The sequence below is a fragment of the Nothobranchius furzeri genome, chromosome 6 (genome assembly GCF_043380555.1).
Source record: "Nothobranchius furzeri strain GRZ-AD chromosome 6, NfurGRZ-RIMD1, whole genome shotgun sequence".
Lineage (NCBI taxonomy): Eukaryota > Metazoa > Chordata > Actinopteri > Cyprinodontiformes > Nothobranchiidae > Nothobranchius > Nothobranchius furzeri.
Genome location: NC_091746.1, coordinates 2,421,051 through 2,490,772, shown reverse-complemented (window position 1 = coordinate 2,490,772; position 69,722 = coordinate 2,421,051).

Sequence of the window (69,722 nt, the reverse complement as noted above, 5' to 3'; positions counted from 1 at the left end):
TTGCTTGGGCCTCTCTCCTGGAGGCGCTCAGTCAGACCCAGTGGTGACATGTGGCAAGACGCTCCTCGGGGCGCGTCTTGCTTGGGCCTCTCTCCTGGAGACGCTCAGTCAGACCCAGTGATGACACGTGACAAGACGCTCCTCGGGGCGCGTCTTGCTTGGGCTTCTCTCATGGAGGCCCTCAGTCAGACCCATTGTTGATATGTGGCAAGACGCTCCTCGGGGCGCGTCTTGCTTGGGCCTCTCTCCTGGAGGCGCTCAGTCAGACCGAGTGCTGACATGTGGCAAGACGCTCCTCGGGGCGCGTCTTGCTTGGTCTTCTCTCCTGGAGGCCCTCAGTCAGACCCATTGTTTACATGTGGCAAGACGCTCCTCGGGGCGCATCTTGCTTGGGCCTCTCTCCTGGAGGCCCTCTGTCTGCCCCAGTGTTGACATGTGTCAAGACGCTCCTCGGGGTGCGTCTTGCTTGGGCCTCTCTCCTGGAGGCGCTCAGTCAGACCGAGTGCTGACACGTGGCAAGACGCTCCTCGGGGCGCGTCTTGCTTGGGCTTCTCTCCTGGAGGCCCTCAGTCAGACCCATTGTTGACATGTGGCAAGACACTCCTCGGGACGCGTCTTGCTTGGGCTTCTCTCCTGGAGGCCCTCAGTCAGACTCATTGTTGACATGTGGCAAGACACTCCTCGGGACGCGTCTTGCTTGGGCCTCTCTCCTGGAGGCGCTCAGTCAGACCGAGTGCTGACATAAGGCAAAACGCACCTCGGGACGCGTCTTGCTGGGGCCTCTCTCCTGGAGGCACTCAGTCAGACCAAGTGCTTACATGTGGCAAGACGCTCCTCGGGGCGCGTCTTGCTGGGGCTTCTCTCCTGGAGGCGTTCAGTCAGACCGAGTGCTGACATGTGGCAAGACACTCCTCGGGACGCGTCTTAGTTGGGCTTCTCTCCTGGAGGCCCTCAGTCAGACTCATTGTTGACATGTGGCAAGACGCTCCTCGGGGCGCGTCTTGCTTGGGCCTCTCTCCTGGAGGCGCTCAGTCAGACCCAGTGGTGACATGTGGCAAGACGCTCCTCGGGGCGCGTCTTGCTTGGGCCTCTCTCCTGGAGACGCTCAGTCAGACCCAGTGTTGACACGTGACAAGACGCTCCTCGGGGCGCTTCTTGCTTGGGCTTCTCTCATGGAGGCCCTCAGTCAGACCCATTGTTGATATGTGGCAGGATGCTCCTCGGGGCGAGTCTTGCTTGGGCCTCTCTCCTGGAGGTGCTCAGTCAGACCCAGTGTTGACATGGTGCAAGACGCTCCTCGGGGCGCGTCTTGCTTGGGCTTCTCTCTTGGAGGCCCTCAGTCAGACCCATTGTTTACATGTGGCAAGACGCTCCTCGGGGCGCGTCTTGCTTGGGCTTCTCTCCTGGAGGCCCTCAGTCAGACCCATTGTTGACATGTGGCAAGACGCTCCTCGGGGCGCGTCTTGCTTGGGCCTCTCTCCTGGAGGCGCTCAGTCAGACCTAGTGCTGACATAAGGCAAGACGCTCCTCGGGGCCCGTCTTGCTGGGGCCTCTCTCCTGGAGGCGCTCAGTCAGACCCAGTGCTTACATGTGGCAAGACGCTCCTCGGGGCGCGTCTTGCTTGGGCCTCTCTCCTGGAGGCGCTCAGTCAGACCCAGTGGTGACATGTGGCAAGACGCTCCTCGGGGCGCGTCTTGCTTGGGCTTCTCTCATGGAGGCCCTCAGTCAGACCCATTGTTGATATGTGGCAAGACGCTCCTCGGGGCGAGTCTTGCTTGGGCCTCTCTCCTGGAGGTGCTCAGTCAGACCCAGTGTTGACATGGTGCAAGACGCTCCTCGGGGCGCGTCTTGCTTGGGCTTCTCTCTTGGAGGCCCTCAGTCAGACCCATTGTTGACATGTGGCAAGACGCTCCTCGGGGTGCGTCTTGCTTGGGCTTCTCTCCTGGAGGCCCTCAGTCAGACCCATTGTTGACATGTGGCAAGACGCTCCTCGGGGCGCGTCTTGCTTGGGCCTCTCTCCTGGAGGCGCTCAGTCAGACCGAGTGCTGACATAAGGCAAGACGCTCCTCGGGGCGCGTCTTGCTGGGGCCTCTCTCCTGGAGGCGCTCAGTCAGACCCAGTGCTTACATGTGGCAAGACGCTCCTCGGGGCGCGTCTTGCTTGGGCCTCTCTCCTGGAGGCGCTCAGTCAGACCCAGTGGTGACATGTGGCAAGACGCTCCTCGGGGCGCGTCTTGCTTGGGCTTCTCTCATGGAGGCCCTCAGTCAGACCCATTGTTGATATGTGGCAAGACGTTCCTCGGGGCGCGTCTTGCTTGGGCCTCTCTCCTGGAGGCGCTCAGTCAGACCCAGTGGTGACATGTGGCAAGACGCTCCTCGGGGCGCGTCTTGCTTGGGCCTCTCTCCTGGAGACGCTCCGTCAGACCCCGTGTTGACACGTGACAAGACGCTCCTCGGGGCGCGTCTTGCTTGGGCTTCTCTCATGGAGGCCCTCAGTCAGACCCATTGTTGATATGTGGCAAGACGCTCCTCGGGGCGCGTCTTGCTTGGGCCTCTCTCCTGGAGGCGCTCAGTCAGACCGAGTGCTGACATGTGGCAAGACGCTCCTCGGGGCGCGTCGTGCTTGGGCTTCTCTCCTGGAGGCCCTCAGTCAGACCCATTGTTTACAAGTGGCAAGACGCTCCTCGGGGCGCATCTTGCTTGGGCCTCTCTCCTGGAGGCCCTCTGTCAGCCCCAGTGTTGACATGTGTCAAGACGCTCCTCGGGGTGCGTCTTGCTTGGGCCTCTCTCCTGGAGGCGCTCAGTCAGACCGAGTGCTGACACGTGGCAAGACGCTCCTCGGGGCGCGTCTTGCTTGGGCTTCTCTCCTGGATGCCCTCAGTCAGACCCATTGTTGACATGTGGCAAGAAACTCCTCGGGACGCGTCTTGCTTGGGCTTCTCTCCTGGAGGCCCTCAGTCAGACTCATTGTTGACATGTGGCAAGACACTCCTCGGGACGCGTCTTGCTTGGGCCTCTCTCCTGGAGGCGCTCAGTCAGACCCAGTGGTGACATGTGACAAGACGCTCCTCGGGGCGCGTCTTGCTTGGGCCTCTCTCCTGGAGACGCTCAGTCAGACCCAGTGATGACACGTGACAAGACGCTCCTCGGGGCGCGTCTTGCTTGGGCTTCTCTCATGGAGGCCCTCAGTCAGACCCATTGTTGATATGTGGCAAGACGCTCCTCGGGGCGCGTCTTGCTTGGGCCTCTCTCCTGGAGGCGCTCAGTCAGACCGAGTGCTGACATGTGGCAAGACGCTCCTCGGGGCGCATCTTGCTTGGGCCTCTCTCCTGGAGGCCCTCTGTCTGCCCCAGTGTTGACATGTGTCAAGACGCTCCTCGGGGTGCGTCTTGCTTGGGCCTCTCTCCTGGAGGCGCTCAGTCAGACCGAGTGCTGACACGTGGCAAGACGCTCCTCGGGGCGCGTCTTGCTTGGGCTTCTCTCCTGGAGGCCCTCAGTCAGACCCATTGTTGACATGTGGCAAGACACTCCTCGGGACGCGTCTTGCTTGGGCTTCTCTCCTGGAGGCCCTCAGTCAGACTCATTGTTGACATGTGGCAAGACACTCCTCGGGACGCGTCTTGCTTGGGCCTCTCTCCTGGAGGCGCTCAGTCAGACCGAGTGCTGACATAAGGCAAAACGCACCTCGGGACGCGTCTTGCTGGGGCCTCTCTCCTGGAGGCACTCAGTCAGACCCAGTGCTTACATGTGGCAAGACGCTCCTCGGGGCGCGTCTTGCTGGGGCTTCTCTCCTGGAGGCGTTCAGTCAGACCGAGTGCTGACATGTGGCAAGACACTCCTCGGGACGCGTCTTAGTTGGGCTTCTCTCCTGGAGGCCCTCAGTCAGACTCATTGTTGACATGTGGCAAGACACTCCTCGGGACGCGTCTTGCTTGGGCCTCTCTCCTGGAGGCGCTCAGTCAGACCCAGTGGTGACATGTGACAAGACGCTCCTCGGGGCGCATCTTGCTTGGGCCTCTCTCCTGGAGACGCTCAGTCAGACCCAGTGATGACACGTGACAAGACGCTCCTCGGGGCGCGTCTTGCTTGGGCTTCTCTCATGGAGGCCCTCAGTCAGACCCATTGTTGATATGTGGCAAGACGCTCCTCGGGGCGCGTCTTGCTTGGGCCTCTCTCCTGGAGGCGCTCAGTCAGACCGAGTGCTGACATGTGGCAAGACGCTCCTCGGGGCGCGTCTTGCTTGGTCTTCTCTCCTGGAGGCCCTCAGTCAGACCCATTGTTTACATGTGGCAAGACGCTCCTCGGGGCGCATCTTGCTTGGGCCTCTCTCCTGGAGGCCCTCTGTCTGCCCCAGTGTTGACATGTGTCAAGACGCTCCTCGGGGTGCGTCTTGCTTGGGCCTCTCTCCTGGAGGCGCTCAGTCAGACCGAGTGCTGACAGGTGGCAAGACGCTCCTCGGGGCGCGTCTTGCTTGGGCTTCTCTCCTGGAGGCCCTCAGTCAGACCCATTGTTGACATGTGGCAAGACACTCCTCGGGACGCGTCTTGCTTGGGCTTCTCTCCTGGAGGCCCTCAGTCAGACTCATTGTTGACATGTGGCAAGACACTCCTCGGGACGCGTCTTGCTTGGGCCTCTCTCCTGGAGGCGCTCAGTCAGACCGAGTGCTGACATAAGGCAAAACGCACCTCGGGACGCGTCTTGCTGGGGCCTCTCTCCTGGAGGCACTCAGTCAGACCCAGTGCTTACATGTGGCAAGACGCTCCTCGGGGCGCGTCTTGCTTGGGCCTCTCTCCTGGAGGCGCTCGGTCAGACCCAGTGGTGACATGTGGCAAGACGCTCCTCGGGGCGCGTCTTGCTTGGGCTTCTCTCCTGGAGGCCCTCAGTCAGACTCATTGTTGACATGTGGCAAGACGCTCCTCGGGGCGCGTCTTGCTTGGGCCTCTCTCCTGGAGGCGCTCAGTCAGACCCAGTGGTGACATGTGGCAAGACGCTCCTCGGGGCGCGTCTTGCTTGGGCCTCTCTCCTGGAGACGCTCAGTCAGACCCAGTGTTGACACGTGACAAGACGCTCCTCGGGGCGCGTCTTGCTTGGGCTTCTCTCATGGAGGCCCTCAGTCAGACCCATTGTTGATATGTGGCAAGACGCTCCTCGGGGCGCGTCTTGCTTGGGCCTCTCTCCTGGAGGCGCTCAGTCAGACCGAGTGCTGACATGTGGCAAGAGGCTCCTCGGGGCGCTTCTTGCTTGGGCTTCTCTCATGGAGGCCCTCAGTCAGACCCATTGTTGATATGTGGCAGGATGCTCCTCGGGGCGAGTCTTGCTTGGGCCTCTCTCCTGGAGGTGCTCAGTCAGACCCAGTGTTGACATGGTGCAAGACGCTCCTCGGGGCGCGTCTTGCTTGGGCTTCTCTCTTGGAGGCCCTCAGTCAGACCCATTGTTTACATGTGGCAAGACGCTCCTCGGGGCGCGTCTTGCTTGGGCTTCTCTCCTGGAGGCCCTCAGTCAGACCCATTGTTGACATGTGGCAAGACGCTCCTCGGGGCGCGTCTTGCTTGGGCCTCTCTCCTGGAGGCGCTCAGTCAGACCTAGTGCTGACATAAGGCAAGACGCTCCTCGGGGCCCGTCTTGCTGGGGCCTCTCTCCTGGAGGCGCTCAGTCAGACCCAGTGCTTACATGTGGCAAGACGCTCCTCGGGGCGCGTCTTGCTTGGGCCTCTCTCCTGGAGGCGCTCGGTCAGACCCAGTGGTGACATGTGGCAAGACGCTCCTCGGGGCGCGTCTTGCTTGGGCTTCTCTCATGGAGGCCCTCAGTCAGACCCATTGTTGATATGTGGCAAGACGCTCCTCGGGGCGAGTCTTGCTTCGGCCTCTCTCCTGGAGGTGCTCAGTCAGACCCAGTGTTGACATGGTGCAAGACGCTCCTCGGGGCGCGTCTTGCTTGGGCTTCTCTCTTGGAGGCCCTCAGTCAGACCCATTGTTGACATGTGGCAAGACGCTCCTCGGGGTGCGTCTTGCTTGGGCTTCTCTCCTGGAGGCCCTCAGTCAGACCCATTGTTGACATGTGGCAAGACGCTCCTCGGGGCGCGTCTTGCTTGGGCCTCTCTCCTGGAGGCGCTCAGTCAGACCGAGTGCTGACATAAGGCAAGACGCTCCTCGGGGCGCGTCTTGCTGGGGCCTCTCTCCTGGAGGCGCTCAGTCAGACCCAGTGCTTACATGTGGCAAGACGCTCCTCGGGGCGCGTCTTGCTTGGGCCTCTCTCCTGGAGGCGCTCAGTCAGACCCAGTGGTGACATGTGGCAAGACGCTCCTCGGGGCGCGTCTTGCTTGGGCTTCTCTCATGGAGGCCCTCAGTCAGACCCATTGTTGATATGTGGCAAGACGCTCCTCGGGGCGCGTCTTGCTTGGGCCTCTCTCCTGGAGGCGCTCAGTCAGACCGAGTGCTGACACGTGGCAAGACGCTCCTCGGGGCGCGTCTTGCTTGGGCTTCTCTCCTGGAGGCCCTCAGTCAGACCCATTGTTGACATGTGGCAAGACACTCCTCGGGACGCGTCTTGCTTGGGCTTCTCTCCTGGAGGCCCTCAGTCAGACTCATTGTTGACATGTGGCAAGACACTCCTCGGGACGCGTCTTGCTTGGGCCTCTCTCCTGGAGGCGCTCAGTCAGACCGAGTGCTGACATAAGGCAAGACGCACCTCGGGGCGCATCTTGCTGGGGCCTCTCTCCTGGAGGCGCTCAGTCAGACCCAGTGCTTACATGTGGCAAGACGCACCTCGGGGCGCGTCTTGCTGGGGCTTCTCTCCTGGAGGCATACAGTCAGACCGAGTGCTGACATGTGGCAAGACACTCCTCGGGACGCGTCTTAGTTGGGCTTCTCTCCTGGAGGCGCTCAGTCAGACCCAGTGCTTACATGTGGCAAGACGCTCCTCGGGGCGCGTCTTGCTTGGGCCTCTCTCCTGGAGGCGCTCAGTCAGACCGAGTGCTGACATAAGGCAAGACGCACCTCGGGGCGCATCTTGCTGGGGCCTCTCTCCTGGAGGCGCTCAGTCAGACCCAGTGCTTACATGTGGCAAGACGCACCTCGGGGCGCGTCTTGCTGGGGCTTCTCTCCTGGAGGCATACAGTCAGACCGAGTGCTGACATGTGGCAAGACACTCCTCGGGACGCGTCTTAGTTGGGCTTCTCTCCTGGAGGCCCTCAGTCAGACTCATTGTTGACATGTGGCAAGACGCTCCTCGGGGCGCGTCTTGCTTGGGCCTCTCTCCTGGAGGCGCTCAGTCAGACCCAGTGCTGACATGTGGCAAGACGCTCCTCGGGGCGCTTCTTGCTTGGGCTTCTCTCATGGAGGCCCTCAGTCAGACCCATTGTTGATATGTGGCAAGACGCTCCTCGGGGCGAGTCTTGCTTGGGCCTCTCTCCTGGAGGTGCTCAGTCAGACCCAGTGTTGACATGGTGCAAGACGCTCCTCGGGGCGCGTCTTGCTTGGGCTTCTCTCTTGGAGGCCCTCAGTCAAACCCATTGTTGACATGTGGCAAGACGCTCCTCGGGGCGCGTCTTGCTTGGGCTTCTCTCCTGGAGGCCCTCAGTCAGACCCATTGTTGACATGTGGCAAGACGCTCCTCGGGGCGCGTCTTGCTGGGGCTTCTCTCCTGGAGGCGTTCAGTCAGACCGAGTGCTGACATGTGGCAAGACACTCCTCGGGACGCGTCTTAGTTGGGCTTCTCTCCTGGAGGCCCTCAGTCAGACTCATTGTTGACATGTGGCAAGACGCTCCTCGGGGCGCGTCTTGCTTGGGCCTCTCTCCTGGAGGCGCTCAGTCAGACCCAGTGGTGACATGTGGCAAGACGCTCCTCGGGGCGCGTCTTGCTTGGGCCTCTCTCCTGGAGACGCTCAGTCAGACCCATTGTTGACATGTGGCAAGACGCTCCTCGGGGCGCGTCTTGCTTGGGCCTCTCTCCTGGAGGCGCTTAGTCAGACCGAGTGCTGACATAAGGCAAGACGCTCCTCGGGGCGCGTCTTGCTGTGGCCTCTCTCCTGGAGGCGCTCAGTCAGACCCAGTGCTTACATGTGGCAAGACGCTCCTCGGGGCGCGTCTTGCTTGCGCCTCTCTCCTGGAGGCGCTCAGTCAGACCCAGTGGTGACATGTGGCAAGACGCTCCTCGGGGCGCGTCTTGCTTGGGCTTCTCTCATGGAGGCCCTCAGTCAGACCCATTGTTGATATGTGGCAAGACGCTCCTCGGGGCGAGTCTTGCTTGGGCCTCTCTCCTGGAGGTGCTCAGTCAGACCCAGTGTTGACATGGTGCAAGACGCTCCTCGGGGCGCGTCTTGCTTGGGCCTCTCTCCTGGAGGCGCTCAGTCAGACCGAGTGCTGACATAAGGCAAGACGCTCCTCGGGGCGCGTCTTGCTGGGGCCTCTCTCCTGGAGGCGCTCAGTCAGACCCAGTGCTTACATGTGGCAAGACGCTCCTCGGGGCGCGTCTTGCTTGGGCCTCTCTCCTGGAGGCGCTCAGTCAGACCCAGTGGTGACATGTGGCAAGACGCTTCTCGGGGCGCGTCTTGCTTGGGCTTCTCTCATGGAGGCCCTCAGTCAGACCCATTGTTGATATGTGGCAAGACGCTCCTCGGGGCGCGTCTTGCTTGGGCCTCTCTCCTGGAGGCGCTCAGTCAGACCGAGTGCTGACACGTGGCAAGACGCTCCTCGGGGCGCGTCTTGCTTGGGCTTCTCTCCTGGAGGCCCTCAGTCAGACCCATTGTTGACATGTGGCAAGACACTCCTCGGGACGCGTCTTGCTTGGGCTTCTCTCCTGGAGGCCCTCAGTCAGACTCATTGTTGACATGTGGCAAGACACTCCTCGGGACGTGTCTTGCTTGGGCCTCTCTCCTGGAGGCGCTCAGTCAGACCGAGTGCTGACATAAGGCAAGACGCTCCTCGGGGCGCGTCTTGCTTGGGCTTCTCTCATGGAGGCCCTCAGTCAGACCCATTGTTGATATGTGGCAAGACGCTCCTCGGGGCGAGTCTTGCTTGGGCCTCTCTCCTGGAGGTGCTCAGTCAGACCCAGTGTTGACATGGTGCAAGACGCTCCTCGGGGCGCGTCTTGCTTGGGCTTCTCTCTTGGAGGCCCTCAGTCAGACCCATTGTTGACATGTGGCAAGACGCTCCTCGGGCTGCGTCTTGCTTGGGCTTCTCTCCTGGAGGCCCTCAGTCAGACCCATTGTTGACATGTGGCAAGACACTCCTCGGGACGCGTCTTAGTTGGGCTTCTCTCCTGGAGGCCCTCAGTCAGACTCATTGTTGACATGTGGCAAGACGCTCCTCGGGGCGCGTCTTGCTTGGGCCTCTCTCCTGGAGGCGCTCAGTCAGACCCAGTGGTGACATGTGGCAAGACGCTCCTCGGGGCGCGTCTTGCTTGGGCCTCTCTCCTGGAGACGCTCAGTCAGACCCATTGTTGACATGTGGCAAGACGCTCCTCGGGGCGCGTCTTGCTTGGGCCTCTCTCCTGGAGGCGCTTAGTCAGACCGAGTGCTGACATAAGGCAAGACGCTCCTCGGGGCGCGTCTTGCTGTGGCCTCTCTCCTGGAGGCGCTCAGTCAGACCCAGTGCTTACATGTGGCAAGACGCTCCTCGGGGCGCGTCTTGCTTGCGCCTCTCTCCTGGAGGCGCTCAGTCAGACCCAGTGGTGACATGTGGCAAGACGCTCCTCGGGGCGCGTCTTGCTTGGGCTTCTCTCATGGAGGCCCTCAGTCAGACCCATTGTTGATATGTGGCAAGACGCTCCTCGGGGCGAGTCTTGCTTGGGCCTCTCTCCTGGAGGTGCTCAGTCAGACCCAGTGTTGACATGGTGCAAGACGCTCCTCGGGGCGCGTCTTGCTTGGGCCTCTCTCCTGGAGGCGCTCAGTCAGACCGAGTGCTGACATAAGGCAAGACGCTCCTCGGGGCGCGTCTTGCTGGGGCCTCTCTCCTGGAGGCGCTCAGTCAGACCCAGTGCTTACATGTGGCAAGACGCTCCTCGGGGCGCGTCTTGCTTGGGCCTCTCTCCTGGAGGCGCTCAGTCAGACCCAGTGGTGACATGTGGCAAGACGCTTCTCGGGGCGCGTCTTGCTTGGGCTTCTCTCATGGAGGCCCTCAGTCAGACCCATTGTTGATATGTGGCAAGACGCTCCTCGGGGCGCGTCTTGCTTGGGCCTCTCTCCTGGAGGCGCTCAGTCAGACCGAGTGCTGACACGTGGCAAGACGCTCCTCGGGGCGCGTCTTGCTTGGGCTTCTCTCCTGGAGGCCCTCAGTCAGACCCATTGTTGACATGTGGCAAGACACTCCTCGGGACGCGTCTTGCTTGGGCTTCTCTCCTGGAGGCCCTCAGTCAGACTCATTGTTGACATGTGGCAAGACACTCCTCGGGACGTGTCTTGCTTGGGCCTCTCTCCTGGAGGCGCTCAGTCAGACCGAGTGCTGACATAAGGCAAGACGCTCCTCGGGGCGCGTCTTGCTTGGGCTTCTCTCATGGAGGCCCTCAGTCAGACCCATTGTTGATATGTGGCAAGACGCTCCTCGGGGCGAGTCTTGCTTGGGCCTCTCTCCTGGAGGTGCTCAGTCAGACCCAGTGTTGACATGGTGCAAGACGCTCCTCGGGGCGCGTCTTGCTTGGGCTTCTCTCTTGGAGGCCCTCAGTCAGACCCATTGTTGACATGTGGCAAGACGCTCCTCGGGCTGCGTCTTGCTTGGGCTTCTCTCCTGGAGGCCCTCAGTCAGACCCATTGTTGACATGTGGCAAGACGCTCCTCGGGGCGCGTCTTGCTTGGGCCTCTCTCCTGGAGGCGCTCAGTCAGACCGAGTGCTGACATAAGGCAAGACGCTCCTCGGGGCGCGTCTTGCTGGGGCCTCTCTCCTGGAGGCGCTCAGTCAGACCCAGTGCTTACATGTGGCAAGACGCTCCTCGGGGCGCGTCTTGCTTGGGCCTCTCTCCTGGAGGCGCTCAGTCAGACCCAGTGGTGACATGTGGCAAGACGCTCCTCGGGGCGCGTCTTGCTTGGGCTTCTCTCATGGAGGCCCTCAGTCTGACCCATTGTTGATATGTGGCAAGACGCTCCTCGGGGCGCGTCTTGCTTGGGCCTCTCTCCTGGAGGCGCTCAGTCAGACCGAGTGCTGACACGTGGCAAGACGCTCCTCGGGGCGCGTCTTGCTTGGGCTTCTCTCCTGGAGGCCCTCAGTCAGACCCATTGTTGACATGTGGCAAGACACTCCTCGGGACGCGTCTTGCTTGGGCTTCTCTCCTGGAGGCCCTCAGTCAGACCCATTGTTGACATGTGGCAAGACGCTCCTCGGGGCGCGTCTTGCTTGGGCCTCTCTCCTGGAGGCGCTCAGTCAGACCGAGTGCTGACATAAGGCAAGACGCTCCTCGGGGCGCGTCTTGCTGGGGCCTCTCTCCTGGAGGCGGTCAGTCAGACCCAGTGCTTACATGTGGCAAGACGCTCCTCGGGGCGCGTCTTGCTTGGGCCTCTCTCCTGGAGGCGCTCAGTCAGACCCAGTGGTGACATGTGGCAAGACGCTCCTCGGGGCGCGTCTTGCTTGGGCTTCTCTCATGGAGGCCCTCAGTCAGACCCATTGTTGATATGTGGCAAGACGCTCCTCGGGGCGCGTCTTGCTTGGGCCTCTCTCCTGGAGGCGCTCAGTCAGACCGAGTGCTGACACGTGGCAAGACGCTCCTCGGGGCGCGTCTTGCTTGGGCTTCTCTCCTCGAGGCCCTCAGTCAGACCCATTGTTGACATGTGGCAAGACACTCCTCGGGACGCGTCTTGCTTGGGCTTCTCTCCTGGAGGCCCTCAGTCAGACTCATTGTTGACATGTGGCAAGACACTCCTCGGGACGCGTCTTGCTTGGGCCTCTCTCCTGGAGGCGCTCAGTCAGACCGAGTGCTGACATAAGGCAAGACGCACCTCGGGGCGCGTCTTGCTGGGGCCTCTCTCCTGGAGGCGCTCAGTCAGACCCAGTGCTTACATGTGGCAAGACGCTCCTCGGGGCGCGTCTTGCTGGGGCTTCTCTCCTGGAGGCATACAGTCAGACCGAGTGCTGACATGTGGCAAGACACTCCTCGGGACACGTCTTAGTTGGGCTTCTCTCCTGGAGGCCCTCAGTCAGACTCATTGTTGACATGTGGCAAGACGCTCCTCGGGGCGCGTCTTGCTTGGGCCTCTCTCCTGGAGGCGCTCAGTCAGACCCAGTGCTGACATGTGGCAAGACGCTCCTCGGGGCGCTTCTTGCTTGGGCTTCTCTCATGGAGGCCCTCAGTCAGACCCATTGTTGATATGTGGCAAGACGCTCCTCGGGGCGAGTCTTGCTTGGGCCTCTCTCCTGGAGGTGCTCAGTCAGACCCAGTGTTGACATGGTGCAAGACGCTCCTCGGGGCGCGTCTTGCTTGGGCTTCTCTCTTGGAGGCCCTCAGTCAGACCCATTGTTGACATGTGGCAAGACGCTCCTCGGGGCGCGTCTTGCTTGGGCTTCTCTCCTGGAGGCCCTCAGTCAGACCCATTGTTGACATGTGGCAAGACGCTCCTCGGGGCGCGTCTTGCTGGGGCTTCTCTCCTGGTGGCGTTCAGTCAGACCGAGTGCTGACATGTGGCAAGACACTCCTCGGGACTCGTCTTAGTTGGGCTTCTCTCCTGGAGGCCCTCAGTCAGACTCATTGTTGACATGTGGCAAGACGCTCCTCAGGGCGCGTCTTGCTTGGGCCTCTCTCCTGGAGGCGCTCAGTCAGACCCAGTGGTGACATGTGGCAAGACGCTCCTCGGGGCGCGTCTTGCTTGGGCCTCTCTCCTGGAGGCGCTCAGTCAGACCCAGTGTTGACACGTGACAAGACGCTCCTCGGGGCGCGTCTTGCTTGGGCTTCTCTCATGGAGGCCCTCAGTCAGACCCATTGTTGATATGTGGCAAGACGCTCCTCGGGGCGCGTCTTGCTTGGGCCTCTCTCCTGGAGGCGCTCAGTCAGACCGAGTGCTGACATGTGGCAAGAGGCTCCTCGGGGCGCTTCTTGCTTGGGCTTCTCTCATGGAGGCCCTCAGTCAGACCCATTGTTGATATGTGGCAGGACGCTCCTCGGGGCGAGTCTTGCTTGGGCCTCTCTCCTGGAGGTGCTCAGTCAGACCCAGTGTTGACATGGTGCAAGACGCTCCTCGGGGCGCGTCTTGCTTGGGCTTCTCTCCTGGAGGCGTTCAGTCAGACCGAGTGCTGACATGTGGCAAGACACTCCTCGGGACGCATCTTAGTTGGGCTTCTCTCCTGGAGGCCCTCAGTCAGACTCATTGTTGACATGTGGCAAGACGCTCCTCGGGGCGCGTCTTGCTTGGGCCTCTCTCCTGGAGGCGCTCAGTCAGACCCAGTGGTGACATGTGGCAAGACGCTCCTCGGGGCGCATCTTGCTTGGGCCTCTCTCCTGGAGACGCCGAGGAGCGTCTTGCACCATGTCAACACTGGGTCTGACTGAGCACCTCCAGGAGAGAGGCCCAAGCAAGACTCGCCCCGAGGAGCGTCTTGCCACATATCAACAATGGGTCTGACTGAGGGCCTCCATGAGAGAAGCCCAAGCAAGAAGCGCCCCGAGGAGCGTCTTGCCACATGTCAGCACTGGGTCTGACTGAGCGCCTCCAGGAGAGAGGCCCAAGCAAGACGCGCCCCGAGGAGCGTCTTGCCACATGTCAACAATGAGTCTGACTGAGGGCCTCCAGGAGAGAAGCCCAACTAAGACGTGTCCCGAGGAGTGTCTTGCCACATGTCAGCACTCGGTCTGACTGTATGCCTCCAGGAGAGAAGCCCCAGCAAGACGCGCCCCGAGGAGCGTCTTGCCACATGTAAGCACTGGGTCTGACTGAGCGCCTCCAGGAGAGAGGCCCCAGCAAGACGCGCCCCGAGGTGCGTCTTGCCTTATGTCAGCACTCGGTCTGACTGAGCGCCTCCAGGAGAGAGGCCCAAGCAAGACGCGTCCCGAGGAGTGTCTTGCCACATGTCAACAATGAGTCTGACTGAGGGCCTCCAGGAGAGAAGCCCAAGCAAGACGCGTCCCGAGGAGTGTCTTGCCACATGTCAACAATGGGTCTGACTGAGGGCCTCGAGGAGAGAAGCCCAAGCAAGACGCGCCCCGAGGAGCGTCTTGCCACGTGTCAGCACTCGGTCTGACTGAGCGCCTCCAGGAGAGAGGCCCAAGCAAGACGCGCCCCGAGGAGCGTCTTGCCACATATCAACAATGGGTCTGACTGAGGGCCTCCATGAGAGAAGCCCAAGCAAGACGCGCCCCGAGGAGCGTCTTGCCTTATGTCAGCACTCGGTCTGACTGAGCGCCTCCAGGAGAGAGGCCCAAGCAAGACGCGCCCCGAGGAGCGTCTTGCCACATGTCAACAATGGGTCTGACTGAGGGCCTCCAGGAGAGAAGCCCAAGCAAGACGCGCCCCGAGGAGCGTCTTGCCACATGTCAACAATGGGTCTGACTGAGGTTCTCCAAGAGAGAGGCCCAAGCAAGACGCGCCCCGAGGAGCGTCTTGTCACATGTCACCACTGGGTCTGACTGAGCGCCTCCAGGAGAGAGGCCCAAGCAAAACGCGCCCCGAGGAGCGTCTTGCCACATGTCAACAATGAGTCTGACTGAGGGCCTCGAGGAGAGAAGCCCAAGCAAGACGCGTCCCGAGGAGCGTCTTGCCACATGTCGGCACTCGGTCTGACTGAACGCCTCTAGGAGAGAAGCCCCAGCAAGACGCGCCCCGAGGAGCGTATTGCCACATATCAACAATGGGTCTGACTGAGGGCCTCCATGAGAGAAGCCCAAGCAAGACGCGCCCCGAGGAGCGTCTTGTCACATGTCACCACTGGGTCTGACTGAGCGCCTCCTGGAGAGAGGCCCAAGCAAGACGCACCCCGAGGAGCGTCTTGCCACATGTAAGCACTGGGTCTGAGTGAGCGCCTCCAGGAGAGAGGCCCCAGCAAGACTTCCCCCGAGGAGCATCTTGCCTTATGTCAGCACTCGGTCTGACTGAGCGCCTCCAGGAGAGAGGGCCAAGCAAGACGCGCCCCGAGGAGCGTCTTGCCACATGTCAACAATGAGTCTGACTGAGGGCCTCGAGGAGAGAAGCCCAAGCAAGACGCGTCCTGAGTAGCGTTTTGCCACATGTCGGCACTCGGTCTGACTGAACGCCTCTAGGAGAGAAGCCCAAGCAAAACGCGCCCCGAGGAGCGTCTTGCCACATGTCAACAATGAGTCTGACTGAGGGCCTCAAGGAGAGAAGCCCAAGCAAGACGCGTCCCGAGGAGCGTCTTGCCACATGTCGGCACTCGGTCTGACTGAACACCTCTAGGAGAGAAGCCCAAGCAAAACGCGCCCCGAGGAGCGTATTGCAACATATCAACAATGGGTCTGACTGAGGGCCTCGAGGAGAGAAGCCCAAGCAAGACGCGTCCTGAGTAGCGTTTTGCCACATGTCGGCACTCGGTCTGACTGAACGCCTCTAGGAGAGAAGCCCAAGCAGAACGCGCCCCGAGGAGCGTATTGCCACATATCAACAATGGGTCTGACTGAGGGCCTCCATGAGAGAAGCCCAAGCAAGACGCGCCCCGAGGAGCGTCTTGCCACATGTAAGCACTGGGTCTGAGTGAGCGCCTCCAGGAGAGAGGCCCCAGCAAGACGCGCCCCGAGGAGCGTCTTGCCACATGTCAACAATGAGTCTGACTGAGGGCCTCGAGGAGAGAAGCCCAAGCAAGACGCGTCCTGAGTAGCGTTTTGCCACATGTCGGCACTCGGTCTGACTGAACGCCTCTAGGAGAGAAGCCCAAGCAAAACGCGCCCCGAGGAGCGTCTTGCCACATGTCAGCAATGAGTCTGACTGAGGGCCTCGAGGAGAGAAGCCCAAGCAAGACGCGTCCCGAGGAGCGTCTTGCCACATGTCGGCACTCGGTCTGACTGAACGCCTCTAGGAGAGAAGCCCCAGCAAGACGCGCCCCGAGGAGCGTATTGCCACATATCAACAATGGTTCTGACTGAGGGCCTCCATGAGAGAAGCCCAAGCAAGACGCGCCCCGAGGAGCGTCTTGCCACATGTAAGCACTGGGTCTGAGTGAGCGCCTCCAGGAGAGAGGCCCCAGCAAGACGTGCCCCGAGGAGCATCTTGCCTTATGTCAGCACTCGGTCTGACTGAGCGCCTCCAGGAGAGAGGGCCAAGCAAGACGCGCCCCGAGGAGCGTCTTGCCACATGTCAACAATGAGTCTGACTGAGGGCCTCGAGGAGAGAAGCCCAAGCAAGACGCGTCCTGAGTAGCGTTTTGCCACATGTCGGCACTCGGTCTGACTGAACGCCTCTAGGAGAGAAGCCCCAGCAAGACGTGCCCCGAGGAGCGTCTTGCCACATATCAACAATGGGTCTGACTGAGGGCCTCCAGGAGAGAGGCCCAAGCAAGACGCGCCCCGAGGAGCGTCTTGCCACATGTCAACAATGGGTCTGACTGAGGGCCTCCAGGAGAGAGGCCCCAAGCAAGACGCGCCCCGAGGAGCGTCTTGCCAAATGTTAGCACTCGGTCTGACTGAGCGCCTCCAGGAGAGAGGCCCAAGCAAGACGCGCCCCGAGGAGCGTCTTGCCACATGTCACCACTGGGTCTGACTGAGCGCCTCCAGGAGAGAGGCCCAAGCAAGACGCGCCCCGAGGAGCGTCTTGCCAAATGTTAGCACTCGGTCTGACTGAGCGCCTCTAGGAGAGAAGCCCAAGCAAAACGCGCCCCGAGGAGAATCTTGCCACATGTCAACAATGGGTCTGACTGAGGGCCTCCAGGAGAGAAGCCCAAGCAAGACGCGCCCCGAGGAGCGTCTTGCCACATGTCAACAATGGGTCTGACTGAGGGCCTCCAGGAGAGAAGCCCAAGCAAGACGCGCCCCGAGGAGCGTCTTGCCACATGTCAACAATGGGTCTGACTGAGGTTCTCCAAGAGAGAGGCCCAAGCAAGACGCGCCCCGAGGAGCGTCTTGTCACATGTCACCACTGGGTCTGACTGAGCGCCTCCAGGAGAGAGGCCCAAGCAAAACGCGCCCCGAGGAGCGTCTTGCCACATGTCAACAATGAGTCTGACTGAGGGCCTCGAGGAGAGAAGCCCAAGCAAGACGCGTCCCGAGGAGCGTCTTGCCACATGTCGGCACTCGGTCTGACTGAACGCCTCTAGGAGAGAAGCCCCAGCAAGACGCGCCCCGAGGAGCGTATTGCCACATATCAACAATGGGTCTGACTGAGGGCCTCCATGAGAGAAGCCCAAGCAAGACGCGCCCCGAGGAGCGTCTTGTCACATGTCACCACTGGGTCTGACTGAGCGCCTCCTGGAGAGAGGCCCAAGCAAGACGCACCCCGAGGAGCGTCTTGCCACATGTAAGCACTGGGTCTGAGTGAGCGCCTCCAGGAGAGAGGCCCCAGCAAGACTTCCCCCGAGGAGCATCTTGCCTTATGTCAGCACTCGGTCTGACTGAGCGCCTCCAGGAGAGAGGGCCAAGCAAGACGCGCCCCGAGGAGCGTCTTGCCACATGTCAACAATGAGTCTGACTGAGGGCCTCGAGGAGAGAAGCCCAAGCAAGACGCGTCCTGAGTAGCGTTTTGCCACATGTCGGCACTCGGTCTGACTGAACGCCTCTAGGAGAGAAGCCCAAGCAAAACGCGCCCCGAGGAGCGTCTTGCCACATGTCAACAATGAGTCTGACTGAGGGCCTCAAGGAGAGAAGCCCAAGCAAGACGCGTCCCGAGGAGCGTCTTGCCACATGTCGGCACTCGGTCTGACTGAACACCTCTAGGAGAGAAGCCCAAGCAAAACGCGCCCCGAGGAGCGTATTGCAACATATCAACAATGGGTCTGACTGAGGGCCTCGAGGAGAGAAGCCCAAGCAAGACGCGTCCTGAGTAGCGTTTTGCCACATGTCGGCACTCGGTCTGACTGAACGCCTCTAGGAGAGAAGCCCAAGCAGAACGCGCCCCGAGGAGCGTATTGCCACTTATCAACAATGGGTCTGACTGAGGGCCTCCATGAGAGAAGCCCAAGCAAGACGCGCCCCGAGGAGCGTCTTGCCACATGTAAGCACTGGGTCTGAGTGAGCGCCTCCAGGAGAGAGGCCCCAGCAAGACGCGCCCCGAGGAGCGTCTTGCCACATGTCAACAATGAGTCTGACTGAGGGCCTCGAGGAGAGAAGCCCAAGCAAGACGCGTCCTGAGTAGCGTTTTGCCACATGTCGGCACTCGGTCTGACTGAACGCCTCTAGGAGAGAAGCCCAAGCAAAACGCGCCCCGAGGAGCGTCTTGCCACATGTCAGCAATGAGTCTGACTGAGGGCCTCGAGGAGAGAAGCCCAAGCAAGACGCGTCCCGAGGAGCGTCTTGCCACATGTCGGCACTCGGTCTGACTGAACGCCTCTAGGAGAGAAGCCCCAGCAAGACGCGCCCCGAGGAGCGTATTGCCACATATCAACAATGGTTCTGACTGAGGGCCTCCATGAGAGAAGCCCAAGCAAGACGCGCCCCGAGGAGCGTCTTGCCACATGTAAGCACTGGGTCTGAGTGAGCGCCTCCAGGAGAGAGGCCCCAGCAAGACGTGCCCCGAGGAGCATCTTGCCTTATGTCAGCACTCGGTCTGACTGAGCGCCTCCAGGAGAGAGGGCCAAGCAAGACGCGCCCCGAGGAGCGTCTTGCCACATGTCAACAATGAGTCTGACTGAGGGCCTAGAGGAGAGAAGCCCAAGCAAGACGCGTCCTGAGTAGCGTTTTGCCACATGTCGGCACTCGGTCTGACTGAACGCCTCTAGGAGAGAAGCCCCAGCAAGACGTGCCCCGAGGAGCGTCTTGCCACATATCAACAATGGGTCTGACTGAGGGCCTCCAGGAGAGAGGCCCAAGCAAGACGCGCCCCGAGGAGCGTCTTGCCACATGTCAACAATGGGTCTGACTGAGGGCCTCCAGGAGAGAGGCCCCAAGCAAGACGCGCCCCGAGGAGCGTCTTGCCAAATGTTAGCACTCGGTCTGACTGAGCGCCTCCAGGAGAGAGGCCCAAGCAAGACGCGCCCCGAGGAGCGTCTTGCCACATGTCACCACTGGGTCTGACTGAGCGCCTCCAGGAGAGAGGCCCAAGCAAGACGCGCCCCGAGGAGCGTCTTGCCAAATGTTAGCACTCGGTCTGACTGAGCGCCTCTAGGAGAGAAGCCCAAGCAAAACGCGCCCCGAGGAGAATCTTGCCACATGTCAACAATGGGTCTGACTGAGGGCCTCCAGGAGAGAAGCCCAAGCAAGACGCGCCCCGAGGAGCGTCTTGCCACATGTCAACAATGGGTCTGACTGAGGGCCTCCAGGAGAGAAGCCCAAGCAAGACGCGCCCCGAGGAGCGTCTTGCCACATGTAAGCACTGGGTCTGACTGAGCGCCTCCAGGAGAGAGGCCCCAGCAAGACGCGCCCCGAGGAGCGTCTTGCCTTATGTCAGCACTCGGTCTGACTGAGCTTCTCCAGGAGAGAGGCCCAAGCAAGACGCGCCCCGAGGAGAATCTTGCCACATGTCAACAATGGGTCTGACTGAGGGCCTCCAGGAGAGAAGCCCAAGCAAGACGCGTCCCGAGGAGCGTCTTGCCACATGTGAACAATGGGTCTGACTGAGGGCCTCCAAGAGAGAAGCCCAAGCAAGACGCGCCCCGAGGAGCGTCTTGCACCATGTCAACACTGGGTCTGACTGAGCACCTCCAGGAGAGAGGCCCAAGCAAGACTCGCCCCGAGGAGCGTCCTGCCACATATCAACAATGGGTCTGACTGAGGGCCTCCATGAGAGAAGCCCAAGCAAGAAGCGCCCCGAGGAGCCTCTTGCCACATGTCAGCACTCGGTCTGACTGAGCGCCTCCAGGAGAGAGTCCCAAGCAAGACGCGCCCCGAGGAGCGTCTTGCCACATATCAACAATGGGTCTGACTGAGGGCCTCCATGAGAGAAGCCCAAGCAAGACGCGCCCCGAGGAGCGTCTTGTCACGTGTCAACACTGGGTCTGACTGAGCGTCTCCAGGAGAGAGGCCCAAGCAAGATGCGCCCCGAGGAGCGTCTTGCCACATGTCAACAATGAGTCTGACTGAGGGCCTCCAGGAGAGAAGCCCAACTAAGACGCGCCCCGAGGAGCGTCTTGCACCATGTCAACACTGGGTCTGACTGAGCACCTCCAGGAGAGAGGCCCAAGCAAGACTCGCCCCGAGGAGCGTCCTGCCACATATCAACAATGGGTCTGACTGAGGGCCTCCATGAGAGAAGCCCAAGCAAGAAGCGCCCCGAGGAGCCTCTTGCCACATGTCAGCACTCGGTCTGACTGAGCGCCTCCAGGAGAGAGGCCCAAGCAAGACGCGCCCCGAGGAGCGTCTTGCCACATATCAACAATGGGTCTGACTGAGGGCCTCCATGAGAGAAGCCCAAGCAAGACGCGCCCCGAGGAGCGTCTTGTCACGTGTCAACACTGGGTCTGACTGAGCGTCTCCAGGAGAGAGGCCCAAGCAAGACGCGCCCCGAGGAGCGTCTTGCCACATGTCACCACTGGGTCTGACTGAGCGCCTCCAGGAGAGAGGCCCAAGCAAGACGCGCCCCGAGGAGCGTCTTGCCACATGTCAACAATGAGTCTGACTGAGGGCCTCCAGGAGAGAAGCCCAACTAAGACGAGTCCCGAGGAGTGTCTTGCCACATGTCAGCACTCGGTCTGACTGAATGCCACCAGGAGAGAAGCCCCAGCAAGACGCGCCCCGAGGAGCGTCTTGCCACATGTCAACAATGGGTCTGTCTGAGGGCCTCCAGGAGAGAAGCCCAAGCAAGACGCGCCCCGAGGAGCGTCTTGCCACATGTCAACAATGGGTCTGACTGAGGGCCTCCAAGAGAGAAGCCCAAGCAAGACGCGCCCCGAGGAGCGTCTTGCACCATGTCAACACTGGGTCTGACTGAGCACCTCCAGGAGAGAGGCCCAAGCAAGACTCGCCCCGAGGAGCGTCTTGCCACATATCAACAATGGGTCTGACTGAGGGCCTCCATGAGAGAAGCCCAAGCAAGAAGCGCCCCGAGGAGCGTCTTGCCACATGTCAGCACTGGGTCTGACTGAGCGCCTCCAGGAGAGAGGCCCAAGCAAGACGCGCCCCGAGGAGCGTCTTGCCACATGTCAACAATGAGTCTGACTGAGGGCCTCCAGGAGAGAAGCCCAACTAAGACGTGTCCCGAGGAGTGTCTTGCCACATGTCAGCACTCGGTCTGACTGTATGCCTCCAGGAGAGAAGCCCCAGCAAGACGCGCCCCGAGGAGCGTCTTGCCACATGTAAGCACTGGGTCTGACTGAGCGCCTCCAGGAGAGAGGCCCCAGCAAGACGCGCCCCGAGGTGCGTCTTGCCTTATGTCAGCACTCGGTCTGACTGAGCGCCTCCAGGAGAGAGGCCCAAGCAAGACGCGTCCCGAGGAGTGTCTTGCCACATGTCAACAATGAGTCTGACTGAGGGCCTCCAGGAGAGAAGCCCAAGCAAGACGCGTCCCGAGGAGTGTCTTGCCACATGTCAACAATGGGTCTGACTGAGGGCCTCGAGGAGAGAAGCCCAAGCAAGACGCGCCCCGAGGAGCGTCTTGCCACGTGTCAGCACTCGGTCTGACTGAGCGCCTCCAGGAGAGAGGCCCAAGCAAGACGCGCCCCGAGGAGCGTCTTGCCACATATCAACAATGGGTCTGACTGAGGGCCTCCATGAGAGAAGCCCAAGCAAGACGCGCCCCGAGGAGCGTCTTGCCACATGTCACCACTGGGTCTGACTGAGCGCCTCCAGGAGAGAGGCCCAAGCAAGACGCGCCCCGAGGAGCGTCTTGCCACATGTAAGCACTGGGTCTGACTGACCGCCTCCAGGAGAGAGGCCCCAGCAAGACGCGCCCCGAGGAGCGTCTTGCCTTATGTCAGCACTCGGTCTGACTGAGCGCCTCCAGGAGAGAGGCCCAAGCAAGACGCGCCCCGAGGAGCGTCTTGCCACATGTCAACAATGGGTCTGACTGAGGGCCTCCAGGAGAGAAGCCCAAGCAAGACACGTCCCGAGGAGTGTCTTGCCACATGTCAACAATGGGTCTGACTGAGGGCCTCCAGGAGAGAAGCCCAAGCAAGACGCGCCCCGAGGAGCGTCTTGCCACGTGTCAGCACTCGGTCTGACTGAGCGCCTCCAGGAGAGAGGCCCAAGCAAGACGCGCCCCGAGGAGCGTCTTGCCACATATCAACAATGGGTCAGACTGAGGGCCTCCATGAGAGAAGCCCAAGCAAGACGCGCCCCGAGGAGCGTCTTGCCACATGTCACCACTGGGTCTGACTGAGCGCCTCCAGGAGAGAGGCCCAAGCAAGACGCGCCCCGAGGAGCGTCTTGCCACATGTAAGCACTGGGTCTGACTGAGCGCCTCCAGGAGAGAGGCCCCAGCAAGACGCGCCCCGAGGAGCGTCTTGCCTTATGTCAGCACTCGGTCTGACTGAGCGCCTCCAGGAGAGAGGGCCAAGCAAGACGCGCCCCGAGGAGCGTCTTGCCACATGTCAACAATGGGTCTGACTGAGGGCCTCCAGGAGAGAAGCCCAAGCAAGACGCAGCCCGAGGAGCGTCTTGCCACATGTCAACAATGGGTCTGACTGAGGGCCTCCAAGAGAGAAGCCCAAGCAAGACGCGCCCCGAGGAGCGTCTTGCACCATGTCAACACTGGGTCTGACTGAGCACCTCCAGGAGAGAGGCCCAAGCAAGACTCGCCCCGAGGAGCGTCTTGCCACATATCAACAATGGGTCTGACTGAGGGCCTCCATGAGAGAAGCCCAAGCAAGACGCGCCCCGAGGAGCGTCTTGCCTTATGTCAGCACTCGGTCTGACTGAGCGCCTCCAGGAGAGAGGCCCAAGAAAGACACGTCCCGAGGAGTGTCTTGCCACATGTCAACAATGAGTCTGACTGAGGGCCTCCAGGAGAGAAGCCCAAGCAAGACGCGTCCCGAGGAGTGTCTTGCCACATGTCAACAATGGGTCTGACTGAGGGCCTCCAGGAGAGAAGCCCAAGCAAGACGCGCCCCGAGGAGCGTCTTGCCACGTGTCAGCACTCGGTCTGACTGAGCGCCTCCAGGAGAGAGGCCCAAGCAAGACGCGCCCCGAGGAGCGTCTTGCCACATATCAACAATGGGTCTGACTGAGGGCCTCCATGAGAGAAGCCCAAGCAAGACGCGCCCCGAGAAGCGTCTTGCCACATGTCACCACTGGGTCTGACTGAGCGCCTCCAGGAGAGAGGCCCAAGCAAGACGCGCCCCGAGGAGCGTCTTGCCACATGTAAGCTCTGGGTCTGACTGAGCGCCTCCAGGAGAGAGGCCCCAGCAAGACGCGCCCCGAGGAGCGTCTTGCCTTATGTCAGCACTCGGTCTGACTGAGCGCCTCCAGGAGAGAGGCCCAAGCAAGACGCGCCCCGAGGAGCGTCTTGCACCATGTCAACACTGGGTCTGACTGAGCACCTCCAGGAGAGAGGCCCAAGCAAGACTCGCCCCGAGGAGCGTCTTGCCACATATCAACAATGGGTCTGACTGAGGGCCTCCATGAGAGAAGCCCAAGCAAGACGCGCCCCGAGGAGCGTCTTGCCACATGTCACCACTGGGTCTGACTGAGCGCCTCCAGGAGAGAGGCGCAAGCAAGACGCGCCCCGAGGAGCGTCTTGCCACATGTAAGCACTGGGTCTGACTGAGCGCCTCCAGGAGAGAGGCCCCAGCAAGACGCGCCCCGAGGAGCGTCTTGCCTTATGTCAGCACTCGGTCTGACTAAGCGCCTCCAGGAGAGAGGCCCAAGCAAGACGCGCCCCGAGGAGCGTCTTGCCACATGTCAACAATGGGTCTGACTGAGCGTCTCCAGGAGAGAGGCCCAAGCAAGACGCGCCCCGAGGAGCGTCTTGCCACATGTCACCACTGGGTCTGACTGAGCGCCTCCAGGAGAGAGGCCCAAGCAAGACGCGCCCCGAGGAGCGTCTTGCCACATGTCAACAATGAGTCTGACTGAGGGCCTCCAGGAGAGAAGCCCAACTAAGACGCGTCCCGAGGAGTGTCTTGCCACATGTCAGCACTCGGTCTGACTGAACGCCTCCAGGAGAGAAGCCCCAGCAAGACGCGCCCCGAGGAGCGTCTTGCCACATGTCAACAATGGGTCTGACTGAGGGCCTCCAGGAGAGAAGCCCAAGCAAGACGCGCCCCGAGGAGCGTCTTGCCACATGTCAACAATGGGTTTGACTGAGGGCCTCCAAGAGAGAAGCCCAAGCAAGACGCGCCCCGAGGAGCGTCTTGCACCATGTCAACACTGGGTCTGACTGAGCACCTCCATGAGAGAGGCCCAAGCAAGACTCGCCCCGAGGAGCGTCTTGCCACATATCAACAATGGGTCTGACTGAGGGCCTCCATGAGAGAAGCCCAAGCAAGAAGCGCCCCGAGGAGCGTCTTGCCACATGTCAGCACTGGGTCTGACTGAGCGCCTCCAGGAGAGAGGCCCAAGCAAGACGCGCCCCGAGGAGCGTCTTGCCACATGTCAACAATGAGTCTGACTGAGGGCCTCCAGGAGAGAAGCCCAACTAAGACGCGTCCCGAGGAGTGTCTTGCCACATGTCAGCACTCGGTCTGACTGTATGCCTCCAGGAGAGAAGCCCCAGCAAGACGCGCCCCGAGGTGCGTCTTGCCACATGTAAGCACTGGGTCTGACTGAGCGCCTCCAGGAGAGAGGCCCCAGCAAGATGCGCCCCGAGGTGCGTCTTGCCTTATGTCAGCACTCGGTCTGACTGAGCGCCTCCAGGAGAGAGGCCCAAGCAAGACGCGTCCCGAGGAGTGTCTTGCCACATGTCAACAATGAGTCTGACTGAGGGCCTCCAGGAGAGAAGCCCAAGCAAGACGCGTCCCGAGGAGTGTCTTGCCACATGTCAACAATGGGTCTGACTGAGGGCCTCCAGGAGAGAAGCCCAAGCAAGACGCGCCCCGAGGAGCGTCTTGCCACGTGTCAGCACTCGGTCTGACTGAGCGCCTCCAGGAGAGAGGCCCAAGCAAGACGCGCCCCGAGGAGCGTCTTGCCACATATCAACAATGGGTCTGACTGAGGGCCTCCATGAGAGAAGCCCAAGCAAGACGCGCCCCGAGGAGCGTCTTGCCACATGTCACCACTGGGTCTGACTGAGCGCCTCCAGGAGAGAGGCCCAAGCAAGACGCGCCCCGAGGAGCGTCTTGCCACATGTAAGCACTGGGTCTGACTGAGCGCCTCCAGGAGAGAGGCCCCAGCAAGACGCGCCCCGAGGAGCGTCTTGCCTTATGTCAGCACTCGGTCTGACTGAGCGCCTCCAGGAGAGAGGCCCAAGCAAGACGCGCCCCGAGGAGCGTCTTGCCACATGTCAACAATGGGTCTGACTGAGGGCCTCCAGGAGAGAAGCCCAAGCAAGACGCACCCCGAGGAGCGTCTTGCCACATGTCAACAATGGGTCTGACTGAGGGCCTCCAAGAGAGAAGCCCAAGCAAGACGCGCCCCGAGGAGCGTCTTGCACCATGTCAACACTGGGTCTGACTGAGCACCTCCAGGAGAGAGGCCCAAGCAAGACTCGCCCCGAGGAGCGTCTTGCCACATATCAACAATGGGTCTGACTGAGGGCCTCCATGAGAGAAGCCCAAGCAAGACGCGCCCCGAGGAGCGTCTTGCCACATGTCACCACTGGGTCTGACTGAGCGCCTCCAGGAGAGAGGCCCAAGCAAGACGCGCCCCGAGGAGCGTCTTGCCACATGTAAGCACTGGGTCTGACTGAGCGCCTCCAGGAGAGAGGCCCCAGCAAGACGGGCCCCGAGGAGCGTCTTGCCTTATGTCAGCACTAGGTCTGACTGAGCGCCTCCAGGAGAGAGGCCCAAGCAAGACGCGCCCCGAGGAGCGTCTTGCCACATGTCAACAATGGGTCTGACTGAGGGCCTCCAGGAGAGAAGCCCAAGCAAGACGCGCCCCGAGGAGCGTCTTGCCACATGTAAACAATGGGTCTGACTGAGGGCCTCCAAGAGAGAAGCCCAAGCAAGACGCGCCCCGAGGAGCGTCTTGCACCATGTCAACACTGGGTCTGACTGAGCACCTCCAGGAGAGAGGCCCAAGCAAGACTCGCCCCGAGGAGCATCCTGCCACATATCAACAATGGGTCTGACTGAGGGCCTCCATGAGAGAAGCCCAAGCAAGAAGCGCCCCGAGGAGCCTCTTGCCACATGTCAGCACTCGGTCTGACTGAGCGCCTCCAGGAGAGAGGCCCAAGCAAGACGCGCCCCGAGGAGCGTCTTGCCACATATCAACAATGGGTCTGACTGAGGGCCTCCATGAGAGAAGCCCAAGCAAGACGCGCCCCGAGGAGCGTCTTGTCACGTGTCAACACTGGGTCTGACTGAGCGTCTCCAGGAGAGAGGCCAAAGAAGACGCGCCCCGAGGAGCGTCTTGCCACATGTCACCACTGGGTCTGACTGAGCGCCTCCAGGAGAGAGGCCCAAGCAAGACGCGCCCCGAGGAGCGTCTTGCCACATGTCAACAATGAGTCTGACTGAGGGCCTCCAGGAGAGAAGCCCAACTAAGACGCGTCCCGAGGAGTGTCTTGCCACATGTCAGCACTCGGTCTGACTGAACGCCTCCAGGAGAGAAGCCCCAGCAAGACGCGCCCCGAGGAGCGTCTTGCCACATGTAAGCACTGGGTCTGACTGAGTGCCTCCAGGAGAGAGGCCCCAGCAAGACGCGTCCCGAGGTGCGTTTTGCCTTATGTCAGCACTCGGTCTGACTGAGCGCCTCCAGGAGAGAGGCCCAAGCAAGACGCGTCCCGAGGAGTGTCTTGCCACATGTCAACAATGAGTCTGACTGAGGGCCTCCAGGAGAGAAGCCCAAGCAAGACGCGTCCCGAGGAGTGTCTTGCCACATGTCAACAATGGGTCTGACTGAGGGCCTCCAGGAGAGAAGCCCAAGCAAGACGCGCCCCGAGGAGCGTCTTGCCACGTGTCAGCACTCGGTCTGACTGAGCGCCTCCAGGAGAGAGGCCCAAGCAAGACGCACCCCGAGGAGCGTCTTGACACATTTCAACACTGGGGCAGACAGAGGGCCTCCAGGAGAGAGGCCCAAGCAAGATGCGCCCCGAGGAGCGTCTTGCCACATGTAAACAATGGGTCTGACTGAGGGCCTCCAGGAGAGAAGACCAAGCAAGACGCGCCCCGAGGAGCGTCTTGCCACATGTCAGCACTCGGTCTGACTGAGCGCCTCCAGGAGAGAGGCCCAAGCAAGACGCGCCCCGAGGAGCGTCTTGCCACATATCAACAATGGGTCTGACTGAGGGCCTCCATGAGAGAAGCCCAAGCAAGACGCGCCCCGAGGAGCGTCTTGTCACGTGTCATCACTGGGTCTGACTGAGCGTCTCCAGGAGAGAGGCCCAAGCAAGACGCGCCCCGAGGAGCGTCTTGCCACATGTCACCACTGGGTCTGACTGAGCGCCTCCAGGAGAGAGGCCCAAGCAAGACGCGCCCCGAGGAACGTCTTGCCACATATCAACAATGGGTCTGACTGAGGGCCTCCATGAGAGAAGCCCAAGCAAGACGCGCCCCGAGGTGCGTCTTGCCACATGTCACCACTGGGTCTGACTGAGCGCCTCCAGGAGAGAGGCCCAAGCAAGACGCGCCCCGAGGAGCGTCTTGCCACATGTAAGCACTGGGTCTGACTGAGCGCCTCCAGGAGAGAGGCCCCAGCAAGACGCGCCCCGAGGAGCGTCTTGCCTTATGTCAGCACTCGGTCTGACTGAGCGCCTCCAGGAGAGAGGCCCAAGCAAGACGCGCCCCGAGGAGCGTCTTGCCACATGTCAACAATGGGTCTGACTGAGGGCCTCCAGGAGAGAAGCCCAAGCAAGACGCACCCCGAGGAGCGTCTTGCCACATGTCAACAATGGGTCTGACTGAGGGCCTCCAAGAGAGAAGCCCAAGCAAGACGCGCCCCGAGGAGCGTCTTGCACCATGTCAACACTGGGTCTGACTGAGCACCTCCAGGAGAGAGGCCCAAGCAAGACTCGCCCCGAGGAGCGTCTTGCCACATATCAACAATGGGTCTGACTGAGGGCCTCCATGAGAGAAGCCCAAGCAAGACGCGCCCCGAGGAGCGTCTTGCCACATGTCACCACTGGGTCTGACTGAGCGCCTCCAGGAGAGAGGCCCAAGCAAGACGCGCCCCGAGGAGCGTCTTGCCACATGTAAGCACTGGGTCTGACTGAGCGCCTCCAGGAGAGAGGCCCCAGCAAGACGGGCCCCGAGGAGCGTCTTGCCTTATGTCAGCACTAGGTCTGACTGAGCGCCTCCAGGATAGAGGCCCAAGCAAGACGCGCCCCGAGGAGCGTCTTGCCACATGTCAACAATGGGTCTGACTGAGGGCCTCCAGGAGAGAAGCCCAAGCAAGACGCGCCCCGAGGAGCGTCTTGCCACATGTAAACAATGGGTCTGACTGAGGGCCTCCAAGAGAGAAGCCCAAGCAAGACGCGCCCCGAGGAGCGTCTTGCACCATGTCAACACTGGGTCTGACTGAGCACCTCCAGGAGAGAGGCCCAAGCAAGACTCGCCCCGAGGAGCATCCTGCCACATATCAACAATGGGTCTGACTGAGGGCCTCCATGAGAGAAGCCCAAGCAAGAAGCGCCCCGAGGAGCCTCTTGCCACATGTCAGCACTCGGTCTGACTGAGCGCCTCCAGGAGAGAGGCCCAAGCAAGACGCGCCCCGAGGAGCGTCTTGCCACATATCAACAATGGGTCTGACTGAGGGCCTCCATGAGAGAAGCCCAAGCAAGACGCGCCCCGAGGAGCGTCTTGTCACGTGTCAACACTGGGTCTGACTGAGCGTCTCCAGGAGAGAGGCCCAAGCAAGACGCGCCCCGAGGAGCGTCTTGCCACATATCAACAATGGGTCTGACTGAGGGCCTCCATGAGAGAAGCCCAAGCAAGACGCGCCCCGAGGAGCGTCTTGTCACGTGTCAACACTGGGTCTGACTGAGCGTCTCCAGGAGAGAGGCCCAAGCAAGACGCGCCCCGAGGAGCGTCTTGCCACATGTCACCACTGGGTCTGACTGAGCGCCTCCAGGAGAGAGGCCCAAGCAAGACGCGCCCCGAGGAGCGTCTTGCCACATGTCAACAATGAGTCTGACTGAGGGCCTCCAGGAGAGAAGCCCAACTAAGACGCGTCCCGAGGAGTGTCTTGCCACATGTCAGCACTCGGTCTGACTGAACGCCTCCAGGAGAGAAGCCCCAGCAAGACGCGCCCCGAGGAGCGTCTTGCCACATGTAAACATTGGGGCTGACTGAGTGCCTCCAGGAGAGAGGCCCCAGCAAGACGCGTCCCGAGGTGCGTTTTGCCTTATGTCAGCACTCGGTCTGACTGAGCGCCTCCAGGAGAGAGGCCCAAGCAAGACGCGTCCCGAGGAGTGTCTTGCCACATGTCAACAATGAGTCTGACTGAGGGCCTCCAGGAGAGAAGCCCAAGCAAGACGCGTCCCGAGGAGTGTCTTGCCACATGTCAACAATGGGTCTGACTGAGGGCCTCCAGGAGAGAAGCCCAAGCAAGACGCGCCCCGAGGAGCGTCTTGCCACGTGTCAGCACTCGGTCTGACTGAGCGCCTCCAGGAAAGAGGCCCAAGCAAGACGCACCCCGAGGAGCGTCTTGACACATGTCAACACTGGGGCAGACAGAGGGCCTCCAGGAGAGAGGCCCAAGCAAGATGCGCCCCGAGGAGCGTCTTGCCACATGTAAACAATGGGTCTGACTGAGGGCCTCCAGGAGAGAAGACCAAGCAAGACGCGCCCCGAGGAGCGTCTTGCCACATGTCAGCACTCGGTCTGACTGAGCGCCTCCAGGAGAGAGGCCCAAGCAAGACGCGCCCCGAGGAGCGTCTTGCCACATATCAACAATGGGTCTGACTGAGGGCCTCCATGAGAGAAGCCCAAGCAAGACGCGCCCCGAGGAGCGTCTTGTCACGTGTCATCACTGGGTCTGACTGAGCGTCTCCAGGAGAGAGGCCCAAGCAAGACGCGCCCCGAGGAGCGTCTTGCCACATGTCACCACTGGGTCTGACTGAGCGCCTCCAGGAGAGAGGCCCAAGCAAGACGCGTCCCGAGGAGTGTCTTGCCACATGTCAACAATGAGTCTGACTGAGGGCCTCCAGGAGAGAAGCCCAAGCAAGACGCGTCCCGAGGAGTTTCTTGCCACATGTCAACAATGGGTCTGACTGAGGGCATCCAGGAGAGAAGCCCAAGCAAGACGCGCCCCGAGGAGCGTCTTGCCACGTGTCAGCACTCGGTCTGACTGAGCGCCTCCAGGAGAGAGGCCCAAGCAAGACGCACCCCGAGGAGCGTCTTGACACATGTCAACACTGGGGCTGACAGAGGGCCTCCAGGAGAGAGGCCCAAGCAAGATGCGCCCCGAGGAGCGTCTTGCCACTTGTAAACAATGGGTCTGACTGAGGGCCTCCAGGAGAGAAGCCCAAGCAAGACGCGCCCCGAGGAGCGTCTTGCCACATGTCAGCACTCGGTCTGACTGAGCGCCTCCAGGAGAGAGGCCCAAGCAAGACGCGCCCCGAGGAGCGTCTTGCCACATATCAACAATGGGTCTGACTGAGGGCCTCCATGAGAGAAGCCCAAGCAAGACGCGCCCCGAGGAGCGTCTTGTCACGTGTCAACACGGGGTCTGACTGAGCGTCTCCAGGAGAGAGGCCCAAGCAAGACGCGCCCCGAGGAGCGTCTTGCCACATGTCACCACTGGGTCTGACTGAGCGCCTCCAGGAGAGAGGCCCAAGCAAGACGCGCCCCGAGGAACGTCTTGCCACATATCAACAATGGGTCTGACTGAGGGCCTCCATGAGAGAAGCCCAAGCAAGACGCGCCCCGAGGAGCGTCTTGCCACATGTTAGCACTCGGTCTGACTGAGCGCCTCCAGGAGAGAGGCCCAAGCAAGATGCACCCCGAGACGCGTCTTGCCACATATCAACAATGGGTCTGACTGAGGGCCTCCATGAGAGAAGCCCAAGCAAGACGCGCCCGAGGAGCGTCTTGTCACGTGTCAACACTGGGTCTGACTAAGCGTCTCCAGGAGAGAGGCCCAAGCAAGACGCGCCCCGAGGAGCGTCTTGCCACATGTCACCACTGGGTCTGACTGAGCCCCTCCAGGAGAGAGGCCCAAGCAAGACGCGCCCCGAGGAGCGTCTTGCCTTATGTCAGCACTCGGTCTGACTGAGCGCCTCCAGGAGAGAGGCCCAAGCAAGACGCGCCCCGAGGAGCGTCTTGCCACATGTCAACAATGAGTCTGACTGAGGGCCTCCAGGAGAGAAGCCCAAGCAAGACGCGCCCCGAGGAGCGTCTTGCCACATGTTAGCACTCGGTCTGACTGAGCGCCTCCAGGAGAGAGGCCCAAGCAAGACGCACCTCGAGAAGCGTCTTGCCACATGTCAACAATGAGTCTGACTGAGGGCCTCCAGGAGAGAAGCCCAAGCAAGACGCGTCCCGAGGAGTGTCTTGCCACATGTCAGCACTCGGTCTGACTGAACGCCTCCAGGAGAGAAGCCCCAGCAAGACGCGCCCCGAGGAGCGTCTTGCAACATGTAAGCACTGGGTCTGACTGAGCTCCTCCAGGAGAGAGGCCCCAGCAAGACGCGCCCCGAGGAGCGTCTTGCCTTATGTCAGCACTCGGTCTGACTGAGCGCCTCCAGGAGAGAGGCCCAAGCAAGACGCGCCCCGAGGAGCGTCTTGCCACATGTCAACAATGGGTCTGACTGAGGGCCTCCAGGAGAGAAGCCCAAGCAAGACGCGCCCCGAGGAGCATCTTGCCACATGTCAACAATGGGTCTGACTGAGGGCCTCAAGGAGAGAAGCCCAAGCAAGACGCGTCCCGAGGAGCGTCTTGCCACATGTCGGCACTCGGTCTGACTGAACACCTCTAGGAGAGAAGCCCAAGCAAAACGCGCCCCGAGGAGCGTATTGCAACATATCAACAATGGGTCTGACTGAGGGCCTCGAGGAGAGAAGCCCAAGCAAGACGCGTCCTGAGTAGCGTTTTGCCACATGTCGGCACTCGGTCTGACTGAACGCCTCTAGGAGAGAGGCCCAAGCAGAACGCGCCCCGAGGAGCGTATTGCCACATATCAACAATGGGTCTGACTGAGGGCCTCCATGAGAGAAGCCCAAGCAAGACGCGCCCCGAGGAGCGTCTTGCCACATGTAAGCACTGGGTCTGAGTGAGCGCCTCCAGGAGAGAGGCCCCAGCAAGACGCGCCCCGAGGAGCGTCTTGCCACATGTCAACAATGAGTCTGACTGAGGGCCTCGAGGAGAGAAGCCCAAGCAAGACGCGTCCTGAGTAGCGTTTTGCCACATGTCGGCACTCGGTCTGACTGAACGCCTCTAGGAGAGAAGCCCAAGCAAAACGCGCCCCGAGGAGCGTCTTGCCACATGTCAGCAATGAGTCTGACTGAGGGCCTCGAGGAGAGAAGCCCAAGCAAGACGCGTCCCGAGGAGCGTCTTGCCACATGTCGGCACTCGGTCTGACTGAACGCCTCTAGGAGAGAAGCCCCAGCAAGACGCGCCCCGAGGAGCGTATTGCCACATATCAACAATGGTTCTGACTGAGGGCCTCCATGAGAGAAGCCCAAGCAAGACGCGCCCCGAGGAGCGTCTTGCCACATGTAAGCACTGGGTCTGAGTGAGCGCCTCCAGGAGAGAGGCCCCAGCAAGACGTGCCCCGAGGAGCATCTTGCCTTATGTCAGCACTCGGTCTGACTGAGCGCCTCCAGGAGAGAGGGCCAAGCAAGACGCGCCCCGAGGAGCGTCTTGCCACATGTCAACAATGAGTCTGACTGAGGGCCTCGAGGAGAGAAGCCCAAGCAAGACGCGTCCTGAGTAGCGTTTTGCCACATGTCGGCACTCGGTCTGACTGAACGCCTCTAGGAGAGAAGCCCCAGCAAGACGTGCCCCGAGGAGCGTCTTGCCACATATCAACAATGGGTCTGACTGAGGGCCTCCAGGAGAGAGGCCCAAGCAAGACGCGCCCCGAGGAGCGTCTTGCCACATGTCAACAATGGGTCTGACTGAGGGCCTCCAGGAGAGAGGCCCCAAGCAAGACGCGCCCCGAGGAGCGTCTTGCCAAATGTTAGCACTCGGTCTGACTGAGCGCCTCCAGGAGAGAGGCCCAAGCAAGACGCGCCCCGAGGAGCGTCTTGCCACATGTCACCACTGGGTCTGACTGAGCGCCTCCAGGAGAGAGGCCCAAGCAAGACGCGCCCCGAGGAGCGTCTTGCCAAATGTTAGCACTCGGTCTGACTGAGCGCCTCTAGGAGAGAAGCCCAAGCAAAACGCGCCCCGAGGAGAATCTTGCCACATGTCAACAATGGGTCTGACTGAGGGCCTCCAGGAGAGAAGCCCAAGCAAGACGCGCCCCGAGGAGCGTCTTGCCACATGTCAACAATGGGTCTGACTGAGGGCCTCCAGGAGAGAAGCCCAAGCAAGACGCGCCCCGAGGAGCGTCTTGCCACATGTCAACAATGGGTCTGACTGAGGTTCTCCAAGAGAGAGGCCCAAGCAAGACGCGCCCCGAGGAGCGTCTTGTCACATGTCACCACTGGGTCTGACTGAGCGCCTCCAGGAGAGAGGCCCAAGCAAAACGCGCCCCGAGGAGCGTCTTGCCACATGTCAACAATGAGTCTGACTGAGGGCCTCGAGGAGAGAAGCCCAAGCAAGACGCGTCCCGAGGAGCGTCTTGCCACATGTCGGCACTCGGTCTGACTGAACGCCTCTAGGAGAGAAGCCCCAGCAAGACGCGCCCCGAGGAGCGTATTGCCACATATCAACAATGGGTCTGACTGAGGGCCTCCATGAGAGAAGCCCAAGCAAGACGCGCCCCGAGGAGCGTCTTGTCACATGTCACCACTGGGTCTGACTGAGCGCCTCCTGGAGAGAGGCCCAAGCAAGACGCACCCCGAGGAGCGTCTTGCCACATGTAAGCACTGGGTCTGAGTGAGCGCCTCCAGGAGAGAGGCCCCAGCAAGACTTCCCCCGAGGAGCATCTTGCCTTATGTCAGCACTCGGTCTGACTGAGCGCCTCCAGGAGAGAGGGCCAAGCAAGACGCGCCCCGAGGAGCGTCTTGCCACATGTCAACAATGAGTCTGACTGAGGGCCTCGAGGAGAGAAGCCCAAGCAAGACGCGTCCTGAGTAGCGTTTTGCCACATGTCGGCACTCGGTCTGACTGAACGCCTCTAGGAGAGAAGCCCAAGCAAAACGCGCCCCGAGGAGCGTCTTGCCACATGTCAACAATGAGTCTGACTGAGGGCCTCAAGGAGAGAAGCCCAAGCAAGACGCGTCCCGAGGAGCGTCTTGCCACATGTCGGCACTCGGTCTGACTGAACACCTCTAGGAGAGAAGCCCAAGCAAAACGCGCCCCGAGGAGCGTATTGCAACATATCAACAATGGGTCTGACTGAGGGCCTCGAGGAGAGAAGCCCAAGCAAGACGCGTCCTGAGTAGCGTTTTGCCACATGTCGGCACTCGGTCTGACTGAACGCCTCTAGGAGAGAAGCCCAAGCAGAACGCGCCCCGAGGAGCGTATTGCCACATATCAACAATGGGTCTGACTGAGGGCCTCCATGAGAGAAGCCCAAGCAAGACGCGCCCCGAGGAGCGTCTTGCCACATGTAAGCACTGGGTCTGAGTGAGCGCCTCCAGGAGAGAGGCCCCAGCAAGACGCGCCCCGAGGAGCGTCTTGCCACATGTCAACAATGAGTCTGACTGAGGGCCTCGAGGAGAGAAGCCCAAGCAAGACGCGTCCTGAGTAGCGTTTTGCCACATGTCGGCACTCGGTCTGACTGAACGCCTCTAGGAGAGAAGCCCAAGCAAAACGCGCCCCGAGGAGCGTCTTGCCACATGTCAGCAATGAGTCTGACTGAGGGCCTCGAGGAGAGAAGCCCAAGCAAGACGCGTCCCGAGGAGCGTCTTGCCACATGTCGGCACTCGGTCTGACTGAACGCCTCTAGGAGAGAAGCCCCAGCAAGACGCGCCCCGAGGAGCGTATTGCCACATATCAACAATGGTTCTGACTGAGGGCCTCCATGAGAGAAGCCCAAGCAAGACGCGCCCCGAGGAGCGTCTTGCCACATGTAAGCACTGGGTCTGAGTGAGCGCCTCCAGGAGAGAGGCCCCAGCAAGACGTGCCCCGAGGAGCATCTTGCCTTATGTCAGCACTCGGTCTGACTGAGCGCCTCCAGGAGAGAGGGCCAAGCAAGACGCGCCCCGAGGAGCGTCTTGCCACATGTCAACAATGAGTCTGACTGAGGGCCTCGAGGAGAGAAGCCCAAGCAAGACGCGTCCTGAGTAGCGTTTTGCCACATGTCGGCACTCGGTCTGACTGAACGCCTCTAGGAGAGAAGCCCCAGCAAGACGTGCCCCGAGGAGCGTCTTGCCACATATCAACAATTGGTCTGACTGAGGGCCTCCAGGAGAGAGGCCCAAGCAAGACGCGCCCCGAGGAGCGTCTTGCCACATGTCAACAATGGGTCTGACTGAGGGCCTCCAGGAGAGAGGCCCCAAGCAAGACGCGCCCCGAGGAGCGTCTTGCCAAATGTTAGCACTCGGTCTGTCTGAGCGCCTCCAGGAGAGAGGCCCAAGCAAGACGCGCCCCGAGGAGCGTCTTGCCACATGTCACCACTGGGTCTGACTGAGCGCCTCCAGGAGAGAGGCCCAAGCAAGACGCGCCCCGAGGAGCGTCTTGCCAAATGTTAGCACTCGGTCTGACTGAGCGCCTCTAGGAGAGAAGCCCAAGCAAAACGCGCCCCGAGGAGAATCTTGCCACATGTCAACAATGGGTCTGACTGAGGGCCTCCAGGAGAGAAGCCCAAGCAAGACGCGCCCCGAGGAGCGTCTTGCCACATGTCAACAATGGGTCTGACTGAGGGCCTCCAGGAGAGAAGCCCAAGCAAGACGCGCCCCGAGGAGCGTCTTGCCACATGTAAGCACTGGGTCTGACTGAGCGCCTCCAGGAGAGAGGCCCCAGCAAGACGCGCCCCGAGGAGCGTCTTGCCTTATGTCAGCACTCGGTCTGACTGAGCTTCTCCAGGAGAGAGGCCCAAGCAAGACGCGCCCCGAGGAGAATCTTGCCACATGTCAACAATGGGTCTGACTGAGGGCCTCCAGGAGAGAAGCCCAAGCAAGACGCGTCCCGAGGAGCGTCTTGCCACATGTGAACAATGGGTCTGACTGAGGGCCTCCAAGAGAGAAGCCCAAGCAAGACGCGCCCCGAGGAGCGTCTTGCACCATGTCAACACTGGGTCTGACTGAGCACCTCCAGGAGAGAGGCCCAAGCAAGACTCGCCCCGAGGAGCGTCCTGCCACATATCAACAATGGGTCTGACTGAGGGCCTCCATGAGAGAAGCCCAAGCAAGAAGCGCCCCGAGGAGCCTCTTGCCACATGTCAGCACTCGGTCTGACTGAGCGCCTCCAGGAGAGAGTCCCAAGCAAGACGCGCCCCGAGGAGCGTCTTGCCACATATCAACAATGGGTCTGACTGAGGGCCTCCATGAGAGAAGCCCAAGCAAGACGCGCCCCGAGGAGCGTCTTGTCACGTGTCAACACTGGGTCTGACTGAGCGTCTCCAGGAGAGAGGCCCAAGCAAGATGCGCCCCGAGGAGCGTCTTGCCACATGTCAACAATGAGTCTGACTGAGGGCCTCCAGGAGAGAAGCCCAACTAAGACGCGCCCCGAGGAGCGTCTTGCACCATGTCAACACTGGGTCTGACTGAGCACCTCCAGGAGAGAGGCCCAAGCAAGACTCGCCCCGAGGAGCGTCCTGCCACATATCAACAATGGGTCTGACTGAGGGCCTCCATGAGAGAAGCCCAAGCAAGAAGCGCCCCGAGGAGCCTCTTGCCACATGTCAGCACTCGGTCTGACTGAGCGCCTCCAGGAGAGAGGCCCAAGCAAGACGCGCCCCGAGGAGCGTCTTGCCACATATCAACAATGGGTCTGACTGAGGGCCTCCATGAGAGAAGCCCAAGCAAGACGCGCCCCGAGGAGCGTCTTGTCACGTGTCAACACTGGGTCTGACTGAGCGTCTCCAGGAGAGAGGCCCAAGCAAGACGCGCCCCGAGGAGCGTCTTGCCACATGTCACCACTGGGTCTGACTGAGCGCCTCCAGGAGAGAGGCCCAAGCAAGACGCGCCCCGAGGAGCGTCTTGCCACATGTCAACAATGAGTCTGACTGAGGGCCTCCAGGAGAGAAGCCCAACTAAGACGAGTCCCGAGGAGTGTCTTGCCACATGTCAGCACTCGGTCTGACTGAATGCCACCAGGAGAGAAGCCCCAGCAAGACGCGCCCCGAGGAGCGTCTTGCCACATGTCAACAATGGGTCTGACTGAGGGCCTCCAGGAGAGAAGCCCAAGCAAGACGCGCCCCGAGGAGCGTCTTGCCACATGTCAACAATGGGTCTGACTGAGGGCCTCGAAGAGAGAAGCCCAAGCAAGACGCGCCCCGAGGAGCGTCTTGCACCATGTCAACACTGGGTCTGACTGAGCACCTCCAGGAGAGAGGCCCAAGCAAGACTCGCCCCGAGGAGCGTCTTGCCACATATCAACAATGGGTCTGACTGAGGGCCTCCATGAGAGAAGCCCAAGCAAGAAGCGCCCCGAGGAGCGTCTTGCCACATGTCAGCACTGGGTCTGACTGAGCGCCTCCAGGAGAGAGGCCCAAGCAAGACGCGCCCCGAGGAGCGTCTTGCCACATGTCAACAATGAGTCTGACTGAGGGCCTCCAGGAGAGAAGCCCAACTAAGACGTGTCCCGAGGAGTGTCTTGCCACATGTCAGCACTCGGTCTGACTGTATGCCTCCAGGAGAGAAGCCCCAGCAAGACGCGCCCCGAGGAGCGTCTTGCCACATGTAAGCACTGGGTCTGACTGAGCGCCTCCAGGAGAGAGGCCCCAGCAAGACGCGCCCCGAGGTGCGTCTTGCCTTATGTCAGCACTCGGTCTGACTGAGCGCCTCCAGGAGAGAGGCCCAAGCAAGACGCGTCCCGAGGAGTGTCTTGCCACATGTCAACAATGAGTCTGACTGAGGGCCTCCAGGAGAGAAGCCCAAGCAAGACGCGTCCCGAGGAGTGTCTTGCCACATGTCAACAATGGGTCTGACTGAGGGCCTCGAGGAGAGAAGCCCAAGCAAGACGCGCCCCGAGGAGCGTCTTGCCACGTGTCAGCACTCGGTCTGACTGAGCGCCTCCAGGAGAGAGGCCCAAGCAAGACGCGCCCCGAGGAGCGTCTTGCCACATATCAACAATGGGTCTGACTGAGGGCCTCCATGAGAGAAGCCCAAGCAAGACGCGCCCCGAGGAGCGTCTTGCCACATGTCACCACTGGGTCTGACTGAGCGCCTCCAGGAGAGAGGCCCAAGCAAGACGCGCCCCGAGGAGCGTCTTGCCACATGTAAGCACTGGGTCTGACTGACCGCCTCCAGGAGAGAGGCCCCAGCAAGACGCGCCCCGAGGAGCGTCTTGCCTTATGTCAGCACTCGGTCTGACTGAGCGCCTCCAGGAGAGAGGCCCAAGCAAGACGCGCCCCGAGGAGCGTCTTGCCACATGTCAACAATGGGTCTGACTGAGGGCCTCCAGGAGAGAAGCCCAAGCAAGACGCGTCCCGAGGAGTGTCTTGCCACATGTCAACAATGGGTCTGACTGAGGGCCTCCAGGAGAGAAGCCCAAGCAAGACGCGCCCCGAGGAGCGTCTTGCCACGTGTCAGCACTCGGTCTGACTGAGCGCCTCCAGGAGAGAGGCCCAAGCAAGACGCGCCCCGAGGAGCGTCTTGCCACATATCAACAATGGGTCAGACTGAGGGCCTCCATGAGAGAAGCCCAAGCAAGACGCGCCCCGAGGAGCGTCTTGCCACATGTCACCACTGGGTCTGACTGAGCGCCTCCAGGAGAGAGGCCCAAGCAAGACGCGCCCCGAGGAGCGTCTTGCCACATGTAAGCACTGGGTCTGACTGAGCGCCTCCAGGAGAGAGGCCCCAGCAAGACGCGCCCCGAGGAGCGTCTTGCCTTATGTCAGCACTCGGTCTGACTGAGCGCCTCCAGGAGAGAGGGCCAAGCAAGACGCGCCCCGAGGAGCGTCTTGCCACATGTCAACAATGGGTCTGACTGAGGGCCTCCAGGAGAGAAGCCCAAGCAAGACGCAGCCCGAGGAGCGTCTTGCCACATGTCAACAATGGGTCTGACTGAGGGCCTCCAAGAGAGAAGCCCAAGCAAGACGCGCCCCGAGGAGCGTCTTGCACCATGTCAACACTGGGTCTGACTGAGCACCTCCAGGAGAGAGGCCCAAGCAAGACTCGCCCCGAGGAGCGTCTTGCCACATATCAACAATGGGTCTGACTGAGGGCCTCCATGAGAGAAGCCCAAGCAAGACGCGCCCCGAGGAGCGTCTTGCCTTATGTCAGCACTCGGTCTGACTGAGCGCCTCCAGGAGAGAGGCCCAAGCAAGACACGTCCCGAGGAGTGTCTTGCCACATGTCAACAATGAGTCTGACTGAGGGCCTCCAGGAGAGAAGCCCAAGCAAGACGCGTCCCGAGGAGTGTCTTGCCACATGTCAACAATGGGTCTGACTGAGGGCCTCCAGGAGAGAAGCCCAAGCAAGACGCGCCCCGAGGAGCGTCTTGCCACGTGTCAGCACTCGGTCTGACTGAGCGCCTCCAGGAGAGAGGCCCAAGCAAGACGCGCCCCGAGGAGCGTCTTGCCACATATCAACAATGGGTCTGACTGAGGGCCTCCATGAGAGAAGCCCAAGCAAGACGCGCCCCGAGAAGCGTCTTGCCACATGTCACCACTGGGTCTGACTGAGCGCCTCCAGGAGAGAGGCCCAAGCAAGACGCGCCCCGAGGAGCGTCTTGCCACATGTAAGCACTGGGTCTGACTGAGCGCCTCCAGGAGAGAGGCCCCAGCAAGACGCGCCCCGAGGAGCGTCTTGCCTTATGTCAGCACTCGGTCTGACTGAGCGCCTCCAGGAGAGAGGCCCAAGCAAGACGCGCCCCGAGGAGCGTCTTGCACCATGTCAACACTGGGTCTGACTGAGCACCTCCAGGAGAGAGGCCCAAGCAAGACTCGCCCCGAGGAGCGTCTTGCCACATATCAACAATGGGTCTGACTGAGGGCCTCCATGAGAGAAGCCCAAGCAAGACGCGCCCCGAGGAGCGTCTTGCCACATGTCACCACTGGGTCTGACTGAGCGCCTCCAGGAGAGAGGCGCAAGCAAGACGCGCCCCGAGGAGCGTCTTGCCACATGTAAGCACTGGGTCTGACTGAGCGCCTCCAGGAGAGAGGCCCCAGCAAGACGCGCCCCGAGGAGCGTCTTGCCTTATGTCAGCACTCGGTCTGACTAAGCGCCTCCAGGAGAGAGGCCCAAGCAAGACGCGCCCCGAGGAGCGTCTTGCCACATGTCAACAATGGGTCTGACTGAGCGTCTCCAGGAGAGAGGCCCAAGCAAGACGCGCCCCGAGGAGCGTCTTGCCACATGTCACCACTGGGTCTGACTGAGCGCCTCCAGGAGAGAGGCCCAAGCAAGACGCGCCCCGAGGAGCGTCTTGCCACATGTCAACAATGAGTCTGACTGAGGGCCTCCAGGAGAGAAGCCCAACTAAGACGCGTCCCGAGGAGTGTCTTGCCACATGTCAGCACTCGGTCTGACTGAACGCCTCCAGGAGAGAAGCCCCAGCAAGACGCGCCCCGAGGAGCGTCTTGCCACATGTCAACAATGGGTCTGACTGAGGGCCTCCAGGAGAGAAGCCCAAGCAAGACGCGCCCCGAGGAGCGTCTTGCCACATGTCAACAATGGGTTTGACTGAGGGCCTCCAAGAGAGAAGCCCAAGCAAGACGCGCCCCGAGGAGCGTCTTGCCACATGTCGGCACTCGGTCTGACTGAACACCTCTAGGAGAGAAGCCCAAGCAAAACGCGCCCCGAGGAGCGTATTGCAACATATCAACAATGGGTCTGACTGAGGGCCTCGAGGAGAGAAGCCCAAGCAAGACGCGTCCTGAGTAGCGTTTTGCCACATGTCGGCACTCGGTCTGACTGAACGCCTCTAGGAGAGAAGCCCAAGCAGAACGCGCCCCGAGGAGCGTATTGCCACTTATCAACAATGGGTCTGACTGAGGGCCTCCATGAGAGAAGCCCAAGCAAGACGCGCCCCGAGGAGCGTCTTGCCACATGTAAGCACTGGGTCTGAGTGAGCGCCTCCAGGAGAGAGGCCCCAGCAAGACGCGCCCCGAGGAGCGTCTTGCCACATGTCAACAATGAGTCTGACTGAGGGCCTCGAGGAGAGAAGCCCAAGCAAGACGCGTCCTGAGTAGCGTTTTGCCACATGTCGGCACTCGGTCTGACTGAACGCCTCTAGGAGAGAAGCCCAAGCAAAACGCGCCCCGAGGAGCGTCTTGCCACATGTCAGCAATGAGTCTGACTGAGGGCCTCGAGGAGAGAAGCCCAAGCAAGACGCGTCCCGAGGAGCGTCTTGCCACATGTCGGCACTCGGTCTGACTGAACGCCTCTAGGAGAGAAGCCCCAGCAAGACGCGCCCCGAGGAGCGTATTGCCACATATCAACAATGGTTCTGACTGAGGGCCTCCATGAGAGAAGCCCAAGCAAGACGCGCCCCGAGGAGCGTCTTGCCACATGTAAGCACTGGGTCTGAGTGAGCGCCTCCAGGAGAGAGGCCCCAGCAAGACGTGCCCCGAGGAGCATCTTGCCTTATGTCAGCACTCGGTCTGACTGAGCGCCTCCAGGAGAGAGGGCCAAGCAAGACGCGCCCCGAGGAGCGTCTTGCCACATGTCAACAATGAGTCTGACTGAGGGCCTAGAGGAGAGAAGCCCAAGCAAGACGCGTCCTGAGTAGCGTTTTGCCACATGTCGGCACTCGGTCTGACTGAACGCCTCTAGGAGAGAAGCCCCAGCAAGACGTGCCCCGAGGAGCGTCTTGCCACATATCAACAATGGGTCTGACTGAGGGCCTCCAGGAGAGAGGCCCAAGCAAGACGCGCCCCGAGGAGCGTCTTGCCACATGTCAACAATGGGTCTGACTGAGGGCCTCCAGGAGAGAGGCCCCAAGCAAGACGCGCCCCGAGGAGCGTCTTGCCAAATGTTAGCACTCGGTCTGACTGAGCGCCTCCAGGAGAGAGGCCCAAGCAAGACGCGCCCCGAGGAGCGTCTTGCCACATGTCACCACTGGGTCTGACTGAGCGCCTCCAGGAGAGAGGCCCAAGCAAGACGCGCCCCGAGGAGCGTCTTGCCAAATGTTAGCACTCGGTCTGACTGAGCGCCTCTAGGAGAGAAGCCCAAGCAAAACGCGCCCCGAGGAGAATCTTGCCACATGTCAACAATGGGTCTGACTGAGGGCCTCCAGGAGAGAAGCCCAAGCAAGACGCGCCCCGAGGAGCGTCTTGCCACATGTCAACAATGGGTCTGACTGAGGGCCTCCAGGAGAGAAGCCCAAGCAAGACGCGCCCCGAGGAGCGTCTTGCCACATGTAAGCACTGGGTCTGACTGAGCGCCTCCAGGAGAGAGGCCCCAGCAAGACGCGCCCCGAGGAGCGTCTTGCCTTATGTCAGCACTCGGTCTGACTGAGCTTCTCCAGGAGAGAGGCCCAAGCAAGACGCGCCCCGAGGAGAATCTTGCCACATGTCAACAATGGGTCTGACTGAGGGCCTCCAGGAGAGAAGCCCAAGCAAGACGCGTCCCGAGGAGCGTCTTGCCACATGTGAACAATGGGTCTGACTGAGGGCCTCCAAGAGAGAAGCCCAAGCAAGACGCGCCCCGAGGAGCGTCTTGCACCATGTCAACACTGGGTCTGACTGAGCACCTCCAGGAGAGAGGCCCAAGCAAGACTCGCCCCGAGGAGCGTCCTGCCACATATCAACAATGGGTCTGACTGAGGGCCTCCATGAGAGAAGCCCAAGCAAGAAGCGCCCCGAGGAGCCTCTTGCCACATGTCAGCACTCGGTCTGACTGAGCGCCTCCAGGAGAGAGTCCCAAGCAAGACGCGCCCCGAGGAGCGTCTTGCCACATATCAACAATGGGTCTGACTGAGGGCCTCCATGAGAGAAGCCCAAGCAAGACGCGCCCCGAGGAGCGTCTTGTCACGTGTCAACACTGGGTCTGACTGAGCGTCTCCAGGAGAGAGGCCCAAGCAAGATGCGCCCCGAGGAGCGTCTTGCCACATGTCAACAATGAGTCTGACTGAGGGCCTCCAGGAGAGAAGCCCAACTAAGACGCGCCCCGAGGAGCGTCTTGCACCATGTCAACACTGGGTCTGACTGAGCACCTCCAGGAGAGAGGCCCAAGCAAGACTCGCCCCGAGGAGCGTCCTGCCACATATCAACAATGGGTCTGACTGAGGGCCTCCATGAGAGAAGCCCAAGCAAGAAGCGCCCCGAGGAGCCTCTTGCCACATGTCAGCACTCGGTCTGACTGAGCGCCTCCAGGAGAGAGGCCCAAGCAAGACGCGCCCCGAGGAGCGTCTTGCCACATATCAACAATGGGTCTGACTGAGGGCCTCCATGAGAGAAGCCCAAGCAAGACGCGCCCCGAGGAGCGTCTTGTCACGTGTCAACACTGGGTCTGACTGAGCGTCTCCAGGAGAGAGGCCCAAGCAAGACGCGCCCCGAGGAGCGTCTTGCCACATGTCACCACTGGGTCTGACTGAGCGCCTCCAGGAGAGAGGCCCAAGCAAGACGCGCCCCGAGGAGCGTCTTGCCACATGTCAACAATGAGTCTGACTGAGGGCCTCCAGGAGAGAAGCCCAACTAAGACGAGTCCCGAGGAGTGTCTTGCCACATGTCAGCACTCGGTCTGACTGAATGCCACCAGGAGAGAAGCCCCAGCAAGACGCGCCCCGAGGAGCGTCTTGCCACATGTCAACAATGGGTCTGACTGAGGGCCTCCAGGAGAGAAGCCCAAGCAAGACGCGCCCCGAGGAGCGTCTTGCCACATGTCAACAATGGGTCTGACTGAGGGCCTCCAAGAGAGAAGCCCAAGCAAGACGCGCCCCGAGGAGCGTCTTGCACCATGTCAACACTGGGTCTGACTGAGCACCTCCAGGAGAGAGGCCCAAGCAAGACTCGCCCCGAGGAGCGTCTTGCCACATATCAACAATGGGTCTGACTGAGGGCCTCCATGAGAGAAGCCCAAGCAAGAAGCGCCCCGAGGAGCGTCTTGCCACATGTCAGCACTGGGTCTGACTGAGCGCCTCCAGGAGAGAGGCCCAAGCAAGACGCGCCCCGAGGAGCGTCTTGCCACATGTCAACAATGAGTCTGACTGAGGGCCTCCAGGAGAGAAGCCCAACTAAGACGTGTCCCGAGGAGTGTCTTGCCACATGTCAGCACTCGGTCTGACTGTATGCCTCCAGGAGAGAAGCCCCAGCAAGACGCGCCCCGAGGAGCGTCTTGCCACATGTAAGCACTGGGTCTGACTGAGCGCCTCCAGGAGAGAGGCCCCAGCAAGACGCGCCCCGAGGTGCGTCTTGCCTTATGTCAGCACTCGGTCTGACTGAGCGCCTCCAGGAGAGAGGCCCAAGCAAGACGCGTCCCGAGGAGTGTCTTGCCACATGTCAACAATGAGTCTGACTGAGGGCCTCCAGGAGAGAAGCCCAAGCAAGACGCGTCCCGAGGAGTGTCTTGCCACATGTCAACAATGGGTCTGACTGAGGGCCTCGAGGAGAGAAGCCCAAGCAAGACGCGCCCCGAGGAGCGTCTTGCCACGTGTCAGCACTCGGTCTGACTGAGCGCCTCCAGGAGAGAGGCCCAAGCAAGACGCGCCCCGAGGAGCGTCTTGCCACATATCAACAATGGGTCTGACTGAGGGCCTCCATGAGAGAAGCCCAAGCAAGACGCGCCCCGAGGAGCGTCTTGCCACATGTCACCACTGGGTCTGACTGAGCGCCTCCAGGAGAGAGGCCCAAGCAAGACGCGCCCCGAGGAGCGTCTTGCCACATGTAAGCACTGGGTCTGACTGACCGCCTCCAGGAGAGAGGCCCCAGCAAGACGCGCCCCGAGGAGCGTCTTGCCTTATGTCAGCACTCGGTCTGACTGAGCGCCTCCAGGAGAGAGGCCCAAGCAAGACGCGCCCCGAGGAGCGTCTTGCCACATGTCAACAATGGGTCTGACTGAGGGCCTCCAGGAGAGAAGCCCAAGCAAGACACGTCCCGAGGAGTGTCTTGCCACATGTCAACAATGGGTCTGACTGAGGGCCTCCAGGAGAGAAGCCCAAGCAAGACGCGCCCCGAGGAGCGTCTTGCCACGTGTCAGCACTCGGTCTGACTGAGCGCCTCCAGGAGAGAGGCCCAAGCAAGACGCGCCCCGAGGAGCGTCTTGCCACATATCAACAATGGGTCAGACTGAGGGCCTCCATGAGAGAAGCCCAAGCAAGACGCGCCCCGAGGAGCGTCTTGCCACATGTCACCACTGGGTCTGACTGAGCGCCTCCAGGAGAGAGGCCCAAGCAAGACGCGCCCCGAGGAGCGTCTTGCCACATGTAAGCACTGGGTCTGACTGAGCGCCTCCAGGAGAGAGGCCCCAGCAAGACGCGCCCCGAGGAGCGTCTTGCCTTATGTCAGCACTCGGTCTGACTGAGCGCCTCCAGGAGAGAGGGCCAAGCAAGACGCGCCCCGAGGAGCGTCTTGCCACATGTCAACAATGGGTCTGACTGAGGGCCTCCAGGAGAGAAGCCCAAGCAAGACGCAGCCCGAGGAGCGTCTTGCCACATGTCAACAATGGGTCTGACTGAGGGCCTCCAAGAGAGAAGCCCAAGCAAGACGCGCCCCGAGGAGCGTCTTGCACCATGTCAACACTGGGTCTGACTGAGCACCTCCAGGAGAGAGGCCCAAGCAAGACTCGCCCCGAGGAGCGTCTTGCCACATATCAACAATGGGTCTGACTGAGGGCCTCCATGAGAGAAGCCCAAGCAAGACGCGCCCCGAGGAGCGTCTTGCCTTATGTCAGCACTCGGTCTGACTGAGCGCCTCCAGGAGAGAGGCCCAAGAAAGACACGTCCCGAGGAGTGTCTTGCCACATGTCAACAATGAGTCTGACTGAGGGCCTCCAGGAGAGAAGCCCAAGCAAGACGCGTCCCGAGGAGTGTCTTGCCACATGTCAACAATGGGTCTGACTGAGGGCCTCCAGGAGAGAAGCCCAAGCAAGACGCGCCCCGAGGAGCGTCTTGCCACGTGTCAGCACTCGGTCTGACTGAGCGCCTCCAGGAGAGAGGCCCAAGCAAGACGCGCCCCGAGGAGCGTCTTGCCACATATCAACAATGGGTCTGACTGAGGGCCTCCATGAGAGAAGCCCAAGCAAGACGCGCCCCGAGAAGCGTCTTGCCACATGTCACCACTGGGTCTGACTGAGCGCCTCCAGGAGAGAGGCCCAAGCAAGACGCGCCCCGAGGAGCGTCTTGCCACATGTAAGCTCTGGGTCTGACTGAGCGCCTCCAGGAGAGAGGCCCCAGCAAGACGCGCCCCGAGGAGCGTCTTGCCTTATGTCAGCACTCGGTCTGACTGAGCGCCTCCAGGAGAGAGGCCCAAGCAAGACGCGCCCCGAGGAGCGTCTTGCACCATGTCAACACTGGGTCTGACTGAGCACCTCCAGGAGAGAGGCCCAAGCAAGACTCGCCCCGAGGAGCGTCTTGCCACATATCAACAATGGGTCTGACTGAGGGCCTCCATGAGAGAAGCCCAAGCAAGACGCGCCCCGAGGAGCGTCTTGCCACATGTCACCACTGGGTCTGACTGAGCGCCTCCAGGAGAGAGGCGCAAGCAAGACGCGCCCCGAGGAGCGTCTTGCCACATGTAAGCACTGGGTCTGACTGAGCGCCTCCAGGAGAGAGGCCCCAGCAAGACGCGCCCCGAGGAGCGTCTTGCCTTATGTCAGCACTCGGTCTGACTAAGCGCCTCCAGGAGAGAGGCCCAAGCAAGACGCGCCCCGAGGAGCGTCTTGCCACATGTCAACAATGGGTCTGACTGAGCGTCTCCAGGAGAGAGGCCCAAGCAAGACGCGCCCCGAGGAGCGTCTTGCCACATGTCACCACTGGGTCTGACTGAGCGCCTCCAGGAGAGAGGCCCAAGCAAGACGCGCCCCGAGGAGCGTCTTGCCACATGTCAACAATGAGTCTGACTGAGGGCCTCCAGGAGAGAAGCCCAACTAAGACGCGTCCCGAGGAGTGTCTTGCCACATGTCAGCACTCGGTCTGACTGAACGCCTCCAGGAGAGAAGCCCCAGCAAGACGCGCCCCGAGGAGCGTCTTGCCACATGTCAACAATGGGTCTGACTGAGGGCCTCCAGGAGAGAAGCCCAAGCAAGACGCGCCCCGAGGAGCGTCTTGCCACATGTCAACAATGGGTTTGACTGAGGGCCTCCAAGAGAGAAGCCCAAGCAAGACGCGCCCCGAGGAGCGTCTTGCACCATGTCAACACTGGGTCTGACTGAGCACCTCCATGAGAGAGGCCCAAGCAAGACTCGCCCCGAGGAGCGTCTTGCCACATATCAACAATGGGTCTGACTGAGGGCCTCCATGAGAGAAGCCCAAGCAAGAAGCGCCCCGAGGAGCGTCTTGCCACATGTCAGCACTGGGTCTGACTGAGCGCCTCCAGGAGAGAGGCCCAAGCAAGACGCGCCCCGAGGAGCGTCTTGCCACATGTCAACAATGAGTCTGACTGAGGGCCTCCAGGAGAGAAGCCCAACTAAGACGCGTCCCGAGGAGTGTCTTGCCACATGTCAGCACTCGGTCTGACTGTATGCCTCCAGGAGAGAAGCCCCAGCAAGACGCGCCCCGAGGTGCGTCTTGCCACATGTAAGCACTGGGTCTGACTGAGCGCCTCCAGGAGAGAGGCCCCAGCAAGATGCGCCCCGAGGTGCGTCTTGCCTTATGTCAGCACTCGGTCTGACTGAGCGCCTCCAGGAGAGAGGCCCAAGCAAGACGCGTCCCGAGGAGTGTCTTGCCACATGTCAACAATGAGTCTGACTGAGGGCCTCCAGGAGAGAAGCCCAAGCAAGACGCGTCCCGAGGAGTGTCTTGCCACATGTCAACAATGGGTCTGACTGAGGGCCTCCAGGAGAGAAGCCCAAGCAAGACGCGCCCCGAGGAGCGTCTTGCCACGTGTCAGCACTCGGTCTGACTGAGCGCCTCCAGGAGAGAGGCCCAAGCAAGACGCGCCCCGAGGAGCGTCTTGCCACATATCAACAATGGGTCTGACTGAGGGCCTCCATGAGAGAAGCCCAAGCAAGACGCGCCCCGAGGAGCGTCTTGCCACATGTCACCACTGGGTCTGACTGAGCGCCTCCAGGAGAGAGGCCCAAGCAAGACGCGCCCCGAGGAGCGTCTTGCCACATGTAAGCACTGGGTCTGACTGAGCGCCTCCAGGAGAGAGGCCCCAGCAAGACGCGCCCCGAGGAGCGTCTTGCCTTATGTCAGCACTCGGTCTGACTGAGCGCCTCCAGGAGAGAGGCCCAAGCAAGACGCGCCCCGAGGAGCGTCTTGCCACATGTCAACAATGGGTCTGACTGAGGGCCTCCAGGAGAGAAGCCCAAGCAAGACGCACCCCGAGGAGCGTCTTGCCACATGTCAACAATGGGTCTGACTGAGGGCCTCCAAGAGAGAAGCCCAAGCAAGACGCGCCCCGAGGAGCGTCTTGCACCATGTCAACACTGGGTCTGACTGAGCACCTCCAGGAGAGAGGCCCAAGCAAGACTCGCCCCGAGGAGCGTCTTGCCACATATCAACAATGGGTCTGACTGAGGGCCTCCATGAGAGAAGCCCAAGCAAGACGCGCCCCGAGGAGCGTCTTGCCACATGTCACCACTGGGTCTGACTGAGCGCCTCCAGGAGAGAGGCCCAAGCAAGACGCGCCCCGAGGAGCGTCTTGCCACATGTAAGCACTGGGTCTGACTGAGCGCCTCCAGGAGAGAGGCCCCAGCAAGACGGGCCCCGAGGAGCGTCTTGCCTTATGTCAGCACTAGGTCTGACTGAGCGCCTCCAGGAGAGAGGCCCAAGCAAGACGCGCCCCGAGGAGCGTCTTGCCACATGTCAACAATGGGTCTGACTGAGGGCCTCCAGGAGAGAAGCCCAAGCAAGACGCGCCCCGAGGAGCGTCTTGCCACATGTAAACAATGGGTCTGACTGAGGGCCTCCAAGAGAGAAGCCCAAGCAAGACGCGCCCCGAGGAGCGTCTTGCACCATGTCAACACTGGGTCTGACTGAGCACCTCCAGGAGAGAGGCCCAAGCAAGACTCGCCCCGAGGAGCATCCTGCCACATATCAACAATGGGTCTGACTGAGGGCCTCCATGAGAGAAGCCCAAGCAAGAAGCGCCCCGAGGAGCCTCTTGCCACATGTCAGCACTCGGTCTGACTGAGCGCCTCCAGGAGAGAGGCCCAAGCAAGACGCGCCCCGAGGAGCGTCTTGCCACATATCAACAATGGGTCTGACTGAGGGCCTCCATGAGAGAAGCCCAAGCAAGACGCGCCCCGAGGAGCGTCTTGTCACGTGTCAACACTGGGTCTGACTGAGCGTCTCCAGGAGAGAGGCCAAAGAAGACGCGCCCCGAGGAGCGTCTTGCCACATGTCACCACTGGGTCTGACTGAGCGCCTCCAGGAGAGAGGCCCAAGCAAGACGCGCCCCGAGGAGCGTCTTGCCACATGTCAACAATGAGTCTGACTGAGGGCCTCCAGGAGAGAAGCCCAACTAAGACGCGTCCCGAGGAGTGTCTTGCCACATGTCAGCACTCGGTCTGACTGAACGCCTCCAGGAGAGAAGCCCCAGCAAGACGCGCCCCGAGGAGCGTCTTGCCACATGTAAGCACTGGGTCTGACTGAGTGCCTCCAGGAGAGAGGCCCCAGCAAGACGCGTCCCGAGGTGCGTTTTGCCTTATGTCAGCACTCGGTCTGACTGAGCGCCTCCAGGAGAGAGGCCCAAGCAAGACGCGTCCCGAGGAGTGTCTTGCCACATGTCAACAATGAGTCTGACTGAGGGCCTCCAGGAGAGAAGCCCAAGCAAGACGCGTCCCGAGGAGTGTCTTGCCACATGTCAACAATGGGTCTGACTGAGGGCCTCCAGGAGAGAAGCCCAAGCAAGACGCGCCCCGAGGAGCGTCTTGCCACGTGTCAGCACTCGGTCTGACTGAGCGCCTCCAGGAGAGAGGCCCAAGCAAGACGCACCCCGAGGAGCGTCTTGACACATTTCAACACTGGGGCAGACAGAGGGCCTCCAGGAGAGAGGCCCAAGCAAGATGCGCCCCGAGGAGCGTCTTGCCACATGTAAACAATGGGTCTGACTGAGGGCCTCCAGGAGAGAAGACCAAGCAAGACGCGCCCCGAGGAGCGTCTTGCCACATGTCAGCACTCGGTCTGACTGAGCGCCTCCAGGAGAGAGGCCCAAGCAAGACGCGCCCCGAGGAGCGTCTTGCCACATATCAACAATGGGTCTGACTGAGGGCCTCCATGAGAGAAGCCCAAGCAAGACGCGCCCCGAGGAGCGTCTTGTCACGTGTCATCACTGGGTCTGACTGAGCGTCTCCAGGAGAGAGGCCCAAGCAAGACGCGCCCCGAGGAGCGTCTTGCCACATGTCACCACTGGGTCTGACTGAGCGCCTCCAGGAGAGAGGCCCAAGCAAGACGCGCCCCGAGGAACGTCTTGCCACATATCAACAATGGGTCTGACTGAGGGCCTCCATGAGAGAAGCCCAAGCAAGACGCGCCCCGAGGAGCGTCTTGCCACATGTCACCACTGGGTCTGACTGAGCGCCTCCAGGAGAGAGGCCCAAGCAAGACGCGCCCCGAGGAGCGTCTTGCCACATGTAAGCACTGGGTCTGACTGAGCGCCTCCAGGAGAGAGGCCCCAGCAAGACGCGCCCCGAGGAGCGTCTTGCCTTATGTCAGCACTCGGTCTGACTGAGCGCCTCCAGGAGAGAGGCCCAAGCAAGACGCGCCCCGAGGAGCGTCTTGCCACATGTCAACAATGGGTCTGACTGAGGGCCTCCAGGAGAGAAGCCCAAGCAAGACGCACCCCGAGGAGCGTCTTGCCACATGTCAACAATGGGTCTGACTGAGGGCCTCCAAGAGAGAAGCCCAAGCAAGACGCGCCCCGAGGAGCGTCTTGCACCATGTCAACACTGGGTCTGACTGAGCACCTCCAGGAGAGAGGCCCAAGCAAGACTCGCCCCGAGGAGCGTCTTGCCACATATCAACAATGGGTCTGACTGAGGGCCTCCATGAGAGAAGCCCAAGCAAGACGCGCCCCGAGGAGCGTCTTGCCACATGTCACCACTGGGTCTGACTGAGCGCCTCCAGGAGAGAGGCCCAAGCAAGACGCGCCCCGAGGAGCGTCTTGCCACATGTAAGCACTGGGTCTGACTGAGCGCCTCCAGGAGAGAGGCCCCAGCAAGACGGGCCCCGAGGAGCGTCTTGCCTTATGTCAGCACTAGGTCTGACTGAGCGCCTCCAGGATAGAGGCCCAAGCAAGACGCGCCCCGAGGAGCGTCTTGCCACATGTCAACAATGGGTCTGACTGAGGGCCTCCAGGAGAGAAGCCCAAGCAAGACGCGCCCCGAGGAGCGTCTTGCCACATGTAAACAATGGGTCTGACTGAGGGCCTCCAAGAGAGAAGCCCAAGCAAGACGCGCCCCGAGGAGCGTCTTGCACCATGTCAACACTGGGTCTGACTGAGCACCTCCAGGAGAGAGGCCCAAGCAAGACTCGCCCCGAGGAGCATCCTGCCACATATCAACAATGGGTCTGACTGAGGGCCTCCATGAGAGAAGCCCAAGCAAGAAGCGCCCCGAGGAGCCTCTTGCCACATGTCAGCACTCGGTCTGACTGAGCGCCTCCAGGAGAGAGGCCCAAGCAAGACGCGCCCCGAGGAGCGTCTTGCCACATATCAACAATGGGTCTGACTGAGGGCCTCCATGAGAGAAGCCCAAGCAAGACGCGCCCCGAGGAGCGTCTTGTCACGTGTCAACACTGGGTCTGACTGAGCGTCTCCAGGAGAGAGGCCCAAGCAAGACGCGCCCCGAGGAGCGTCTTGCCACATATCAACAATGGGTCTGACTGAGGGCCTCCATGAGAGAAGCCCAAGCAAGACGCGCCCCGAGGAGCGTCTTGTCACGTGTCAACACTGGGTCTGACTGAGCGTCTCCAGGAGAGAGGCCCAAGCAAGACGCGCCCCGAGGAGCGTCTTGCCACATGTCACCACTGGGTCTGACTGAGCGCCTCCAGGAGAGAGGCCCAAGCAAGACGCGCCCCGAGGAGCGTCTTGCCACATGTCAACAATGAGTCTGACTGAGGGCCTCCAGGAGAGAAGCCCAACTAAGACGCGTCCCGAGGAGTGTCTTGCCACATGTCAGCACTCGGTCTGACTGAACGCCTCCAGGAGAGAAGCCCCAGCAAGACGCGCCCCGAGGAGCGTCTTGCCACATGTAAACATTGGGGCTGACTGAGTGCCTCCAGGAGAGAGGCCCCAGCAAGACGCGTCCCGAGGTGCGTTTTGCCTTATGTCAGCACTCGGTCTGACTGAGCGCCTCCAGGAGAGAGGCCCAAGCAAGACGCGTCCCGAGGAGTGTCTTGCCACATGTCAACAATGAGTCTGACTGAGGGCCTCCAGGAGAGAAGCCCAAGCAAGACGCGTCCCGAGGAGTGTCTTGCCACATGTCAACAATGGGTCTGACTGAGGGCCTCCAGGAGAGAAGCCCAAGCAAGACGCGCCCCGAGGAGCGTCTTGCCACGTGTCAGCACTCGGTCTGACTGAGCGCCTCCAGGAAAGAGGCCCAAGCAAGACGCACCCCGAGGAGCGTCTTGACACATGTCAACACTGGGGCAGACAGAGGGCCTCCAGGAGAGAGGCCCAAGCAAGATGCGCCCCGAGGAGCGTCTTGCCACATGTAAACAATGGGTCTGACTGAGGGCCTCCAGGAGAGAAGACCAAGCAAGACGCGCCCCGAGGAGCGTCTTGCCACATGTCAGCACTCGGTCTGACTGAGCGCCTCCAGGAGAGAGGCCCAAGCAAGACGCGCCCCGAGGAGCGTCTTGCCACATATCAACAATGGGTCTGACTGAGGGCCTCCATGAGAGAAGCCCAAGCAAGACGCGCCCCGAGGAGCGTCTTGTCACGTGTCATCACTGGGTCTGACTGAGCGTCTCCAGGAGAGAGGCCCAAGCAAGACGCGCCCCGAGGAGCGTCTTGCCACATGTCACCACTGGGTCTGACTGAGCGCCTCCAGGAGAGAGGCCCAAGCAAGACGCGTCCCGAGGAGTGTCTTGCCACATGTCAACAATGAGTCTGACTGAGGGCCTCCAGGAGAGAAGCCCAAGCAAGACGCGTCCCGAGGAGTTTCTTGCCACATGTCAACAATGGGTCTGACTGAGGGCATCCAGGAGAGAAGCCCAAGCAAGACGCGCCCCGAGGAGCGTCTTGCCACGTGTCAGCACTCGGTCTGACTGAGCGCCTCCAGGAGAGAGGCCCAAGCAAGACGCACCCCGAGGAGCGTCTTGACACATGTCAACACTGGGGCTGACAGAGGGCCTCCAGGAGAGAGGCCCAAGCAAGATGCGCCCCGAGGAGCGTCTTGCCACTTGTAAACAATGGGTCTGACTGAGGGCCTCCAGGAGAGAAGCCCAAGCAAGACGCGCCCCGAGGAGCGTCTTGCCACATGTCAGCACTCGGTCTGACTGAGCGCCTCCAGGAGAGAGGCCCAAGCAAGACGCGCCCCGAGGAGCGTCTTGCCACATATCAACAATGGGTCTGACTGAGGGCCTCCATGAGAGAAGCCCAAGCAAGACGCGCCCCGAGGAGCGTCTTGTCACGTGTCAACACGGGGTCTGACTGAGCGTCTCCAGGAGAGAGGCCCAAGCAAGACGCGCCCCGAGGAGCGTCTTGCCACATGTCACCACTGGGTCTGACTGAGCGCCTCCAGGAGAGAGGCCCAAGCAAGACGCGCCCCGAGGAACGTCTTGCCACATATCAACAATGGGTCTGACTGAGGGCCTCCATGAGAGAAGCCCAAGCAAGACGCGCCCCGAGGAGCGTCTTGCCACATGTTAGCACTCGGTCTGACTGAGCGCCTCCAGGAGAGAGGCCCAAGCAAGATGCACCCCGAGACGCGTCTTGCCACATATCAACAATGGGTCTGACTGAGGGCCTCCATGAGAGAAGCCCAAGCAAGACGCGCCCGAGGAGCGTCTTGTCACGTGTCAACACTGGGTCTGACTAAGCGTCTCCAGGAGAGAGGCCCAAGCAAGACGCGCCCCGAGGAGCGTCTTGCCACATGTCACCACTGGGTCTGACTGAGCCCCTCCAGGAGAGAGGCCCAAGCAAGACGCGCCCCGAGGAGCGTCTTGCCTTATGTCAGCACTCGGTCTGACTGAGCGCCTCCAGGAGAGAGGCCCAAGCAAGACGCGCCCCGAGGAGCGTCTTGCCACATGTCAACAATGAGTCTGACTGAGGGCCTCCAGGAGAGAAGCCCAAGCAAGACGCGCCCCGAGGAGCGTCTTGCCACATGTTAGCACTCGGTCTGACTGAGCGCCTCCAGGAGAGAGGCCCAAGCAAGACGCACCTCGAGAAGCGTCTTGCCACATGTCAACAATGAGTCTGACTGAGGGCCTCCAGGAGAGAAGCCCAAGCAAGACGCGTCCCGAGGAGTGTCTTGCCACATGTCAGCACTCGGTCTGACTGAACGCCTCCAGGAGAGAAGCCCCAGCAAGACGCGCCCCGAGGAGCGTCTTGCAACATGTAAGCACTGGGTCTGACTGAGCTCCTCCAGGAGAGAGGCCCCAGCAAGACGCGCCCCGAGGAGCGTCTTGCCTTATGTCAGCACTCGGTCTGACTGAGCGCCTCCAGGAGAGAGGCCCAAGCAAGACGCGCCCCGAGGAGCGTCTTGCCACATGTCAACAATGGGTCTGACTGAGGGCCTCCAGGAGAGAAGCCCAAGCAAGACGCGCCCCGAGGAGCATCTTGCCACATGTCAACAATGGGTCTGACTGAGGGCCTCAAGGAGAGAAGCCCAAGCAAGACGCGTCCCGAGGAGCGTCTTGCCACATGTCGGCACTCGGTCTGACTGAACACCTCTAGGAGAGAAGCCCAAGCAAAACGCGCCCCGAGGAGCGTATTGCAACATATCAACAATGGGTCTGACTGAGGGCCTCGAGGAGAGAAGCCCAAGCAAGACGCGTCCTGAGTAGCGTTTTGCCACATGTCGGCACTCGGTCTGACTGAACGCCTCTAGGAGAGAGGCCCAAGCAGAACGCGCCCCGAGGAGCGTATTGCCACATATCAACAATGGGTCTGACTGAGGGCCTCCATGAGAGAAGCCCAAGCAAGACGCGCCCCGAGGAGCGTCTTGCCACATGTAAGCACTGGGTCTGAGTGAGCGCCTCCAGGAGAGAGGCCCCAGCAAGACGCGCCCCGAGGAGCGTCTTGCCACATGTCAACAATGAGTCTGACTGAGGGCCTCGAGGAGAGAAGCCCAAGCAAGACGCGTCCTGAGTAGCGTTTTGCCACATGTCGGCACTCGGTCTGACTGAACGCCTCTAGGAGAGAAGCCCAAGCAAAACGCGCCCCGAGGAGCGTCTTGCCACATGTCAGCAATGAGTCTGACTGAGGGCCTCGAGGAGAGAAGCCCAAGCAAGACGCGTCCCGAGGAGCGTCTTGCCACATGTCGGCACTCGGTCTGACTGAACGCCTCTAGGAGAGAAGCCCCAGCAAGACGCGCCCCGAGGAGCGTATTGCCACATATCAACAATGGTTCTGACTGAGGGCCTCCATGAGAGAAGCCCAAGCAAGACGCGCCCCGAGGAGCGTCTTGCCACATGTAAGCACTGGGTCTGAGTGAGCGCCTCCAGGAGAGAGGCCCCAGCAAGACGTGCCCCGAGGAGCATCTTGCCTTATGTCAGCACTCGGTCTGACTGAGCGCCTCCAGGAGAGAGGGCCAAGCAAGACGCGCCCCGAGGAGCGTCTTGCCACATGTCAACAATGAGTCTGACTGAGGGCCTCGAGGAGAGAAGCCCAAGCAAGACGCGTCCTGAGTAGCGTTTTGCCACATGTCGGCACTCGGTCTGACTGAACGCCTCTAGGAGAGAAGCCCCAGCAAGACGTGCCCCGAGGAGCGTCTTGCCACATATCAACAATGGGTCTGACTGAGGGCCTCCAGGAGAGAGGCCCAAGCAAGACGCGCCCCGAGGAGCGTCTTGCCACATGTCAACAATGGGTCTGACTGAGGGCCTCCAGGAGAGAGGCCCCAAGCAAGACGCGCCCCGAGGAGCGTCTTGCCAAATGTTAGCACTCGGTCTGACTGAGCGCCTCCAGGAGAGAGGCCCAAGCAAGACGCGCCCCGAGGAGCGTCTTGCCACATGTCACCACTGGGTCTGACTGAGCGCCTCCAGGAGAGAGGCCCAAGCAAGACGCGCCCCGAGGAGCGTCTTGCCAAATGTTAGCACTCGGTCTGACTGAGCGCCTCTAGGAGAGAAGCCCAAGCAAAACGCGCCCCGAGGAGAATCTTGCCACATGTCAACAATGGGTCTGACTGAGGGCCTCCAGGAGAGAAGCCCAAGCAAGACGCGCCCCGAGGAGCGTCTTGCCACATGTCAACAATGGGTCTGACTGAGGGCCTCCAGGAGAGAAGCCCAAGCAAGACGCGCCCCGAGGAGCGTCTTGCCACATGTCAACAATGGGTCTGACTGAGGTTCTCCAAGAGAGAGGCCCAAGCAAGACGCGCCCCGAGGAGCGTCTTGTCACATGTCACCACTGGGTCTGACTGAGCGCCTCCAGGAGAGAGGCCCAAGCAAAACGCGCCCCGAGGAGCGTCTTGCCACATGTCAACAATGAGTCTGACTGAGGGCCTCGAGGAGAGAAGCCCAAGCAAGACGCGTCCCGAGGAGCGTCTTGCCACATGTCGGCACTCGGTCTGACTGAACGCCTCTAGGAGAGAAGCCCCAGCAAGACGCGCCCCGAGGAGCGTATTGCCACATATCAACAATGGGTCTGACTGAGGGCCTCCATGAGAGAAGCCCAAGCAAGACGCGCCCCGAGGAGCGTCTTGTCACATGTCACCACTGGGTCTGACTGAGCGCCTCCTGGAGAGAGGCCCAAGCAAGACGCACCCCGAGGAGCGTCTTGCCACATGTAAGCACTGGGTCTGAGTGAGCGCCTCCAGGAGAGAGGCCCCAGCAAGACTTCCCCCGAGGAGCATCTTGCCTTATGTCAGCACTCGGTCTGACTGAGCGCCTCCAGGAGAGAGGGCCAAGCAAGACGCGCCCCGAGGAGCGTCTTGCCACATGTCAACAATGAGTCTGACTGAGGGCCTCGAGGAGAGAAGCCCAAGCAAGACGCGTCCTGAGTAGCGTTTTGCCACATGTCGGCACTCGGTCTGACTGAACGCCTCTAGGAGAGAAGCCCAAGCAAAACGCGCCCCGAGGAGCGTCTTGCCACATGTCAACAATGAGTCTGACTGAGGGCCTCAAGGAGAGAAGCCCAAGCAAGACGCGTCCCGAGGAGCGTCTTGCCACATGTCGGCACTCGGTCTGACTGAACACCTCTAGGAGAGAAGCCCAAGCAAAACGCGCCCCGAGGAGCGTATTGCAACATATCAACAATGGGTCTGACTGAGGGCCTCGAGGAGAGAAGCCCAAGCAAGACGCGTCCTGAGTAGCGTTTTGCCACATGTCGGCACTCGGTCTGACTGAACGCCTCTAGGAGAGAAGCCCAAGCAGAACGCGCCCCGAGGAGCGTATTGCCACATATCAACAATGGGTCTGACTGAGGGCCTCCATGAGAGAAGCCCAAGCAAGACGCGCCCCGAGGAGCGTCTTGCCACATGTAAGCACTGGGTCTGAGTGAGCGCCTCCAGGAGAGAGGCCCCAGCAAGACGCGCCCCGAGGAGCGTCTTGCCACATGTCAACAATGAGTCTGACTGAGGGCCTCGAGGAGAGAAGCCCAAGCAAGACGCGTCCTGAGTAGCGTTTTGCCACATGTCGGCACTCGGTCTGACTGAACGCCTCTAGGAGAGAAGCCCAAGCAAAACGCGCCCCGAGGAGCGTCTTGCCACATGTCAGCAATGAGTCTGACTGAGGGCCTCGAGGAGAGAAGCCCAAGCAAGACGCGTCCCGAGGAGCGTCTTGCCACATGTCGGCACTCGGTCTGACTGAACGCCTCTAGGAGAGAAGCCCCAGCAAGACGCGCCCCGAGGAGCGTATTGCCACATATCAACAATGGTTCTGACTGAGGGCCTCCATGAGAGAAGCCCAAGCAAGACGCGCCCCGAGGAGCGTCTTGCCACATGTAAGCACTGGGTCTGAGTGAGCGCCTCCAGGAGAGAGGCCCCAGCAAGACGTGCCCCGAGGAGCATCTTGCCTTATGTCAGCACTCGGTCTGACTGAGCGCCTCCAGGAGAGAGGGCCAAGCAAGACGCGCCCCGAGGAGCGTCTTGCCACATGTCAACAATGAGTCTGACTGAGGGCCTCGAGGAGAGAAGCCCAAGCAAGACGCGTCCTGAGTAGCGTTTTGCCACATGTCGGCACTCGGTCTGACTGAACGCCTCTAGGAGAGAAGCCCCAGCAAGACGTGCCCCGAGGAGCGTCTTGCCACATATCAACAATTGGTCTGACTGAGGGCCTCCAGGAGAGAGGCCCAAGCAAGACGCGCCCCGAGGAGCGTCTTGCCACATGTCAACAATGGGTCTGACTGAGGGCCTCCAGGAGAGAGGCCCCAAGCAAGACGCGCCCCGAGGAGCGTCTTGCCAAATGTTAGCACTCGGTCTGTCTGAGCGCCTCCAGGAGAGAGGCCCAAGCAAGACGCGCCCCGAGGAGCGTCTTGCCACATGTCACCACTGGGTCTGACTGAGCGCCTCCAGGAGAGAGGCCCAAGCAAGACGCGCCCCGAGGAGCGTCTTGCCAAATGTTAGCACTCGGTCTGACTGAGCGCCTCTAGGAGAGAAGCCCAAGCAAAACGCGCCCCGAGGAGAATCTTGCCACATGTCAACAATGGGTCTGACTGAGGGCCTCCAGGAGAGAAGCCCAAGCAAGACGCGCCCCGAGGAGCGTCTTGCCACATGTCAACAATGGGTCTGACTGAGGGCCTCCAGGAGAGAAGCCCAAGCAAGACGCGCCCCGAGGAGCGTCTTGCCACATGTAAGCACTGGGTCTGACTGAGCGCCTCCAGGAGAGAGGCCCCAGCAAGACGCGCCCCGAGGAGCGTCTTGCCTTATGTCAGCACTCGGTCTGACTGAGCTTCTCCAGGAGAGAGGCCCAAGCAAGACGCGCCCCGAGGAGAATCTTGCCACATGTCAACAATGGGTCTGACTGAGGGCCTCCAGGAGAGAAGCCCAAGCAAGACGCGTCCCGAGGAGCGTCTTGCCACATGTGAACAATGGGTCTGACTGAGGGCCTCCAAGAGAGAAGCCCAAGCAAGACGCGCCCCGAGGAGCGTCTTGCACCATGTCAACACTGGGTCTGACTGAGCACCTCCAGGAGAGAGGCCCAAGCAAGACTCGCCCCGAGGAGCGTCCTGCCACATATCAACAATGGGTCTGACTGAGGGCCTCCATGAGAGAAGCCCAAGCAAGAAGCGCCCCGAGGAGCCTCTTGCCACATGTCAGCACTCGGTCTGACTGAGCGCCTCCAGGAGAGAGTCCCAAGCAAGACGCGCCCCGAGGAGCGTCTTGCCACATATCAACAATGGGTCTGACTGAGGGCCTCCATGAGAGAAGCCCAAGCAAGACGCGCCCCGAGGAGCGTCTTGTCACGTGTCAACACTGGGTCTGACTGAGCGTCTCCAGGAGAGAGGCCCAAGCAAGATGCGCCCCGAGGAGCGTCTTGCCACATGTCAACAATGAGTCTGACTGAGGGCCTCCAGGAGAGAAGCCCAACTAAGACGCGCCCCGAGGAGCGTCTTGCACCATGTCAACACTGGGTCTGACTGAGCACCTCCAGGAGAGAGGCCCAAGCAAGACTCGCCCCGAGGAGCGTCCTGCCACATATCAACAATGGGTCTGACTGAGGGCCTCCATGAGAGAAGCCCAAGCAAGAAGCGCCCCGAGGAGCCTCTTGCCACATGTCAGCACTCGGTCTGACTGAGCGCCTCCAGGAGAGAGGCCCAAGCAAGACGCGCCCCGAGGAGCGTCTTGCCACATATCAACAATGGGTCTGACTGAGGGCCTCCATGAGAGAAGCCCAAGCAAGACGCGCCCCGAGGAGCGTCTTGTCACGTGTCAACACTGGGTCTGACTGAGCGTCTCCAGGAGAGAGGCCCAAGCAAGACGCGCCCCGAGGAGCGTCTTGCCACATGTCACCACTGGGTCTGACTGAGCGCCTCCAGGAGAGAGGCCCAAGCAAGACGCGCCCCGAGGAGCGTCTTGCCACATGTCAACAATGAGTCTGACTGAGGGCCTCCAGGAGAGAAGCCCAACTAAGACGAGTCCCGAGGAGTGTCTTGCCACATGTCAGCACTCGGTCTGACTGAATGCCACCAGGAGAGAAGCCCCAGCAAGACGCGCCCCGAGGAGCGTCTTGCCACATGTCAACAATGGGTCTGACTGAGGGCCTCCAGGAGAGAAGCCCAAGCAAGACGCGCCCCGAGGAGCGTCTTGCCACATGTCAACAATGGGTCTGACTGAGGGCCTCGAAGAGAGAAGCCCAAGCAAGACGCGCCCCGAGGAGCGTCTTGCACCATGTCAACACTGGGTCTGACTGAGCACCTCCAGGAGAGAGGCCCAAGCAAGACTCGCCCCGAGGAGCGTCTTGCCACATATCAACAATGGGTCTGACTGAGGGCCTCCATGAGAGAAGCCCAAGCAAGAAGCGCCCCGAGGAGCGTCTTGCCACATGTCAGCACTGGGTCTGACTGAGCGCCTCCAGGAGAGAGGCCCAAGCAAGACGCGCCCCGAGGAGCGTCTTGCCACATGTCAACAATGAGTCTGACTGAGGGCCTCCAGGAGAGAAGCCCAACTAAGACGTGTCCCGAGGAGTGTCTTGCCACATGTCAGCACTCGGTCTGACTGTATGCCTCCAGGAGAGAAGCCCCAGCAAGACGCGCCCCGAGGAGCGTCTTGCCACATGTAAGCACTGGGTCTGACTGAGCGCCTCCAGGAGAGAGGCCCCAGCAAGACGCGCCCCGAGGTGCGTCTTGCCTTATGTCAGCACTCGGTCTGACTGAGCGCCTCCAGGAGAGAGGCCCAAGCAAGACGCGTCCCGAGGAGTGTCTTGCCACATGTCAACAATGAGTCTGACTGAGGGCCTCCAGGAGAGAAGCCCAAGCAAGACGCGTCCCGAGGAGTGTCTTGCCACATGTCAACAATGGGTCTGACTGAGGGCCTCGAGGAGAGAAGCCCAAGCAAGACGCGCCCCGAGGAGCGTCTTGCCACGTGTCAGCACTCGGTCTGACTGAGCGCCTCCAGGAGAGAGGCCCAAGCAAGACGCGCCCCGAGGAGCGTCTTGCCACATATCAACAATGGGTCTGACTGAGGGCCTCCATGAGAGAAGCCCAAGCAAGACGCGCCCCGAGGAGCGTCTTGCCACATGTCACCACTGGGTCTGACTGAGCGCCTCCAGGAGAGAGGCCCAAGCAAGACGCGCCCCGAGGAGCGTCTTGCCACATGTAAGCACTGGGTCTGACTGACCGCCTCCAGGAGAGAGGCCCCAGCAAGACGCGCCCCGAGGAGCGTCTTGCCTTATGTCAGCACTCGGTCTGACTGAGCGCCTCCAGGAGAGAGGCCCAAGCAAGACGCGCCCCGAGGAGCGTCTTGCCACATGTCAACAATGGGTCTGACTGAGGGCCTCCAGGAGAGAAGCCCAAGCAAGACGCGTCCCGAGGAGTGTCTTGCCACATGTCAACAATGGGTCTGACTGAGGGCCTCCAGGAGAGAAGCCCAAGCAAGACGCGCCCCGAGGAGCGTCTTGCCACGTGTCAGCACTCGGTCTGACTGAGCGCCTCCAGGAGAGAGGCCCAAGCAAGACGCGCCCCGAGGAGCGTCTTGCCACATATCAACAATGGGTCAGACTGAGGGCCTCCATGAGAGAAGCCCAAGCAAGACGCGCCCCGAGGAGCGTCTTGCCACATGTCACCACTGGGTCTGACTGAGCGCCTCCAGGAGAGAGGCCCAAGCAAGACGCGCCCCGAGGAGCGTCTTGCCACATGTAAGCACTGGGTCTGACTGAGCGCCTCCAGGAGAGAGGCCCCAGCAAGACGCGCCCCGAGGAGCGTCTTGCCTTATGTCAGCACTCGGTCTGACTGAGCGCCTCCAGGAGAGAGGGCCAAGCAAGACGCGCCCCGAGGAGCGTCTTGCCACATGTCAACAATGGGTCTGACTGAGGGCCTCCAGGAGAGAAGCCCAAGCAAGACGCAGCCCGAGGAGCGTCTTGCCACATGTCAACAATGGGTCTGACTGAGGGCCTCCAAGAGAGAAGCCCAAGCAAGACGCGCCCCGAGGAGCGTCTTGCACCATGTCAACACTGGGTCTGACTGAGCACCTCCAGGAGAGAGGCCCAAGCAAGACTCGCCCCGAGGAGCGTCTTGCCACATATCAACAATGGGTCTGACTGAGGGCCTCCATGAGAGAAGCCCAAGCAAGACGCGCCCCGAGGAGCGTCTTGCCTTATGTCAGCACTCGGTCTGACTGAGCGCCTCCAGGAGAGAGGCCCAAGCAAGACACGTCCCGAGGAGTGTCTTGCCACATGTCAACAATGAGTCTGACTGAGGGCCTCCAGGAGAGAAGCCCAAGCAAGACGCGTCCCGAGGAGTGTCTTGCCACATGTCAACAATGGGTCTGACTGAGGGCCTCCAGGAGAGAAGCCCAAGCAAGACGCGCCCCGAGGAGCGTCTTGCCACGTGTCAGCACTCGGTCTGACTGAGCGCCTCCAGGAGAGAGGCCCAAGCAAGACGCGCCCCGAGGAGCGTCTTGCCACATATCAACAATGGGTCTGACTGAGGGCCTCCATGAGAGAAGCCCAAGCAAGACGCGCCCCGAGAAGCGTCTTGCCACATGTCACCACTGGGTCTGACTGAGCGCCTCCAGGAGAGAGGCCCAAGCAAGACGCGCCCCGAGGAGCGTCTTGCCACATGTAAGCACTGGGTCTGACTGAGCGCCTCCAGGAGAGAGGCCCCAGCAAGACGCGCCCCGAGGAGCGTCTTGCCTTATGTCAGCACTCGGTCTGACTGAGCGCCTCCAGGAGAGAGGCCCAAGCAAGACGCGCCCCGAGGAGCGTCTTGCACCATGTCAACACTGGGTCTGACTGAGCACCTCCAGGAGAGAGGCCCAAGCAAGACTCGCCCCGAGGAGCGTCTTGCCACATATCAACAATGGGTCTGACTGAGGGCCTCCATGAGAGAAGCCCAAGCAAGACGCGCCCCGAGGAGCGTCTTGCCACATGTCACCACTGGGTCTGACTGAGCGCCTCCAGGAGAGAGGCGCAAGCAAGACGCGCCCCGAGGAGCGTCTTGCCACATGTAAGCACTGGGTCTGACTGAGCGCCTCCAGGAGAGAGGCCCCAGCAAGACGCGCCCCGAGGAGCGTCTTGCCTTATGTCAGCACTCGGTCTGACTAAGCGCCTCCAGGAGAGAGGCCCAAGCAAGACGCGCCCCGAGGAGCGTCTTGCCACATGTCAACAATGGGTCTGACTGAGCGTCTCCAGGAGAGAGGCCCAAGCAAGACGCGCCCCGAGGAGCGTCTTGCCACATGTCACCACTGGGTCTGACTGAGCGCCTCCAGGAGAGAGGCCCAAGCAAGACGCGCCCCGAGGAGCGTCTTGCCACATGTCAACAATGAGTCTGACTGAGGGCCTCCAGGAGAGAAGCCCAACTAAGACGCGTCCCGAGGAGTGTCTTGCCACATGTCAGCACTCGGTCTGACTGAACGCCTCCAGGAGAGAAGCCCCAGCAAGACGCGCCCCGAGGAGCGTCTTGCCACATGTCAACAATGGGTCTGACTGAGGGCCTCCAGGAGAGAAGCCCAAGCAAGACGCGCCCCGAGGAGCGTCTTGCCACATGTCAACAATGGGTTTGACTGAGGGCCTCCAAGAGAGAAGCCCAAGCAAGACGCGCCCCGAGGAGCGTCTTGCACCATGTCAACACTGGGTCTGACTGAGCACCTCCAGGAGAGAGGCCCAAGCAAGACTCGCCCCGAGGAGCGTCTTGCCACATATCAACAATGGGTCTGACTGAGGGCCTCCATGAGAGAAGCCCAAGCAAGAAGCGCCCCGAGGAGCGTCTTGCCACATGTCAGCACTGGGTCTGACTGAGCGCCTCCAGGAGAGAGGCCCAAGCAAGACGCGCCCCGAGGAGCGTCTTGCCACATGTCAACAATGAGTCTGACTGAGGGCCTCCAGGAGAGAAGCCCAACTAAGACGCGTCCCGAGGAGTGTCTTGCCACATGTCAGCACTCGGTCTGACTGTATGCCTCCAGGAGAGAAGCCCCAGCAAGACGCGCCCCGAGGTGCGTCTTGCCACATGTAAGCACTGGGTCTGACTGAGCGCCTCCAGGAGAGAGGCCCCAGCAAGATGCGCCCCGAGGTGCGTCTTGCCTTATGTCAGCACTCGGTCTGACTGAGCGCCTCCAGGAGAGAGACCCAAGCAAGACGCGTCCCGAGGAGTGTCTTGCCACATGTCAACAATGAGTCTGACTGAGGGCCTCCAGGAGAGAAGCCCAAGCAAGACGCGTCCCGAGGAGTGTCTTGCCACATGTCAACAATGGGTCTGACTGAGGGCCTCCAGGAGAGAAGCCCAAGCAAGACGCGCCCCGAGGAGCGTCTTGCCACGTGTCAGCACTCGGTCTGACTGAGCGCCTCCAGGAGAGAGGCCCAAGCAAGACGCGCCCCGAGGAGCGTCTTGCCACATATCAACAATGGGTCTGACTGAGGGCCTCCATGAGAGAAGCCCAAGCAAGACGCGCCCCGAGGAGCGTCTTGCCACATGTCACCACTGGGTCTGACTGAGCGCCTCCAGGAGAGAGGCCCAAGCAAGACGCGCCCCGAGGAGCGTCTTGCCACATGTAAGCACTGGGTCTGACTGAGCGCCTCCAGGAGAGAGGCCCCAGCAAGACGCGCCCCGAGGAGCGTCTTGCCTTATGTCAGCACTCGGTCTGACTGAGCGCCTCCAGGAGAGAGGCCCAAGCAAGACGCGCCCCGAGGAGCGTCTTGCCACATGTCAACAATGGGTCTGACTGAGGGCCTCCAGGAGAGAAGCCCAAGCAAGACGCACCCCGAGGAGCGTCTTGCCACATGTCAACAATGGGTCTGACTGAGGGCCTCCAAGAGAGAAGCCCAAGCAAGACGCGCCCCGAGGAGCGTCTTGCACCATGTCAACACTGGGTCTGACTGAGCACCTCCAGGAGAGAGGCCCAAGCAAGACTCGCCCCGAGGAGCGTCTTGCCACATATCAACAATGGGTCTGACTGAGGGCCTCCATGAGAGAAGCCCAAGCAAGACGCGCCCCGAGGAGCGTCTTGCCACATGTCACCACTGGGTCTGACTGAGCGCCTCCAGGAGAGAGGCCCAAGCAAGACGCGCCCCGAGGAGCGTCTTGCCACATGTAAGCACTGGGTCTGACTGAGCGCCTCCAGGAGAGAGGCCCCAGCAAGACGGGCCCCGAGGAGCGTCTTGCCTTATGTCAGCACTAGGTCTGACTGAGCGCCTCCAGGAGAGAGGCCCAAGCAAGACGCGCCCCGAGGAGCGTCTTGCCACATGTCAACAATGGGTCTGACTGAGGGCCTCCAGGAGAGAAGCCCAAGCAAGACGCGCCCCGAGGAGCGTCTTGCCACATGTAAACAATGGGTCTGACTGAGGGCCTCCAAGAGAGAAGCCCAAGCAAGACGCGCCCCGAGGAGCGTCTTGCACCATGTCAACACTGGGTCTGACTGAGCACCTCCAGGAGAGAGGCCCAAGCAAGACTCGCCCCGAGGAGCATCCTGCCACATATCAACAATGGGTCTGACTGAGGGCCTCCATGAGAGAAGCCCAAGCAAGAAGCGCCCCGAGGAGCCTCTTGCCACATGTCAGCACTCGGTCTGACTGAGCGCCTCCAGGAGAGAGGCCCAAGCAAGACGCGCCCCGAGGAGCGTCTTGCCACATATCAACAATGGGTCTGACTGAGGGCCTCCATGAGAGAAGCCCAAGCAAGACGCGCCCCGAGGAGCGTCTTGTCACGTGTCAACACTGGGTCTGACTGAGCGTCTCCAGGAGAGAGGCCAAAGAAGACGCGCCCCGAGGAGCGTCTTGCCACATGTCACCACTGGGTCTGACTGAGCGCCTCCAGGAGAGAGGCCCAAGCAAGACGCGCCCCGAGGAGCGTCTTGCCACATGTCAACAATGAGTCTGACTGAGGGCCTCCAGGAGAGAAGCCCAACTAAGACGCGTCCCGAGGAGTGTCTTGCCACATGTCAGCACTCGGTCTGACTGAACGCCTCCAGGAGAGAAGCCCCAGCAAGACGCGCCCCGAGGAGCGTCTTGCCACATGTAAGCACTGGGTCTGACTGAGTGCCTCCAGGAGAGAGGCCCCAGCAAGAAGCGTCCCGAGGTGCGTTTTGCCTTATGTCAGCACTCGGTCTGACTGAGCGCCTCCAGGAGAGAGGCCCAAGCAAGACGCGTCCCGAGGAGTGTCTTGCCACATGTCAACAATGAGTCTGACTGAGGGCCTCCAGGAGAGAAGCCCAAGCAAGACGCGTCCCGAGGAGTGTCTTGCCACATGTCAACAATGGGTCTGACTGAGGGCCTCCAGGAGAGAAGCCCAAGCAAGACGCGCCCCGAGGAGCGTCTTGCCACGTGTCAGCACTCGGTCTGACTGAGCGCCTCCAGGAGAGAGGCCCAAGCAAGACGCACCCCGAGGAGCGTCTTGACACATTTCAACACTGGGGCAGACAGAGGGCCTCCAGGAGAGAGGCCCAAGCAAGATGCGCCCCGAGGAGCGTCTTGACACATGTAAACAATGGGTCTGACTGAGGGCCTCCAGGAGAGAAGACCAAGCAAGACGCGCCCCGAGGAGCGTCTTGCCACATGTCAGCACTCGGTCTGACTGAGCGCCTCCAGGAGAGAGGCCCAAGCAAGACGCGCCCCGAGGAGCGTCTTGCCACATATCAACAATGGGTCTGACTGAGGGCCTCCATGAGAGAAGCCCAAGCAAGACGCGCCCCGAGGAGCGTCTTGTCACGTGTCATCACTGGGTCTGACTGAGCGTCTCCAGGAGAGAGGCCCAAGCAAGACGCGCCCCGAGGAGCGTCTTGCCACATGTCACCACTGGGTCTGACTGAGCGCCTCCAGGAGAGAGGCCCAAGCAAGACGCGCCCCGAGGAACGTCTTGCCACATATCAACAATGGGTCTGACTGAGGGCCTCCATGAGAGAAGCCCAAGCAAGACGCGCCCCGAGGAGCGTCTTGCCACATGTCACCACTGGGTCTGACTGAGCGCCTCCAGGAGAGAGGCCCAAGCAAGACGCGCCCCGAGGAGCGTCTTGCCACATGTAAGCACTGGGTCTGACTGAGCGCCTCCAGGAGAGAGGCCCCAGCAAGACGCGCCCCGAGGAGCGTCTTGCCTTATGTCAGCACTCGGTCTGACTGAGCGCCTCCAGGAGAGAGGCCCAAGCAAGACGCGCCCCGAGGAGCGTCTTGCCACATGTCAACAATGGGTCTGACTGAGGGCCTCCAGGAGAGAAGCCCAAGCAAGACGCACCCCGAGGAGCGTCTTGCCACATGTCAACAATGGGTCTGACTGAGGGCCTCCAAGAGAGAAGCCCAAGCAAGACGCGCCCCGAGGAGCGTCTTGCACCATGTCAACACTGGGTCTGACTGAGCACCTCCAGGAGAGAGGCCCAAGCAAGACTCGCCCCGAGGAGCGTCTTGCCACATATCAACAATGGGTCTGACTGAGGGCCTCCATGAGAGAAGCCCAAGCAAGACGCGCCCCGAGGAGCGTCTTGCCACATGTCACCACTGGGTCTGACTGAGCGCCTCCAGGAGAGAGGCCCAAGCAAGACGCGCCCCGAGGAGCGTCTTGCCACATGTAAGCACTGGGTCTGACTGAGCGCCTCCAGGAGAGAGGCCCCAGCAAGACGGGCCCCGAGGAGCGTCTTGCCTTATGTCAGCACTAGGTCTGACTGAGCGCCTCCAGGAGAGAGGCCCAAGCAAGACGCGCCCCGAGGAGCGTCTTGCCACATGTCAACAATGGGTCTGACTGAGGGCCTCCAGGAGAGAAGCCCAAGCAAGACGCGCCCCGAGGAGCGTCTTGCCACATGTAAACAATGGGTCTGACTGAGGGCCTCCAAGAGAGAAGCCCAAGCAAGACGCGCCCCGAGGAGCGTCTTGCACCATGTCAACACTGGGTCTGACTGAGCACCTCCAGGAGAGAGGCCCAAGCAAGACTCGCCCCGAGGAGCATCCTGCCACATATCAACAATGGGTCTGACTGAGGGCCTCCATGAGAGAAGCCCAAGCAAGAAGCGCCCCGAGGAGCCTCTTGCCACATATCAACAATGGGTCTGACTGAGGGCCTCCATGAGAGAAGCCCAAGCAAGACGCGCCCCGAGGAGCGTCTTGTCACGTGTCAACACTGGGTCTGACTGAGCGTCTCCAGGAGAGAGGCCCAAGCAAGACGCGCCCCGAGGAGCGTCTTGCCACATGTCACCACTGGGTCTGACTGAGCGCCTCCAGGAGAGAGGCCCAAGCAAGACGCGCCCCGAGGAGCGTCTTGCCACATGTCAACAATGAGTCTGACTGAGGGCCTCCAGGAGAGAAGCCCAACTAAGACGCGTCCCGAGGAGTGTCTTGCCACATGTCAGCACTCGGTCTGACTGAACGCCTCCAGGAGAGAAGCCCCAGCAAGACGCGCCCCGAGGAGCGTCTTGCCACATGTAAACATTGGGGCTGACTGAGTGCCTCCAGGAGAGAGGCCCCAGCAAGACGCGTCCCGAGGTGCGTTTTGCCTTATGTCAGCACTCGGTCTGACTGAGCGCCTCCAGGAGAGAGGCCCAAGCAAGACGCGTCCCGAGGAGTGTCTTGCCACATGTCAACAATGAGTCTGACTGAGGGCCTCCAGGAGAGAAGCCCAAGCAAGACGCGTCCCGAGGAGTGTCTTGCCACATGTCAACAATGGGTCTGACTGAGGGCCTCCAGGAGAGAAGCCCAAGCAAGACGCGCCCCGAGGAGCGTCTTGCCACGTGTCAGCACTCGGTCTGACTGAGCGCCTCCAGGAGAGAGGCCCAAGCAAGACGCACCCCGAGGAGCGTCTTGACACATGTCAACACTGGGGCAGACAGAGGGCCTCCAGGAGAGAGGCCCAAGCAAGATGCGCCCCGAGGAGCGTCTTGCCACATGTAAACAATGGGTCTGACTGAGGGCCTCCAGGAGAGAAGACCAAGCAAGACGCGCCCCGAGGAGCGTCTTGCCACATGTCAGCACTCGGTCTGACTGAGCGCCTCCAGGAGAGAGGCCCAAGCAAGACGCGCCCCGAGGAGCGTCTTGCCACATATCAACAATGGGTCTGACTGAGGGCCTCCATGAGAGAAGCCCAAGCAAGACGCGCCCCGAGGAGCGTCTTGTCACGTGTCATCACTGGGTCTGACTGAGCGTCTCCAGGAGAGAGGCCCAAGCAAGACGCGCCCCGAGGAGCGTCTTGCCACATGTCACCACTGGGTCTGACTGAGCGCCTCCAGGAGAGAGGCCCAAGCAAGACGCGTCCCGAGGAGT